The sequence below is a fragment of the Bufo bufo genome, chromosome 3 (genome assembly GCF_905171765.1).
Source record: "Bufo bufo chromosome 3, aBufBuf1.1, whole genome shotgun sequence".
Classification (NCBI taxonomy): domain Eukaryota; kingdom Metazoa; phylum Chordata; class Amphibia; order Anura; family Bufonidae; genus Bufo; species Bufo bufo.
The window spans coordinates 7,124,368-7,186,070 of NC_053391.1; the positions used below are offsets into that span (position 1 = coordinate 7,124,368).

The 61,703-nt window shown below is 46.0% G+C and overlaps 2 protein-coding genes across 2 annotated transcripts; one reads left to right on the forward strand and one right to left on the reverse strand.

Annotated features, from left to right (window-relative positions):
* Window positions 1-20,341: 20,341 nt before the first annotated feature.
* On the reverse strand, window positions 20,342-36,896 carry NDC80 (NDC80 kinetochore complex component). The gene is made up of 17 exons (XM_040422847.1): window positions 36,798-36,896; window positions 35,850-35,943; window positions 34,369-34,449; window positions 32,527-32,644; window positions 32,137-32,309; window positions 29,610-29,712; window positions 26,931-27,017; window positions 25,425-25,518; window positions 24,887-24,993; window positions 24,558-24,702; window positions 24,140-24,345; window positions 23,748-23,900; window positions 23,530-23,619; window positions 22,517-22,609; window positions 22,067-22,197; window positions 21,811-21,913; window positions 20,342-20,721 (listed from the first exon to the last, which is right to left on the reverse strand). Exons 2-17 carry the CDS (start codon window positions 35,936-35,938, stop codon window positions 20,581-20,583), a joined length of 1,914 nt encoding a protein of 637 aa, XP_040278781.1. The 5' UTR covers window positions 35,939-35,943; window positions 36,798-36,896; the 3' UTR covers window positions 20,342-20,580.
* A 75-nt stretch (window positions 36,897-36,971) lies between these two features.
* On the forward strand, window positions 36,972-38,981 carry TAF13 (TATA-box binding protein associated factor 13). The gene is made up of 4 exons (XM_040422848.1): window positions 36,972-37,009; window positions 37,266-37,344; window positions 37,944-38,041; window positions 38,690-38,981. Exons 1-4 carry the CDS (start codon window positions 36,983-36,985, stop codon window positions 38,858-38,860), a joined length of 375 nt encoding a protein of 124 aa, XP_040278782.1. The 5' UTR covers window positions 36,972-36,982; the 3' UTR covers window positions 38,861-38,981.
* Window positions 38,982-61,703: the final 22,722 nt, after the last annotated feature.

Here is a 61,703-nt window from a genome sequence, read left to right on the forward strand (position 1 = left end):
CAAGAGCCCCCCCCATCATGTGCCAGTGACAAGAGCCCCCCCAATCATGTGCCAGGAACAAGAGCCCCCCATCATGTGCCAGGAACAAGAGCCCCCCCTTCATGTGCCAGTAACAAGAGCCCCCCCCATCATGTGCCAGTAACAAGAGCCCCCCCAATCATGTGCCAGTAACAAGAGCCCCCCATCATGTGCCAGTAACAAGAGCCCCCCATCATGTGCCAGTAACAAGAGCCCCATCATCATGTGCCAGTAACAAGAGCCCCCCCATCATGTGCCAGTAACACGAGGGCCCCCCCATCACGTGCCAGTAACAAGAGCCCCCCCAATATAGTATACAGTAAAAGTATTGTAATTGTACATATATAAAAAAAACACACTTATACTTACCTCCATGTCAGCGATGCGATGCAGCCTCTTCCGGCCTGTGTCCCGCGCTATATGGGAATCAGGCGGCGTGATGACGTCATCGCGCCGGCCTCTGATAGGCTGCTGGCCTAGTGCGTGCAGCCTATCAGAGGAAGGGAAAGGGACACGCCTCTCCCTCCCCCGCCCCGCCACTGAGGACGGCGATACAGATGACTATGGAGATGAGCGCTTCCACAATGGCAGCGCTCATCTCCCTGTGCCCCGCTGCCGCCGCCGCCTAGCAGGCTGCTGGGCCTATTTTCACGCAGCTCCATCCGCCCCTATGTTAATCCGGCCCTGGTCAGTTTTATGGCTCTTGCACACGAACGTATTTTCTTTCTGTGTCCGTTCTGGGTTTTTTGCGGACCGTATGCGGAACCATTCACTTCAATGGGTCCTCAAAAAAAACAGAAGTTACTCCGAGTGCATTCCATTTCCGTATTTCCATTCAGCAAAAGAATAGAACATGTCCTATTATTGTCCGCATTACGGACATGGATAGTACTGTTCTATTAGGGGCCGGCTGTTCTATTCCGCAAAATACACAATGCACACGGACGACATCCGTGTGCATGAGCCTTATGGTTACAATTAATAATAGGGTCAGTATTAGGGTTGGTATTACAGTTAGGAGTCCGGATTAGGATTAGTAATAAGGTTAGGCTCTGTATTAGGATTAGTAATAAGGTTAGGCTCTGTATTAGGATTAGTAATAAGGTTAGGCTCTGTATTAGGATTAGTAATAAGGTTAGGCTCTGTATTAGGATTAGTAATAAGGTTAGGCTCTGTATTAGGATTAGTAATAAGGTTAGGCTCTGTATTAGGATTAGTAATAAGGTTAGGCTCTGTATTAGGATTAGTAATAAGGTTAGGCTCTGTATTAGGATTAGTAATAAGGTTAGGCTCTGTATTAGGATTAGTAATAAGGTTAGGCTCTGTATTAGGATTAGTAATAAGGTTAGGCTCTGTATTAGGATTAGTAATAAGGTTAGGCTCTGTATTAGGATTAGTAATAAGGTTAGGCTCTGTATTAGGATTAGTAATAAGGTTAGGCTCTGTATTAGGATTAGTAATAAGGTTAGGCTCTGTATTAGGATTAGTAATAAGGTTAGGCTCTGTATTAGGATTAGTAATAAGGTTAGGCTCTGTATTAGGATTAGTAATAAGGTTAGGCTCTGTATTAGGATTAGTAATAAGGTTAGGCTCTGTATTAGGATTAGTAATAAGGTTAGGCTCTGTATTAGGATTAGTAATAAGGTTAGGCTCTGTATTAGGATTAGTAATAAGGTTAGGCTCTGTATTAGGATTAGTAATAAGGTTAGGCTCTGTATTAGGATTAGTAATAAGGTTAGGCTCTGTATTAGGATTAGTAATAAGGTTAGGCTCTGTATTAGGATTAGTAATAAGGTTAGGCTCTGTATTAGGATTAGTAATAAGGTTAGGCTCTGTATTAGGATTAGTAATAAGGTTAGGCTCTGTATTAGGATTAGTAATAAGGTTAGGCTCTGTATTAGGATTAGTAATAAGGTTAGGCTCTGTATTAGGATTAGTAATAAGGTTAGGCTCTGTATTAGGATTAGTAATAAGGTTAGGCTCTGTATTAGGATTAGTAATAAGGTTAGGCTCTGTATTAGGATCAGGGCTATTATTACAGTTAGGGTCAGGATTAGGGCCAGGGGTTAGTTTTTGGGCACATGAACAGATAAGGGAAGGGTGGTCTCTACTCACCTGTCCCAGAGGGGTCCCACGATGATCATGCAGCGATGCAGACAGGCCTCTTCTGGCAGCTCTGCTCTGGTGTAACGTCACGGGCGGCTTGATGACATCATCTACGTCACAGAGAAGCGCCCCCAATAGTTCCCTTCTTCCGCCGGAGCCGCCAGATGCTCAATTGTATTTGCGTCCAGTGGAGGGGCTGCAGAAACCAAGTGAATTCGCCTGGCGCCTGGGGCCCACCAGAAGAACTGATTCCGGGGCCCACCCTATAGCTACATGGAAATATTAGGGTACATCATGTCACACTGGACATAAACGCTGTATATGGTGGCCGGTCCACAGCGTTTACGTGCCGGCAAAGTGGATACGATTTTACGGAGTCTCAGCCTCATGTTACGGACAACATTCACTGCGCAGATCGGACTGCGGTGCGGATTTTAATTCCGTGACATGATTTGCTGTGGATCTTTCTGCTGCAGATTTACAATATGGCGGACCCTCACCAGTTCTTCAGGGCGGCACACACGTACAGACCCGTATTGTGCACCGCCGTATATCAATATCGTAGGCTGGGGATCCGCAACCTCCGGCGCTCCAACTGTTCTGAAACTACAACTCCCAGGATCCTCCTTTCATATCTATGGGAGTTAAGAACAGCTGAGTAAATGCTGGGAGTTGTAGTTTCATAGCAGCCTGAGTGCCGAAGGCAGGGGCGTAGCTAAAGGCTCACGGGCCCCGGTGCAAGAGTTCAGCTTGGGCCCCCTTACCTCAGTGCTCTGTGGCCAGGGGCAGGGGAGCACATAGCCTTTGCGGTGCCTGAGGCAAAAATTTAAATGGCAACACCTACCCCCCATGCCAAATTTTTTACTTGACCCTTTCTCTTCAGCCAGAGGAGTGACTTGACCAGCATGCGCTTTCTATAATACCAGTGTCGTCTTATGCAGCACAGGAGTCTTTGGGCCCCTCGGGCTCCTGGACCCGGTAGCGGCTGCTCCTCTGCACCTTCTATAGCTCTACCCCTGGGCGAAGGCCCTCTTCCCTGTAATCTCCAGTACACATGGTATGGAAGGTGTGAGGAGCGTATAATGCACCAGTAATACCCCTCTTCCCTGTAATCTCCAGTATAAGGGGTATAAAATGTGTGATGAGTATATAATACCCCTCTTACCTGTACTCTCCAGTACATGAGGTATAGGAGGTGTGAGATGTGTATAATACCCCAGTAATACCCCTCTTACCTGTAATCTCCAGTATAAGGGGTATAGAAGGTGTGAGGTGTGTATAATACCCCAGTAATACCCCTCTTACCTGTTATCTCCAGTATAAGGGGTATAGGAGGTGTGAGGAGTGTATAATACCAGAGTAATACGCCTATTAACTGTGATCTCCAGAACACAGGGTATAGAAGGGGTGAGGGTGAATAATACCCCAGTAATACCCCTCTTACGTGTAAGCTCCAGTACATGGCGTATAGAAGGTGTGAGTTGTGTATAATGCACCAGTACTAACACTCTTATCTATAATCCCTAGTACATGTGGTATAGAAGGTGTGAGGATTGTAAAATACCCCAGTAATACCCTTCTTAACTGCAATCTCCAGTACACGGGTGTACGAGGTGTGTGGCGTGTATAATATCCCAGTCTAACCTTTAATCACTAGTATACGGAGTATAGAAGGTGGGAGGGGTATATAATACTCCAATACTCCCCCTGTTACCTGTAGTCTCCAGTACACAGAGTATAGAAGGTACGAGGTGTGTATAACATCCCAGTAATACCCCTCTTACCTGTGTGACAATGTGAACATTGAGGTGAGCAGTAAAGTCCCGGGGAAGCATGATAAAGGGGTGTTGTGTGCACCGGGAGCGTGTCACCAAGGGGCCCGGCCTTGGTGGAGTAAAAGCCCTAGTTCAGGTGTCCACTAAAATAGCTGGTGGACACCAATATAGTTCGAATAGCTGGTTCCAGCCAGTCCGGGGCAGACTTTTACTGGGAACAGGCAGAGTGCTGGGTGGGTGCCTGTTCCCCATGCTCCAGTCCGGGACTTAGGGCATGCTCACGTCCAGGGATTCCATTTAATCTAGTTTCTGGAATTGGGTGTGTCTCACTCTGGAGGGTGTGCAGACAGAGGCCTGGTGAGGCTCTGTCAGTGTGGTCTCAGCTAGGCAAGGCTGAGGGGCCACGAGGCTATGCAATAGCCGGGACTTTGGGGGACTCAGCGACGCCCGGGAACAAGCGTTGAAAGGTCAGAGTCGGGAGGACTGCTAGACCACCCTCCAAAGGTACTGCACTTGTTACAGCCTGAGGGCTGGTGGACTGTATGTCTGGGGTGAGCCGCACCTGGTTCCATGTGGGAACGCCATCGTATAGCAGAGTTAGGGAAACGATGTTTATTATGTTTAGGTAGAGCCCAGACGGGCAGGCTGCTGTTTTATGCTATGCTGTGTATGAAGAGTGTCAAATAAATCGCACTGTTTGGACCTGAAACCCAGTGGTGATGAAGATAATTCTGTGAGAATGACCCCCGAATAAGAGACGATCCCTACACCCGTTATCTCCAGTACTCGTTATATAGAAGGTATGAGGAGTATATAATACCCCATTTACCTGAAATCTCCAGAACAGGGTATATAGAAGGTGTGTGGTATGTATAACACCCCAGTAATACCCTTCTTACCTGTAATCTCCAGTACACAGGGTATAGAAGGTGTGGTGAGTGTATAGTACCATAGGAGTGTGGTGTGTATAATACCCCAGTAATACACTTCTTACCTGTAAGCTCCAGTATACAGGGTATAGGAGGTGTGAGGTGTGTATAATACCCTAGTAATACCGTGTACTGGAGATAACAGGTAAGAGGTGTATTACTGGGGTATTATACACTTCTCACACCTTCTATACCCCATATACTGGAGATAACAGGTAAGAGGAGTATTACTGGGGTATTATACACTCCTCACACCTTCTATACACCGTGTACTGGAGATTACAGGGAAGAGGAGTATTACTGGGGTATTATACACCCCTCACACCTTCTATATACCGTATACTGGAGATTACAGGTGTGTATAATACCCCAGTAATACACCTCTTACCTGTAATCTCCAGTACACGGGGTATAGAAGGTGTGAGGAGTGTATAATACCCCAGTAATACTCCTCTTACCTGTAATCTGCAATACACGGGGTATAGGAGGTGTGAGGAGTGTATAATACCCCAGTAATACTCCTCTTACCTGTTATCTCCAGTATATGGGGTATAGAAGGTGTGAGGAGTGTATAATACCCCATTAATACTCCTCTTACCTGTAATCTGCAGTATAAGGGGTATAGAAGGTGTGAGGTGTGTATAATACCCCAGTAATACCCCTCTTACCTATAATCTCCAGTACACAGGGTATGGAAGGTGTGAGGAGTGTATAATAGCCCAGTAATGCCCTTCTTACCTGTAATCTCCAGTACACGGGGTATAGAATGTGTGAGGTGTGTATAATACCCCAGTAATACCCCTTCTCCCTGTAATCTTCAGTAAACAGGGTATTGAAGGTGTGAGGAGCGTATAATGCACCAGTAATACCCCTCTTCCCTGTAATCTCCAGTATAAGGGGTATAAAATGTGTGATGAGTATATAATACCCCTCTTACCTGTACTCTCCAGTACATGAGGTATAGGAGGTGTGAGATGTGTATAATACCCCAGTAATACCCATCTTACCTGTAATCTGCAGTACACAGGGTATAGAAGGTGTGAGGAGTGTATAATACCCAGTAAGACCCCTCTTACCTGTAATCTCCAGTATAAGGGGTATAGGAGGTGTGAGGAGTGTATAATACCAGAGTAATACCCCTATTAACTGTAATCTCCAGAACACGGGGTATAGAAGGGGTGAGGGTGAATAATAACCCAGTAATACCCCTCTTACGTGTAAGCTCCAGTACACGGGGTATAGAAGGTGTGAGTTGTGTATAATGCACCAGTAATAACACTCTTATCTACAATCCCTAGTACATGTGGTATAGATGGTGTGAGGATTGTAAAATACCCCAGTAATACCCTTCTTAACTGCAATCTTCAGTACACGGGTGTACGAGGTGTGTGGCATGTATAATATCCCAGTCTAACCTTTAATCACTAGTATACGGGGTATAGAAGGTGGGAGGGGTATATAATACTCCAATACTCCCCCTGTTACCTGTAGTCTCCAGTACACAGAGTATAGAAGGTACGAGGAGTGTATAACATCCCAGTAAAACCCCTCTTACCTGTGTGACAATGTGAACATTGAGGTGTGCAGTAAAGTCCTGGGGAAGCATGATAAAGGGGTGTTGTGTGCACCGGGAGCGTGTCACCAAGGGGCCCGGCCTTGGTGGAGTAAAAGCCCTAGTTCAGGTGTCCACTAAAATAGCTGGTGGACACCAATATAGTTAGAATAGCTGGTTCCAGCCAGTCCGGGGCGGCCTTTTACTGGGAACAGGCAATGTGCTGGGTGGGTGCCTGTTCCCCATGCTCTAGTCCGGGACTTAGGGCATGCTCACGTCCAGGGATTCCATTTAATTTGGTTTCTGGAATTGGGTGTGTCTCACTCTGGAGGGTGTGCAGACAGAGGCCTGGTGAGGCTCTGTCAGTGTGGTCTCAGCTAGGCAAGGCTGAGGGGCCACGAGGCTATGCAATAGCCGGGACTTTGGGGGACTCAGCGACGCCCGGGAACAAGCGTTGAAAGGTCAGAGTTGGGAGGACTGCTAGACCACCCTCCAAAGGTACTGCACTTGTTACAGCCTGAGGGCTGGTGGACTGTATGTCTGGGGTGAGCCGCACCTGGTTCCATGTGGGAACGCCATCGTATAGCAGAGTTAGGGAAACGATGTTTATTATGTTTAGGTAGAGCCCAGACGGGCAGGCTGCTGTTTTATGCTATGCTGTGTATGAAGAGTGTCAAATAAATCGCACTGTTTGGACCTGAAACCCAGTGGTGATGAAGATAATTCTGTGAGAATGACCCCCGAATAAGAGACGATCCCTACACCCGTTATCTCCAGTACTCGTTATATAGAAGGTATGAGGAGTATATAATACCCCATTTACCTGTAATCTCCAGAACAGGGTATATAGAAGGTGTGTGGTATTTATAACACCCCAGTAATACCCTTCTTACCTGTAATCTCCAGTACACGGGTATAGAAGGTGTGGTGAGTGTATAGTACCACAGGAGTGTGGTGTGTATAATACCCTAGTAATACCCTTCTTACCTCACACCTTCTATACCCCGTATACTGGAGATTACAGGTGTGTATAATACCCCAGTAATACTCCTCTTACCTGTAATCTCCAGTACACGGGGTATAGAAGGTGTGGTGAGTGTATAGTACCATAGGAGTGTGGTGTGTATAATACCCCAGTAATACCCTTCTTACCTGTAAGCTCCAGTATACAGGGTATAGGAGGTGTGTATAATACCCTAGTAATACCCCTTTTACCTCACACCTTCTGTACCCCGTATACTGGAGATTACAGGTGTGTATCTGTAGTGTACGGGAACTGTAATACCCGTCACTACCAAAGGTCACTTGGTGTGCTGTCGTCCCTCCTTAATTATGGGAAGTTGCTATATGTCAGTTTTATAAAATGTCATGTAATGTATGTATTTTCCTGTTACTGAAACTTGCATGTACAGGCCTGCTAGGGGTGTCATTCCAGCTTCTAGTCAATAGAGGGAGCTAGGGAGCCCTAGTTTATATAAGGCCCAGTCAGGGAAGTAGAAGTCAGACGGAGTCTAGTGTCTGTAATCTACAGTTGGAGATTAGACAATGTCTGAGACAAGTCCAGGCCTGAAGCCTGCTGTCCAGGAGAAGATTCCCTCCTGAATTCCCATGTGCAGAAGCAGGAATATGTTAGACCAAGAGCCTGAGGAACCTTTCAGAAGCTGAGGGAGAGACAGAGGCAAAGATCAGGAAAGCCAGAGGTACTCAGAAAGACAGAGGAGGTACTTATAAAAGCCATAGCCAAGGATATAAAGCCAGAAATAGGTTAATGGGCCTTGGTGAAGAATTGCTATATTCCAGGATCAGACAGAATTAGAGTGCAAGCTCCTGTGCTGCAAGTCCTGTGTTCAACACTCTGTAATTACCCTGCTGTAACTGAATTGCCTGCATCGACCGAATTGCAAAATCGACTGTATGCTAAGGAACTGCATTTCCATTATTGTCTCTGCTTGGAAAAACTACTAAAGTTGGAGTTCTGTTTTAATCCTACGTTTCCTCAATTTATTCCTGCATCCGCAAACGGCGTGCCACCGTTTACTTGGCACTGGCGTCACGAACTATTTCTACCTATACCTGCCCTTGCAGAGAGTCAGCTGTACCAGGTTAGTGTATATTGCACTACATCACCCAGAAACACCTAGTACACACAACTTGAGTACGCTGCACCTCTCTTTTGGCGTCACGAACAGGATTCGCACGCTTTCTAGTGCAAGAAGCGTGAACTTTGTGCCTTATACAGTTGCCCTGTGACCAAAGTGACAAAATTTCCTGTTTTATTCAAGTGGACTTTGTAGACTGAAAATAATACCCAAAGTGTACCAAAAACTTCCAAAAAGCGCTGTGCAGTGTTGCGTTATACAGAGGAAGAAAATCGCCGCATTTGAGTGTGGTTTTGTGGACTTTTTACAATCCTGCTTGCTGTCAGTGAACAGACAGCGTTTCTTGCTAAAAATGGCCGCTGAGCTTGCTGAATTTACTGCTGTGTCACCTTCATCCCGAAAAGGCGGGAAAAATTGGCGCCTTTCTGAGGAAAGAGCGGGAAGAAGGTCAAGGGCAGGCGCCACGGCTTATCTGGACATTTGCATGTCTGCCAGAATGGACACCGCCTTCCATATACTGGAATACCTGGGGGGCGGCCTCCCAGAGGAGTGGGAGGAGCTGGCTGCTGTAATTGACGCGACCCTATCGCTCTCCTCAGAAGGATCGAGCATGTTGGATAGTGAGCAGAGTGTTGCTGTAGCGTCCGCACCTGAAATAGCAAAGATGTCGGATGTTGGTGTAGAGCCAGAGGAGGCTCCACCGGCCTACGCTCCGGGACCGGAGCAACCCGCCTGCCGCCCAAGGGAGAAAGAACCCGAGCCCTACTATGGCTCGTGGAGGGACTTTTTCCAACCATCTTTCAAATGGTCCTCCCTGATGGCGGAGATCCGAGAGGCCGCTATCAAGCGGAACACAAAGACCAAAATCATCTATGAGGAACTAACCAAGACCATACATGAGAAGCATGCACACACCCAACCCCGCCTGGAAAGGAGAAAGGGAGTGGTGCTTTCATTTGACAAACCCCGTGGCTACGGGTTTATTCAGGACTATCTAACTGGCAGAGACCTCTATGTCAATCGAAGGTCTGTCAAAAGAGACTACCTCCCTTCGTACCAGCACAGCCTCCGCGAGGGAGAGGAAGTGGAGTACACCCCTGCCGAGAGCCTGCGAGGCCCTTATGCGACTGCTGTGACCCGTCCCAAGCGAGGACCTGAGGATTGGGAGGCAGAAGAAGGAGAAGACTACTCTGGCTGCGAGCGGGAACCGGAACGCTCTCCAGAGCCGGCCCATCACGCCTTTCAGGAGCGGAGCTCCTTCATTGGGCCGAATGTCTTCTGGCAGCCAACCGTGTTGGAGAAATGGGTGAGCCCCTATCCTTCCCCCGAGCTGCCTCGTCGGGAGAAGACAATATCTGAGCTGGAACAGTTAAAAGGACTTAGTGCTACCTTTCAGAACATCCGGATGGGACGGAGACCAGACGCATCGCCAGTACCTGCAAAGGCCGAGTCCGCACCATCGGTAACTGTACCTGCGCCGGCGGCGCCAGCAGAGGACAGCGACTCCGACACAGAGAGCATCGGTGAGCAGATCGTCCGGCTGGAGGAGAAGTTGCGGGAGTTGCGCAAGACATACACCGCCAGGATCCAGACGCCGCCGAGGAAGGATGAGGTAAGGGTGCCTGTCACCACCCGCCGACCGCCTTCTGTTGTCACCGCTCCGTCAGTGCCCCAGACCGGACCCGCGATTGCCGTAAACTGCTGCACCCAGAGCACCGGATCGCTTGCTGCGGCGGTGCCAAGCACGTCACACCCTGCAGTGATTATGCCAGGGCCGGCACGGTCCATCAGAGGGTTCACCCCTAGGCCTATGGGGCCAATACCTATTAGGGGCCCCTTTACCCTACAGCTGCCCCCTGACACTGTTATGTGGGCACATCCTCCTGTAGAGAACTCCTACAGACGATACTTGCCAGCAGAGCCAAGTGGTTATGATGTGCCACCGTGAATCAGCCTGCTAGGCCTTTGATTTATTTCACTGAAGAAATATGTGTTAACCCTTCCAGGACAGGAGTCCTACGTTTCCTGGTCCTTTGTTGCGGCTGCCAGTTTGTCCACGGCTCAGTGGTGGGTGTTGACCACTGAAATTACAAAGTCAGCAAGGCCAGGCTTGTTTTCCAGGATCTCCTGCCTGCTTTTGTACCCCACGCCAAGTTGTGCCTGTTCCTTTGTTGCACCTTTTACCCTTCACCCCCTTTTCAGGTTGATCTGGGGTTTTACAGCACTTTTCTTGCTGTCATTTTATTGTGCAACCTGATACTAAGGAACCGTGCCCGGAGACAGACTCAAAAGTACCTGAGCCTCTGAGATTCTTACTCTTTTAAAGTATTGTGCCCAGAGATGGACTCCACCGCATGAGAGCCTCTGTGATTTAATAAGAAATAACCTGGGTACGGACTCATGTTTGTTGTTTGAGCCTCCAAGAACTTTTATACCGTTTTCTACTGTTTTATCATGGACTTATTCATTGTCATGGACTATCCTGGTTATAATGTTACGCTGTGCCAGGTCAGCGCCCCCGTTCCATTCACTATCCTGAGAGAAGAGAACGACGCCCCTTGTCACTGCCCTGCACCTTTATCAATTGGACCTGATGTAAATGTAAATGCAGATGAATTGCATGTATGTATGCCTGCATGTCTCTTTTTCTATTTCAGGTAGAGATTCCAGTTGGGCGACCCATGATGGAGTACGAGGTCGTACTCAGCTTAAAGCAGTGGGGTATGTAGTGTACGGGAACTGTAATACCCGTCACTACAAAGGTCACTTGGTGTGCTGTCGTCCCTCCTTATTTATGGGAAGTTGCTATATGTCAGTTTTATAGAATGTAATGTAATGTGTGTATTTCCCTGTTACTGAAACTTGCATGTACAGGCCTGCTAGGGGTGTCATTCCAGCTTCTAGTCCATAGAGGGAGCTAGGGAGCCCTAGTTTATAAAAGGCCCAGTCAGGGAAGTAGAAAGGGTGACGGAGTCTAGTGCCTGTAATCTTCAGTTGGAGATTAGACAATGTCTGAGACGAGTCCAGGCCTGAAGCCTGCTGTCCAGGAGAAGATTCCCTCCTGAATTCCCATATGCAGAAGCAGGAATATCTTAGCCTAAGGGCCTGAGGAACCATTCAGAAGCTGGGAGAGACAGAGGCAAAGATCAGAGGAGCCAGAGGTACTGAGAGAAACAGAGGAGGTACTTATACGAGCCATAATCAAGGATATAAAGCCAGACTTAGGTTAATGGGCCTTGGTGAAGAATTGCTATATTCCAGGATCAGACAGAATTAGAGTGCAAGCTCCTGTGCTGCAAGTCCTGTGTTCAACACTCTGTAATTACCCTGCTGTACTGAATTGCCTGCATCGACCGAATTGCAAAATCGACTGTATGCTAAGGAACTGCATTTCCTTTATTGTCTCTGCTTGGAAAACCTACTAAAGTTGAAGTTTTGTTTCAATCCTACGTTTCCTCAATTTATTCCTGCATCCGCAAACGGCGTGCCACCGTTTACTTGGCACTGGCGTCACAAACTAATTCTATACCTGCCCTTGCAGAGAGTCAGCTGTACCAGGTTAGTGTATATTGCACTACTACACCCAGAAACACCTACTACACACAACTTGAGTACGCTGCACAATCATAAAATGATAAACATTGACGCCCATACAGATATTACCGGAACATCCCTTTATGGGTATGTAATACGTCACATATAAGAACGTACGTTGTTGTGCCCAATGACCCTGAGTGAATTAGAACATTTGTTCTAATTCTGGGAGATTCCCAGAATCTGTCCTGAGACAGATAAGTGAACCTAACTCACAGCGGGGGGGATGGGAAGTGCGTAGGTGAGATATTATAACAATTCTGTACATCATAGAGAAGACAACATGGAGTCACATTTGCCTTCAATCCCCTCTTAGAACCAAATTTCTTAGATAATATGGTTCTTACCCTTGCCCTTTTCCCTGTATACCGCCAGATATTTTCTATATCCTTCATGTGAGTTGTCTTCAGGATTAGGCAGCAGAGTCTCATAAAATGACATATTTGATACTCCTTTCATTATCAGTTTCCGTACACATGGTCTGATACATGTTGCAACTAATGCTATTACTATAATAATTATCAGGATAATGATTCCCAACTGTACAAGTGCCTGTTTCCAGGTAGTGAACCAGCCAAAATACTGATCCCAAGGGTTATCGATACCTGAGTGTCACGGCTGTATGTGAGCAACAAGAGCATACACAGTGAAATAGCTACTGACCGGACCCAAACTAGGGAGGATAAAGGGTGACCCCTGTCAGACCCTAAAAGCTCTCCCTATGCTGCTAAGCACATGTCCAGATCCTTTTTGTTGATTGTTATGTGGGGAATTATGGATTCAAATCCTGCTGCCACCTGACCTCTGGCCTTGAATTCATCAGGGACCCCTCTTGGGACCCCAATTGCATCAATATACACGTGTGGGTCGAAGCTACCTTTTGGGAGGGCGCGACGGTTGCGTATATGTGTGTTGGAGTCTTTTTCATTTTCAGTGAAGATGTGTATGTTCATGATGGCTTTAGCAAGGGCACGTTCACCTTTCCAGGAACCCTCTAGCCTAGATCTTAGCTTTCCATCCCCACAGATCCAATATACATCTCCAATCGAGTATACTTGATTCTGTGTGAGGGAGGTATCTGTTTCACTGTAAGTCGCACAGTATCCTTCAGTGAAATTACCCAGGGATCGTCCTTGATCTCCCCCTCTGTGGCAGGTATAGTTACCAGGATAGATATGTATACCTGCACCAGGGCGAGGAGTTTTTATGAGGAGTGGGTATTTTTGCTTCCATTCTTCACATGCAGACTGGTTACTAGATTAATTTGAGAATAATTGCAAAAAGCATTCCTCAACATTAGAGGGCAATATTGAGGGCACAGTACCGAGGTGAGGCTTAGCGGTCCCACATATATAACAATTACTTTTATTTACTGAAGCAGCGCTGTACTTCATCCATCTTAACCATTGGTTGGCATCAGAGAACCCAGTTTCTGCTACAAGAGCCTCTTCATATGTTGAGTCAGATATTGCTCTCATATTGTTAAAAGTTAAGATACGGGGTTTGAGGAGGTTTCTTTGTTTCTGAGGGTATGTCCATTCTTATAGTGGTTGCCGCATCTCGTGGAAGGACTGCACTTCATTATGCTGCATAAACAGAAGGAGTAAGTTGCAACGTGAGTACTGGAGGAATTGTACCAGAAGGTAGTGATTCCACCTTTCTGAGTTATAGCAACTTCAGCTTTGTTATCCTCCGGCAGAGTCATTAGGATCGTCAGTAATCCCACAGTCCAAGTGGACCGTCTCTGCCATCTTCCAGAATTGAGGGAGTGCATCCTGGTGGAGGTCAGAGCTGTCTTCTCCCGTTAGTACCTTACTTTGTCCTTTTTCGAGGTCAGAGCTGTCTGCTCCCGTTAGTACCTTACTTTGTCCTTTTTCGAGGTCAGGACTGTCTGTCCCCGTTATTACCTCCTTTTGGGCTGCCTCCTTTAGCAGTTTCACTCTGGTGGCGTGGATCCAAGTAGGTGCTTCTTCTGTAAGTACAGCTGTGCGGGTCGCGGCTACCACTGCAGTCGGTGGTCCGTAGGTGAAGTCTCCTGCGAATTTTCCTTTCTTTAATTTCTTTATCAGCACGATATCTCCCACTTGGAATGGGCGAGTTGGTTCCTGTGGAAGACAAGGAGACTTACAAGCAACTTTTTTCCTTAATTTCACTTAGGGTTTTGATCAATCTGGTTACATTGGTGTTTGGGTTGTTCCTCAAACATGTGATACACCTTCCTACATAATCTGACACTAACTGTTTAATGCCTGTAATATAGAAGTTCTGTGCTAGCAGCATGTGTGTTGTTTGAATGCTGTTGTGTCCTACTCCATGAAAATGTGCAATGAACAGAGCGGAGCTGTGCTGTGGTATGCATGTTTCCCCCTCTATGCAGATTAATCCTGTCCTAGGATTCTTCTGCAAGATTGGATAACACCAATTGGCCATTTCATCGTCAGTAGCTGAGGACTGGAGATCCACAAGCATCTGAGTTAACTCAAGTGAAGGAGGTACTAATTTCACCATCTGCAATGTGGCCGGGGCCATCAGTGCAGCCTTCTTGGCCTCCGCGTCTGCCAGGGCATTGCCTTGGGACACATGATCTTTACCACCAGTATGCGCCCTGCAGTGGACAATTGCAATCTGTCAGGGAAATCTTATGGCTTCTAAAAGTTGTATGACAAGTTGTGAATGTGAGACGTGCTTACCATCAGCTGCAATGAATCCTCTCCTTTGCCTAATGACCCCGTGGTATGTGATGGGTCTGGCTTCCAGGACAATATGTGTAGCATAACAATAGCATATCCTGCATTATAAGTGTTGTCATTTGGTCTGCTGCAGGATCCATCAACAAAAACATCAGGAGCCCCTTCTACTGGTACAGATTGTAAATCAGAGCGGGGTGATGTCTCATGTTGTATGGCATGTATGCAATCATGTGCCTCTGTCAAGTGATCCTCAGGTCCTTTAAGTCCTAATAGGGCATTCAAGATAGGTGCTGGACCTGAGGTGTGTGTTGCATATTTGATTTGGAGGGAGGGATTGCTGAGGAGTAGAATCTCCCATCCAGATAGTCTTTGTGCGGACATGTGCTGTGTGTGTATGCCTTTGAGAAGGCCTACTACATCATGTGTGGTGTACAGGATAGTCTCATTGTTATAATATCCCATTGTGAGTGGCGTTGCAAGCTCAACCATCACAGCACAGGCTGCAAGAGATCTCAGACAGGCCGGCATTCCTTGGACGGATGCCAGAACCACCTTTGAGAAAAAGGCACAAGGACGTAACTTGCCTCCGTGATACTATGTCAGCACACCCGCCATGGTTTTACAATTTTGTCGAGCATATACGTGGAATGTGAGTTTGTAGTCAGGGAGGCCTGAACCTGGACTTGTCATTAAAAGAACATTTCAAATAATCAAATACATTAAACATTTCCTCAGACCACCTGATGAGATCTGGCATGTCTGCCAGAGTGGCTTGTCTCATTACATTGTCATAGTAGGATCAATCAGGAATCCATTGTCTGCAGTAGTTTATCACACCAAGGAAAGATAACATTTCTTTCTTGGTGTGCGGGGTGACCAGGCCCGCAACAGACTGGACTCTTTCTGTGCTGATTCTCCTTTCTCCATTTGTGAGAACAAAGCCCAAGAATTCAACTTGCTTTTTTACACCATTGCATTTTCTTGCGTGGCACCTTGTGTCCACATTCAGACAACCATTTCAACAAAGATAAACCATCTGTTACATTGGCCTCCTCTGACATACTGCACAAATAACAAATAATCCACGTATTGCAAGAGCACAGAACCCTGGGGGGCGTGCCAGTGTTTTAAACTGGCTTGGAGGACAATGCTGTACACTACAGGTGAATCAGCATATCCCTGGTGCATCCTCCTGCACCAGGTGAGTTTACATCCCTCAAAGGAAAAAGCAAAATAAGTCTGGTCCACTTATCAACCGGAATAGAGAAGAAAGCATTTTTCAAGTCTATCACGCTGAAACGGACAGCTTCTGCAGTAGATGGCTGAGAGCAACTGAGAAATGTCTCGGCTGTCTACTCACGGTTTTCCTAAAGGTTTGCAACTATATGTGGGGGGTCTGTATCTTCCTGATCTCAAAGCATCCCGCTGCCTCCTTCTCATATAAATGTTTCTCAAAGTCTTGTATATTGTCTGAGGTCCATGAGAAAACGCGCTGCTTTACAATCAACATGAGATTAGGAAGGAGAATTTGGCTGTCAGTTTTTTTTGCAGCCTTCAGTCTCTGGTTGGGAGGGGGAAACTCACACTTAGATTTTCCTTCACCCACAGTAAGAAAATGCATCAAATGACAGAGTGATAATATTACAGTGAGATATGTTCTTACACTTACCACCAGAACAATAGCTCTCACACAAACAGATTATTCTTAACACTCTATGTATCTTATACTCTAAATATAGGTATGCATCAAACCAAGGTAGGTCAGTCTCCCGGAGACTGTTCTCTTACATGTACTTCTGGTACAAAAAAAATCTCTGTCGACAGTTAGATAAAGTAAATAGATTCTCCCGGATACGCCCATACAGATACAATTGGAACATCCCTTTTATGGGTATGTAATACGTCACATATAAGAACGTACGTTGTTGTGCCCAATGACCCTGAGTGAATTAGAACATTTGTTCTAATTCTGGGAGATTCCCAGAATCTGTCCTGAGACAGATAAGTGAATCTAACTCACAGCGGGGGGGATGGGAAGTGCGTAGGTGAGATATTATAACAATTCTGTACATCATAGAGAAGACAACATGGAGTCACATTTGCCTTCAGTTATCTGGACTGGAATAAACTTTCAGGCTGTTTGCTACTTCAGCAGGTAAAGTAGGGTGGACAGAGGTCCAGTTTTAGGCTGGACAGCCCAGCTTTCAGACTCCCTGTCCTCCGTCTGACGCAGGAACGGACTCCGATGTCCTCCTCATACAGCAGCCCTGTGCAGGGAGCGTCACCATCTCTCCACAGCAGGTGACAGGACCTTTATTTTGCCTTCATTTTTTTAATCCCTATTGGCTGCAGAATCGGAGGGAGTATTGCCCAACATGATCAGGGTGTGGCCTAGGGGGGGCCTAGAGTATGGGCACCCTAAGCCTAGAGTATGGGCACCCTAAGCCTAGAGTATGGGCACCCTAAGCCTAGAGTATGGGCACCCTAAGCCTAGAGTATGGGCACCCTAAGCCTAGAGTATGGGCACCCTAAGGCTAGAGTATGGGCACCCTAAGGCTAGAGTATGGGCACCCTAAGGTGGAGAAGCAAGGCTGGATTAAGACAGCATATTTAGGACACTGCTTCCAAACTAGGGCTAGTCTGTGTCTGCTGTAAGGCCGGAGGTTAGAAGCTGTGGTGTATGGGCACATGAGCACACCGCCATAGAAACACTCTGCTATGCCGTTAAGCTGACATCACCAATTTGAATCCCAGCTAAGGAGCTTACACAGGACTGCAGCTCTTCTGACAACCGTGCTGTGTCTTTAGGACAGATTCTGTTTACTGACTGCTACCTGGACATGACGAGCAGTGACACCATCATGTACAGGGGGCGACACAACAACCCCTTACATACGGTTTGTAGTAGTGCATACAGCATACCGCCTGTTATCAGACTGTACAGCAGGGGGCACTTCTCCTCTGCTCTGCTGGATGGCAACCCCTCTGCTCGGCCATTCTGCTCTCAAGAACAAAATCTATTGGGTGAATACACATCAATGTCACCACACAGCAGCTACAAGATACACCCAGCCCCATACACAGAGGCTTACACCCCCCCTTATTGATCTGCCCCCTCTCCAATACACCCCATAAAGCCCCCCCTCCCACAGATCTGCACCCTCATGTCCCCAGAAAACACCACACCCACCCTCCCTCAGAGATTGCCCCCCCCACACACACAGAGATCTGCACCCTCATGGTAACAGAATACACCACATGCCCCCCCCCCACAGGCCTGCACCCTCATGTCCCCACAAGACACCACACCCCCTCACAGATTGACCTCCCCATAACCACCCCCCCGCCATAGATCTGCACCCTCATGGCCCCAGAATACACCACATGCCCCCCTTACAGACTGATCCCCCCCCATAACCCCCTCACAGACCTACACCCTCATGTCCCCAGAATACACCCCTGATGCTCCTTCCCACCCCCAGGTAACTCGCTGCCCATGATGCTCATTCCTGCCCCCAGGTGCCTCGCTGCCCCTGACGCTCCTTCCCGCCCTCTGGTGCCTCTGATGCTCCTTCCCGCCCTCTGGGGCCTCACTGCCCTGATGCTCCTTCCCGCCCCCAGGTGCCTCGCTGCCCCTGATGCTCCTTCCCGCCCCCAGGTGCCTCGCTGCCTCTGATGCTCCTTCCCGCCCTCTGGGGCCTCACTGCCCTGATGTTCCTTCCCGCCCCCAGGTGCCTCACTGCCCCTGATGCTCATTCCTGCCCCCAGGTGCCTCGCTGCCCCTGACGCTCCTTCCCGCCCTCTGGTGCCTAACTGCCCCAATGCTCCTTCCCGCCCCACTGCCTCTGATGCTCCTTCCCGCCCCCAGGTGCCTCGCTGCCTCTGATGCTCCCTCCCGCCCCCAGGTGCCTCCTGCCCCTGAAGGTCCTTCCCGCCCCCAGGTGCCTCACTGCCTCTAATGCTCCCCCCCCAGGTGCCTCCTGCCCCTGAGGCTCCTTCCCGCCCCCAGGTGCCTCGCTGCCCATGATGCTCCTTCCCGCCCTCTGGTGCCTCGCTGCCCTGATGCTCCTTTCCGCCCCCGATGCTCCTTCCTGCCCCCAGGTGCCTCGCTGCCCCTTTCCGCCCCCAGGTGCCCCACTGCCTCTGATGCTCCTTCCCGCCCCCAGGTGCTGCCCCTGATGCTCCTTCCTGCCCCCAGGTGCCTCGCTGCCCCTGATGCTCCTTCCCACCCCCAGGTGCCTCACTGCCCGATGCTCCTTCCCGCCCCCAGATGCCCCACTGCATCTGATGCTCCTACCCACCCCCAGGTGCCTCGCTGCCCCTGATGCTCCCTCCCGCCCCCAGGTGCCTCCTGCCCCTGATGCTCCTTCCTGCCCCCAGGTGCCTCGCCATGCCCATCCACTCTGCATCACATTCATTAAAAGGGTGCCCGCCCCCATACATAATGATGAGTTGAGCTGCCTCTGCCTTCTGAGAACAAGCTGGCGGCACGCTATGTAAATGAATCTCATCAGGTAGCGCCGTTGCATCCCGCCCACCAAGTGAAGTCCTCCTCAAGGGGTCGAGCAAGCAGGAGGAGCAGCAGTACTGTAGAGGGAGGCACAGCACTTGTTTTTCAGGTGTGTGCCTTGGCCCCCCTTCGCCTTGCCTACTGCTGCTCTAGTGCACAGTGGTTCTGGGGCCACTCTGGGCATGAGATAGGAGGAGGGCAGAGTCCAAGTGGTTCACCCTTTCCTCCTTCACAGACTAGGAGAGGAGGAAAGGCCAGGTACAGCAGCAGGCAAAGTCCTGAGTGTGCAGCCGACACGCCGCCATCCCAGCCTCCTGTATAATAAAAAGGCATGCATCTGTTATAGCAGGCTGGGATGGGCAGCTGCCAGGTAGCCAGATCACAACCTCTGCCCAATCCTTTCTCTGCCAGCCTCCTGTACTATAGCATGCGGTACATGGCAGCCTCCCCTCTCTGCTCGCTGTTCTGCCATCTGCTAGTGCTTATTATGGCACTCTTCAGTTACATATACGGTACATACATGTGATGCCAGGATGGTCCGAGGCTGGCATCAGGTGCGTGCGTATGTGTGCCATAATACGCACTAGTACATGGCGGAGCAGTGGAGGCTGGCAGAGGAAAGAGTGGGTAGAAAGTTCCAAACACCCCACTTTCCCAATGTTTTAAATAAAGATAAATAAAAGATAAAGCATTGCAGTGTCCAAAAGTGTCTTCACTATTAAAAAATACAAATCATTTCCATGCCTGGTGCACGCCGGGACTGAAAGCCATCAAAACACGATTAAACTTTTTTTGTTTATAAAAAGTCTAGAGAAGGAAAAATGTAAAAAATTCTGTCTAAAGACCAAAGGATTTTAGCCCCAGATAAGCAGAAAGCAAGAATAATTATAAAAGTGACGTCACGGGGGGAGAGGTTACTGCTGACGGCCCAGGATTCAGACCCTCCAAGTGGATGATGCTTTTGGCTCATGTCCGTGTATAAAGCTGTAATACTAAACATCCTACAAAAATAAAACCCCAGGAAACTGATAAAATCCTTGAATTCATGTTTAATTTTGTGATTTTCACTTAGAAAAATTCTATGATAAATAAAAGAACAAAAAACAGAAGTTTAGGATCCTATAAAGCTCTATACAATGGGGCGCAATCTGTATAAATAGGGGGGGGGGCACATATAAAAACGAAGATCAGCATCCAAAACAGATGACACTGAAACACTACACATCTAGAATAAAAGCAGTAACTGGGGGGGGGGGGGGGGGGGGGGGTCCTGTACAGCGGCGAGGTGGGGGGGGGGCACGTGGCCTCTACTTCCTGGCCTCCTGACTCAGGACTTGGGCCTTTTCCTTGTATTTTGCCAGCAGTTCCCGGAGGTCGAGCAGCAGGTCCTCGCGCTTGAACTCCTCGTACTCGCGCTCCATCTTCAGCCGCTTCTCCTCCACGTGTTTCTGTAATAAGTGACGGACATTATAACTGATCACCCCAACGAGAGGGGGTCCACTCCGGCACTCCGCGCCATTCCTGTAATCCGGAGCAGCATTACATATGAGCTCCCGGCATGGGAACTGAATGGTTAATTAAGGCCTTTCACTTCCCTGCCGGGGGGAGCTGAGTAGCGGTGGTCGTTCGCCGGGTGAGCTGCGCGTTATATGGGTTCTGAGGGGCACACGGCTTTTCATACAGTCGGGGACTTTTTTTATGGTGATAAAAACGATATTTTAATATTTTTGGACATTTTCTCGAATATCAATTATACTTCTCTTTCTTCCGTTTTTTATATGAGAAATAGGTGAGGGGGCTTTTCTTTAAAATATATTTAAAAATTAACAGTTTTTGACCATATTTTGTCCCCTTTAGGTACCCGCCCGGTAATCCTCCTGCATCACAGTACCGCCATCCTATCACAGCTCTAATACCGGCAGTTACGTGGCGGACCTGGGGGCCTTCAGAAGGCGGCCATGACAAATGCCAGTAAGTCGCTGAGCACTACCTACCTATTATTACACTGCTGAGCAGTAAGGTGTTAAACTACTAGATTGGTGGGGCTCTTACCTCTGAGCCCCCCACCCCTTGGAGCCCCCCTGCTGCTTCATTCATCTCTAGGAGAGTTCTGGAAAGACCCGAGCGCTCCGCAACATCTGGAACTTCCAAAGAGATGGAGCGTCAGATCACAGGCTTGAGCGGCCGTTATGATCATATCGGGGGGCTCCAAGGTCCCCCAAATCCTGAAGACGGGGATAATTTCTAACAAGCAGAATACCCCTTTAATGCTTTTTCCGTTACCTGGAACCCTCTGTGTCATCCCAGTAAAGGATCTTGGGGCTGCCTCCCTGACTGCTCTTCTGATTCTGCCCTATGCTTTACACTGCAGCTCTGCTTGTTCCGATTGGCTGCTGTGTATAAGCACAGGCTCAGCGGGAGGTCAGTACATGGAACACATGGGGAGGGGCTTAGTGAAGGAGGAGGAGTCAGTTATCTGATCATTACACGATCACATGGCTCCATCCTCGAGGTCAGTGGTCACACTGGTTCCTCACCTCGATCGCTGCCATGTGAGAGGCCACGGCGGTCACCACCGGGACCAGCTTATTCGCCACCTGCCTCAACTCCTCCTCGGTCTGATGTTCCACCAGCTGCAGCCTGCGGGACGGAGGAAGCTCATTACTTACACAGTACCTGGATGGCGGCGGCACCAAGGCGTTCTCATCAGCCACGGAGCGACCGCGGGAAACCGAGCACGCCCAATATGTATAACTCTCATCATCCGCCTCCAGGTGATTCTGCAATACTTACTCCTGCCGAGCCTTCTGCAGGTCCTTCGTGGCTTCTTCCAGACTCTTGTTGACCCCGGACTCCAGCAGGTGGCGATGTCTCTCCAGCGAGTCCATCTCTGCGGTCCATCGCTTCTCCTCCTTGTCTGCCTCCTAAGAGTAGTCCGAGGGTTAATGGGTAAGAACCCCTCCCGCACTCAGAAGATACAGGCTCCTCCCACACACATAATACCCAATAGACAGGCCCCTCCGAGATACATCATAATACTAAGACATAGGCCCCTCCCACAAAAACATAAGCTATAGGCCCCTCCCACATATATTCTAACACCCAATATTCACCCGTATGGGAGAGGCACATTTTAATACTCAGGCCCCTCCCACACCCCACTCAGGCCCCTCCCACACCCCACTCAGGCCCCTCCCACACCCCACTCAGGCCCCTCCCACACACCCCATGAGACGCTCCTACCTCCACTTTCTGGACACTGAGATCCTCCAGCTTCTGCGCTTCCTCTTTGAGGCTTTTGGTGTCATTTCTCTTCTCTACAATCAATGAATTTAACTAAAAAATAAAAATAAAAAACATAAAATCCCGGCAGAGACGTGCAGCGTATAGCAGAGGTAAACGTGCGCTCCGCTACACCACGTGTCCTGTGGCGACCATTCACTGGTTCCTGATAACCGTCCGGTGTGATGGAGGACGACACCCGCGACATTCTCCAAGTGATCCTCCTAAACGCAGCTCCTGAGAGCTGTCACTACAAGGGCGGGTATCGGGGAGCAGCGGCAGACTCGGGGTCTCTTCACTAACATATGGAAGGATGTGGGGTGCGGGTATCGGGGGACATGGATACTGGGTCTCCTCAGTCACAGGTAGGGATAGTTTGGGGTTGCGGGTCTCCTCAGTAACAGGTAGGGACAGTTTAGGGGTGCATGTCTCTGTAACAGGTAGGGACAGTGTAGGGGTGCATGTCTCAGTAACAGGTAGGGACAGTTTGGGGTTGCGGGTCTGCTCAGTAACATGTAGGGATAGTTTGGGGGTGCTGGTCTCCTCAGTAACATGTAGGGACAATTTGGGGTTGCGGGTCTCCTCAGTAACAGGTAGGGATAGTTTGGGGTTGCGGGTCTGCTCAGTAACAGGTAGGGACAGTTTGGGGTTGCGGGTCTGCTCAGTAACAGGTAGGGACAGTTTGGGGTTGCGGGTCTGCTCAGTAACAGGTGGGGACAGTTTGGGGTTGCGGGTCTGCTCAGTAACAGGTAGGGACAGTTTGGGGTTGCGGGTCTCCTCAGTAACAGGTAGGGATAGTTTGGGGTTGCGGGTCTGCTCAGTAACATGTAGGGATAGTTTGGGGGTGTGGGTCTGCTCAGTAATGTGTAGGGACAGTTTGGGGTTGCGGGTCTCCTCAGTAACAGGTAGGGATAGTTTGGGGGTACGGGTCTCCTCAGTAATGTGTAGGGACAGTTTGGGGGTGCGGGACTTACCTGCTCCACCAGATCCTCCGCTTCCATCTTCTTGTTGGTGGCGCTAGTAATCTGCCCTTCTGTTTTTGTCAGGAACTCCAGCAGGGGGAGCTGTGAGCGGGATAGAAAAACGGACTGTAGTAAAACAATCCCCCGATCTCCCCGGCTGAGGCGCCGGGGCACGAGGTTTCCCCCAGTCACACAGCCCGGCCTGGCGGAGAGGAGGTGCGGACACTCACATTGATCTTGTTCCTGCAGCGGTTTAGGCCGCCCTGCTCGCTGTTCAGGTTGTACTCGATCTGGAAGTCATGGCCGCCGGCGTTTTCTGCCGTGGATGGAATCAGCCTCACTTTCCGCGCTACTTTGTGGAACTCTGCCACTTGTGTCTCCACCTACAGGACAGAGGACAACGAGCAATAATGTATCAGAGAATGTCACCTGTGACAGCAGCAGTGTGTGCTCCAGAGCTGCTCTTCCTCCAGCACTCAGTCTCCGGGTCAGACTGCATACACAGCCACCGCTCTTCCAGTAGTTACCTCCACAGACCCCTTAACCACAAGGCCTACATGACCACCCACACACCCGCGGCACCTACAATCCCGTTATAAACGGGGGTTAACCCAATCCTTACCGATTCCTTGATCTTGGCGTACTTCATCTCCTCGCTCCACAGGTGCTGCTTCTCCTCGTCCAGCTCTTTGCTCAGCTTGGTGATGGTCTCCTGCAGCTCGTTTTCCTCGTATTTGATCCTCTCGATGTCGGCGATGGAGTACTTCTGGTTGTCCAGGATGTTCTTCAGCCGCATGTTCTCCTGTCTTATGGCCTCATATTCCATCTCTGCGGACAAACATGGAGGAGCGATTACACAGGACTGGAAGACTCGTCGGATCAGTGGGATCCCGGGGCCCCTGTACATGACATGTGGCCCCTGGCTCTTCTGATAGGTAACCTGCAGCTCATGAGGTGTTCGCTATCAGAATCCAGCTGTCCACTGGAGGCCGCATGTCATCTAGTGAACAGCAGGAGGCGCCGTCGGGCCCCGCACTCACCTGTGGCCTCCAGCTCCTCGCTCACGCTGCTGACCCGCTGGTCCAGTAAGGTGGAGTGAGACTCCATCTCCGTCAGGTAGTTCTGGTATTTCTGGATGTCTGCTTGGAGGGAAACCTTCAGCTTCCTCATAGAGGCTAAACGGTCCTGAAACCCCAAAAAACACACAATGGCGGTCAGACCCCCCCAACGCGCAGCGCGCAGACGCTCCAGCAGGACGACATCGGGTCCTAGTTATCACAATGAGGACCGAGTAATACACTGCAAGAAAAATACACCATCTGCTTCTGACAACCAAAACCAGAGGCCCCATGGAGGGTCCGACACCCACCGGTTCCCTCTCCTTGTCCTTCTCCAGCCGCTCTATTTCCTCCATTAGTCGCCTCCCCTCGGCCTGCAGAGAATCCAGCTGAGACTCATCCGCGCCGTACATGTCCTCTGCGCGGGAAAGACACGAGAATAAGATGGGGGTACATCACAGTGCGCCCCCGGGCAGGGTCCGGTGCTACATATACAATCATGTCCTGTTCTGCCCCACCTTCAAGATCTCTGCTTGCTGTTAGTGACCTGCAATTATTTTGGAAGCCAGTCACAGTGGCACAAATCTCTGTCCTGCTCTAACAGTTCTGTTACAATGTATCAGTTCAGGATAAATGTATCACATTACTTAGCTCTCAAAAGATTTACCTAAACTGGATACAACTGTGACAAACCCTCAGCTGTGCGAATTTTTAGGCCAGGGAAGGAATTCAGCCTCTGGACGTAAAGAAGAATGCTTCCACTGACTTACAGTAAGCAGAGATCTTGAAAAAGGTGAGGAATTCACAAAATCTGTAATACGAGGGGCCCCTGAGATTAGAGCCACTTACTGAGCCGGAACTGCACCTCGGAGTCTATCTCCTCGAACGTGTCCCCTCCTTTCATGAACTGCTGGTAGCAGCGGATGGTGTAATCCAGGAACAGCTGCAACAACCGGAGAGTGCGTTACACGGGGGCCAACGTGACGGGGGCCACAGCACACACAGGACGGCATCTACCCCATAGTCATATCAGAAATCAGCACACATACTATATTATATATACCAGAGAACGGAATATTATATCCTCATACAACCTTTATGTGAGACACAGAAGCTCCAGAGCTGTACTCATAATACGGTGGAGGCATTCTACCAGGTCATTAATTTATTAGCTTCAGAATAGTGAGTGCAGCTCTGGAGTATAATACAGGATATAACTCAGGATCAGTACAGGATAAGTAATGTATGTACACAGTGACTGCACCAGCAGAATAGTGAGTGCAGCTCTGGAGGATAATACAGGATGTAATTCAGGATCAGTACAGGATAAGTAATGTATGTACACAGTGACTGCACCAGCAGAATAGTGAGTGCAGCTCTGGAGTATAATACAGGATGTAACTCAGGATCAGTAATGTATGTACACAGTGACTGCACCAGCAGAATAGTGAGTGCAGCTCTGGAGTATAATACAGGATGTAACTCAGGATCAGTACAGGATAAGTAATGTATGTACACAGTGACTGCACCAGCAGAATAGTGAGTGCAGCTCTGGAGTATAATACAGGATGTAACTCAGGATCAGTACAGGATAAGTAATGTATGTACACAGTGACTGCACCAGCAGAATAGTGGGTGCAGCTCTGGAGTATAATACAGGATGTAACTCAGGATCAGTACAGGATAAGTAATGTATGTACACAGTGACTGCACCAGCAGAATAGTGAGTGCAGCTCTGGAGTATAATACAGGATGTAACTCAGGATCAGTACAGGATAAGTAATGTATGTACACAGTGACTGCACCAGCAGAATAGTGAGTGCAGCTCTGGAATATAATACAGGATGTAACTCAGGATCAGTACAGGATAAGTAATGTATGTACACAGTGACTGCACCAGCAGAATAGTGAGTGCAGCTCTGGAGTATAATACAGGATGTAACTCAGGATCAGTACAGGATAAGTAATGTATGTACACAGTGACTGCACCAGCAGAATAGTGAGTGCAGCTCTGGAGTATAATACAGGATGTAACTCAGGATCAGTACAGGATAAGTAATGTATGTGCACAGTGACTGCACCAGCAGAATAGTGGGTGCAGCTCTGGAGTATAATACAGGATGTAACTCAGGATCAGTACAGGATAAGTAATGTATGTACACAGTGACTGCACCAGCAGAATAGTGAGTGCAGCTCTGGAGTATAACACAGGATGTAACCCAGGATCAGTAATGTATATAGTCACCTTTCTTTGTAGATTATTTCTATATACAGACTGTACATTGTTCTGCAGGAGATGAGGGGGGCACATACTTTATAGGACATGGATTGTGTAGCAGCAGATAACGACATTACCTGATTGAAGTCAATCCCCTCCTCACTTGTTTCAGACATTTGTGGCTCCTCGAACACGTGGTTGTCTTCCTTTAGCACACAGGACATCTGGAAGGAGCATACAGAGGAGCGGCCATTAGCGGACAGCAGATATCCGCCGTGCTCTGTAGAAGCCTCTACCGCTGCGCACACTTACCTGCTTTTATACTCTCTTCCCCTCAGTCATTTTTATTGTTTTTTATAACATTACAAAGTTATAATTTATAGTCAATCAGAAGATATGTGGAAGGAATAGGTTTCCATTGAACATAAAATAAAGAATCGTTTTTAATACAAATAATTTGTTCTGTGCTTATTATTAATATATTAACTGGGGATGACGACCAGTGTCTAGTAGAGGGGGAGGGGAATGGCATTTGTTGTCAGGTTAGGTTTTTGATTATACTCAATTTTTTTATTTTAATTTTTATTTATTTATTATGAAACACATTAAACTAGATACATTGGTATTTATGGTTACATTTTAGTTAAATATTAACCCTTTCAGAACTGGAGTGTTGTTTTTTTTTGCGTTTCCGTTTAGCGCTCCCTGCCTTCCAAGAGCCATATTTTTTTATTTTTCTGTTCACATAGCCATATGAGGGCTTGATTTTTGCGGGACAAGTTGTACATTCCAACGCCACCATTTAATATTGCATATGATGTAGTGGGAAGCAGAAGAAAAAAGAAATTCCAAATAGGGTGCAAGCAATTTCACCACAGTTTTACGGATTTTTTGATTACGATGTTCGATAAAATTGACCGGTTACTTTTATTCGTTCTTTTATTTTGTGAAAAGGACGGGTGATTTGAATTATTTATTTTTACACTTTTTTATAGTTTCCATAGAGAACTATAACAGGCAATCATCTGATTGCTATCATAGACTCCAATGCACCTGCATTGGAGTCTATGATGATTTTATTACTTTCCTATGGAGCCATATTACAGACAAGGGCTCCTTAGGAAATACTATGCAGCAGCCTCCTGTCATTCATAACGACAGGGGCTGCTGCGTACACGCTCCGGCTCCTCCGATCGCCACACGGGGGAGCCGGAGCACAACTGAAAGTGCACACTTTCGGTTTCAGCGCGCTCAAATGCCGTGGTCAGGATTGAGGAGTTAAATGTCCACGATCAACATTACTGCTGAGATAAATAGTAATACATATTTATGCTTTGGGGTAGTTTCACTGGTGTTGATATCTGCACAGAACAGAGTGACACCTTTATTAGGGATCGACCGATATTGATTTTTTAGGGCCGATAATTTGTGAATTTTCAGGCCGATAGCCGATAATTTATACCGATATTCTGGGAATTTTCATTTTTGAGAAAAAATAAATTTCCTACACAAATCTGCTGAAAATTAATATGTTTATTGTTAACGTGTATTTTTTTTTTTTTGTAAATCTTTTTCATTTATACTTAATATTTTTGTGGTTTTTTTTACTAACTTTAAGCCCCCTTAGGGACTAGAACCCTTGTCCTATTCCCCCTGATAGATCTCTATCAGGGTGAATAGGAGCTCACACTGTCCCTGCTGCTCCTTGCTTTGTGCACACAGCAGCAGGGAGCTGAACATGGCAGCCAGGGCTTCAATAGCGTCCTGGCTGCCATGGTAACCGACCGGAGCCCCAGGATTACACAGCTGAGGCTCCGATCGGAGGAGCAGGGGAGAGGGGATCCTGTGGCCACTGCCACCAATGAGTAATACTGGGGGGGGGGGCGCACTGCGCCACCAATGTTTTTACTATTGGGATGGGGGTGGGGAGCGCACTGCGCCACCAATGATTAATACTGGGGGGCTTGGGGGGGCGCACTGCGCCACCAATGAAGATAAGTCTCTCATTCACATACAGGAGGCGGGAGCTGGCTGCAGAATCACATAGCCGGCTCCCGACCTCTGAGCGGTAGCTGCGATCCGCGGCACCTAAGGGGTTAACTACCGCGGATCGCAGCTGCCGCTCATAGAGGTCGGGAGCCGGCTATGTGATTCTGCAGCTCCCGCCTCCTGTATATGAATGAAAGACTCATCTTCATTGGTGGCGCAGCGGCCACAGCCCCTCCCCTCCTCTTGTCTTCTCTCCTCTCATTGGCGGCAGCAGCAGCACAGGGGGAGGAGACACTGCTTCCTTCTCCCCTGTGCTGCGGAGGGAACACAGAGAGCGCTGAGAGCAGCGAGATCTGTGTTCCCAATACGTTATCGGTATATCGGCAAAATAGATGCCGATACCGATAACGTTCAAAATCCTCAATATCGGCCAAACCGATAATCGTTCGATCCCTACCTTTGATTATAATTTTTTTTTTGGCAGAGAAAAAAATAAATAAATAATAATTGCCTCGTTACTGGAGATTTGAGAGAAGGAATCTGCCCTGGGTAGATGGTACTGGAAGCTGAGTGGGTTTATATTCAGTGTCTGCTCCATAAGAGCACAGCCGTCATCAGGGCATTGTCTGCTGGAGCCTAGGTTACTGTCTAAGAGTCTACCTGCTGTTCTGATCCTACCCCATGCTTTACACTGCAGCCAGGATAGATTTCCATAAATGAATCATTATAAATTACTTAACAGAGGACTATATGATCAGTTCCTTGACTCAGGCCCATGATCTATGCCTCATACGGACAGGTAGAGATTATAACCCCCTCCCCCATACCTTAACACAATCAATCAACCAGACGAGAGCCGCCACGATCTGCGGCCACGTGTGCGGGGCCCCCACTGTATACATCGAGCTCTTGGACAAGACGAATGGATACCTGCCAATAAGAGAGAAATCGCATCATCATTCTATATGGTGACCCATCCCCCACATCTCCACTGCTGACACCCCCTGTATACAGTATAACGCTCCAGTACTGATATAACCTCCAGAGACATTACATCACATGTGACTGATATCAGCCGCTCCTCTTATAACGCTCCAGCGCTGATATAACCTCCAGAGACATTACATCACATGTGACTGATATCAGCCGCTCCTCTTATAACGCTCCAGCGCTGATATAACCTCCAGAGATATTACATCACATGTGACTGATATCAGCCGCTCCTCTTATAACGCTCCAGCGCTGATATAACCTCCAGAGATATTACATCACATGTGACTGATATCAGCCGCTCCTCTTATAACGCTCCAGTACTGATATAACCTCCAGAGACATTACATCATACGTGACTGATATCAGCCGCTCCTCTTATAACGCTCCAGCGCTGATATAACCTCCAGAGACATTACATCGTATGTGACTGATATCAGCCGCTCCTCTTATAACGCTCCAGTACTGATATAACCTCCAGAGACATTACATCATACGTGACTGATATCAGCCGCTCCTCTTATAACGCTCCAGCACTGATATAACCTCTAGAGACATTACATCATACTTGACTGATATCAGCCGCTCCTCTTATAACGCTCCAGCGCTGATATAACTTTCTGAGACATTACATCACATGTGACTGATATCAGCCGCTCCTCTTATAACGCTCCAGCGCTGATAAACTCCAGAGACATTACATCATATGTGACTGATATCAGCCGCTCCTCTTATAACGCTCCAGCACTGATATAACCTCCAGAGACATTACATCACATGTGACTGATATCAGCCGCTCCTCTTATAACGCTCCAGCACTGATGTAACCTCCAGAGACATTACATCATATGTGACTGATATCAGCCGCTCCTCTTATAACGCTCCAGCACTGATATAACCTCCAGAGACATTACATCACATGTGACTGATATCAGCCGCTCCTCTTATAACGCTCCAGTACTGATATAACCTCCAGAGACATTACATCACATGTGACTGATATCAGCCGCTCCTCTTATAACGCTCCAGTACTGATATAACCTCCAGAGACATTACATCACATGTGACTGATATCAGCCGCTCCTCTTATAACGCTCCAGCACTGATATAATCTCCAGAGACATTACATCATATGTGACTGATATCAGCCGCTCCTCTTATAACGCTCCAGCGCTGATGTAACCTCCAGAGACATTACATCATATGTGACTGATATCAGCCGCTCCTCTTATAACGCTCCAGCACTGATATACCCTCCAGAGACATTACATCATAGGTGACTGATATCAGCCGCTCCTCTTATAACGCTCCAGCACTGATATAACCTCCAGAGACATTACATCACATGTGACTGATATCAGCCGCTCCTCTTATAACGCTCCAGCACTGATATAACCTCCTGAGACATTACATCATATGTGACTGATATCAGCCGCTCCTCTTATAACGCTCCAGTACTGATATAACCTCCAGAGACATTACATCACATGTGACTGATATCAGCCGCTCCTCTTATAACGCTCCAGCACTGATATAATCTCCAGAGACATTACATCATATGTGACTGATATCAGCCGCTCCTCTTATAACGCTCCAGCGCTGATATACCCTCCAGAGACATTACATCACATGTGACTGATATCAGCCGCTCCTCTTATAACGCTCCAGCACTGATATAACCTCCTGAGACATTACATCACATGTGACTGATATCAGCCGCTCCTCTTATAACGCTCCAGTACTGATATAACCTCCAGAGACATTACATCACATGTGACTGATATCAGCCGCTCCTCTTATAACGCTCCAGTACTGATATAACCTCCAGAGACCTTACATTACATGTGACTGATATCAGCCGCTCCTCTTATAACGCTCCAGTACTGATATAACCTCCAGAGACATTACATCACATGTGACTGATATCAGCCGCTCCTCTTATAACGCTCCAGTACTGATATAACCTCCAGAGACATTACATCACATGTGACTGATATCAGCCGCTCCTCTTATAACGCTCCAGTACTGATATAACCTCCAGAGACATTACATCACATGTGACTGATATCAGCCGCTCCTCTTATAACGCTCCAGCACTGATATAACCTCCAGAGACATTACATCATATGTGACTGATATCAGCCGCTCCTCTTATAACGCTCCAGCGCTGATATAACCTCCAGAGACATTACATCATATGTGACTGATATCAGCCGCTCCTCTTATAACGCTCCAGCGCTGATATAACCTCCAGAGACATTACATTATATGTGACTGATATCAGCCGCTCCTCTTATAACGCTCCAGCACTATTATAGGCTATTGCCGCCCCTTTAAAGGGGTCTGACACAGGGACATACTCACCCCAACTCTTTGAACACTCTGGGAATTTCCTCCTCAAACTTGGAGTTTGGGATTTCGTAGTTTGGGCAGATGAAGCTGTAGATGAAGGCGAAGATCTTCAGGAAGTCCTTGGTGGAGGGGCCTTGCAGGGACTTCACCGTGAGGGTCTGCGAGTAGCCATGTTCATTGAGAAACTGCAAATCAATCAAGAAGGAGAAAGGTGAGGAGAACCGCGCACAACCTCCGTCCTAAGGCATTATACAGGGCGCCATCTACTGGCTCCTCTATGGCTGTGCAATGGAATAATCACAGGGAGACAGTCAGCAAGGTTGGGTTATTTTATATTTATTACAACTTGTGGAGCGGGTGTAATCTGCATATGTAAATCAGGGTAATTGTACAGAGACGCACCTCACACAGCTGGCGGATACACTGCTGGATGAAGGACTTATCATGGAGAGGCCGCGGGTCCTTAATCTTCTCAGAGCCACCAAAAGCCCCATACTGACTGTTTCTAGTGCTGCTGGTCCTAGAAGACAAACAGGACAGAATTAGGCTGGGGACATTCACCAGAGATCAGCGGTGACATCACTGAGAATGCAGCCTATCCATCACTAGAGATCAGCGGTGACACCACTGAGAATGGAGCCTATCCATCACTAGAGATCAGCAGTGACATCACTGAGAATGCCGCCTATCCATTCACCAGAGATCAGCGGTGACATCACTGAGAATGCAGCCTATCCATCACTAGAGATCAGCGGTGACACCACTGAGAATGGAGCCTATCCATCACTAGAGATCAGCAGTGACATCACTGAGAATGCCGCCTATCCATCACTAGAGATCAGTGGTGACATCACTGAGAATGCCACCTATCCATCACCAGAGATCAGTGGTGACATCACTGAGAATGCCGCCTATCCAGTCACTAGAAATCAGCAGTGACATCACTGAGAATGCAGCCTATCCATTCACCAGAGATTAGCGGTGATATCACTGAGAATGCCGCCTATCCATTCACTAGAGATCAGCGGTGACATCACTGAGAATGCAGCCTATCCATCACTAGAGATCAGCGGTGACATCACTGGGAATGCCGCCTATCCATCACTAGAAATCAGCAGTGACATCACTGAGAATGCAGCCTATCCATTCACCAGAGATTAGCGGTGATATCACTGAGAATGCCGCCTATCCATCACTAGAGATCAGCGGTGACATCACTGGGAATGCCGCCTATCCATCACTAGAGATCAGCGGTGACATCACTGAGAATGCAGCCTATCCATCACTAGAGATCAGCAGTGACATCACTGAGAATGCAGCCTATCCATCACCAGAGATCAGCGGTGACATCACTGAGAATGCCGCCTATCCATTCACTAGAGATCAGCAGTGACATCACTGAGAATGCAGCCTATCCATTCACTACAGATCAGCAGTGACATCACTGAGAATGCAGCCTATCCATCACCAGAGATCAGCGATGACATCACTGAGAATGCCGCCTATCCATTCACTAGAGATCAGCAGTGACATCACTGAGAATGCAGCCTATCCATTCACTACAGATCAGCAGTGACATCACTGAGAATGCAGCCTATCCATCACCAGAGATCAGCGATGACATCACTGAGAATGCCGCCTATCCATTCACTAGAGATCAGCAGTGACATCACTGAGAATGCAGCCTATCCATTCACTAGAGATCAGCAGTGACATCACTGAGAATGCAGCCTATCCATTCACCAGAGATCAGCGGTGACATCACTGAGAATGCAGCCTATCCATTCACCAGAGATCAGCGGTGACATCACTGAGAATGCAGCCTATCCATTCACTAGAGATCAGCAGTGACATCACTGAGAATGGAGCCTATCCATCACTAGAGATCAGCGGTGACATCACTGAGAATGCAGCCTATCCATCACTAGAGATCAGCAGTGACATCACTGAGAATGCAGCCTACCCATTCACTAGAGATCAGCGGTGCCATCACTGAGAATGCAGCCTATCCATTCACTAGAGATTAGCGGTGATATCACTGAGAATGCCGCCTATCCATTCACTAGAGATCAGCGGTGACATCACTGAGAATGCAGCCGTTCCATTCACTAGAGATTAGCGGTGACATCACTGAGAATGCAGCCGTTCCATTCACTAGAGATCAGCGGTGCCAGAGCTCTACCAGTCAGTTGTGCACCCAGATGGACAGGGTCACATGACTTGCATTGTAAGACACTTTTTTACCTTCTCCCAAAAAAGCTGGTCTTCCTCTCTGAGGTCCCGGATTGTGGTCGGGTCAGACTGAGTTTTCCCAGTCCCTCCTTACTGGAAGAGAAACACAAAATATCTCAAGTCAGTAAAGAACAGAGGAGAGATTGTAAGAGGTTCTGCAGCAGCTGAGGTGTGTATTAGGAGGTTCTGCACCAGCTGAGGTGTGTATTAGGAGGTTCTGCACCAGCTGAGGTCTGTATTAGGAGGTTCTGCAGCGGCTGAGGTGTGTATTAGGACGTTCTGCAGCAGCTGAGGTGTGTATTAGGAGGTTTTGCAGAAGCTGAGGTGTGTATTAGGACGTTCTGCAGCAGCTGAGGTGTGTATTAGGAGGTTCTGCAGCGGCTGAGGTGTGTATTAGGACGTTCTGCAGCAGCTGAGGTGTGTATTAGGAGGTTCTGCAGCAGCTGAGGTGTGTATTAGGAGGTTCTGCACCAGCTGAGGTCTGTATTAGGAGGTTCTGCAGCGGCTGAGGTGTGTATTAGGACGTTCTGCAGCAGCTGAGGTTTGTATTAGGACGTTCTGCAGCAGCTGAGGTGTGTATTAGGAGGTTCTGCAGCGGCTGAGGTGTGTATTAGGACGTTCTGCAGCAGCTGAGGTGTGTATTAGGAGGTTCTGCAGCAGCTGAGGTCTGTATTAGGAGGTTCTGCAGCGGCTGAGGTGTGTGTTAGGAGGTTCTGCAGCGGCTGAGGTGTGTATTAGGAGGTTCTGCAGCAGCCGAGGTGTGTATTAGGAGGTTCTGCAGCGGCTGAGGTGTGTGTTAGGAGGTTCTGCAGCAGCTGAGGTGTGCATTAGGAGGTTTCTGCAGCGGCCGACCTGTGTATTAGGAGGTTCTGCAGCGGCTGAGGTCTGTATTAGGAGGTTCTGCAGCAGCTGAGGTTTGTATTAGGAGGTTCTGCAGCAGCTGAGGTCTGTATTAGGAGGTTCTGCAGCGGCTGAGGTGTGTATTAGGACGTTCTGCAGCAGCTGAGGTGTGTATTAGGAGGTTCTGCAGCAGCTGAGGTCTGTATTAGGAGGTTCTGCAGCGGCTGAGGTGTGTATTAGGAGGTTCTGCAGCGGCTGAGGTGTGTATTAGGACGTTCTGCAGCAGCTGAGGTGTGTATTAGGAGGTTCTGCAGCGGCTGAGGTGTGTGTTAGGAGGTTCTGCAGCGGCTGAGGTGTGTATTAGGACGTTCTGCAGCAGCTGAGGTCTGTATTAGGAGGTTCTGCAGCGGCTGAGGTGTGTGTTAGGAGGTTCTGCAGCGGCTGAGGTGTGTATTAGGAGGTTCTGCAGCAGCTGAGGTCTGTATTAGGAGGTTCTGCACCAGCTGAGGTGTGTGTTAGGAGGTTTCTGCAGCGGCTGAGGTGTGTGTTAGGAGGTTCTGCAGCGGCTGAGGTGTGTGTTAGGAGGTTCTGCAGCGGCTGAGGTGTGTGTTAGGAGGTTCTGCAGGTCGCACTATGCCGGGGGCAGCACTTACGCCTGGGGGGTGGTCACACACGGCCGGTTGCTGTCCTGGACCCGCAGAGGCACCATGGACTGCCTGTTAGTGACCGAGCTCCTCCGCATCTTTCCTGCAGAAAAGAAGAAACCGCCACGTTATTTATATATCGTCCAGAGGAAACGCCACCACTAGCACGGCAGAATCAGTAGATTGTTAGCTCTTTGGACAAGTAGTCCTGGGTCCAGTCACCGACCTCGGTCACACTACAGTCCCAGCAGCCTCTTAAATTGTCAGCTCCTGGGTCCATCAGAGCAGTGATTCCCCTGTAGGGTGTCAGCTCCCCCGGCCCAGCCCCCTGTAGGGTGTCAGCTCCCCCGGCCCAGCCCCCTGTAGGGTGTCAGCTCCCCCGGCCCAGCCCCCTGTAGGGTGTCAGCTCACCGGCTCTAGCCCCCTGTAGGGTGTCAGCTCCCCCGGCCCAGCCCGCTGTGTAGGGTGTCAGCTCCCGGTCCCAGCCCCCTGTAGGGCGTCAGCTCCCCGGCCCAGCCCCCTGTAGGGCGTCAGCTCCCCGGCCCAGCCCCCTGTAGGGCGTCAGCTCCCCGGCCCAGCCCCCTGTAGGGTGTCAGCTCCCCGGCCCAGCCCGCTGTAGAGTGTCAGCTCCCCGGGTACAGTGTCAGCTCCCCGGCCCAGCCCCCTGTAGGGTGTCAGCTCCCCGGCCCAGCCCCCTGTAGGGTGTCAGCTCCCCGGCCCAGCCCCCTGTAGGGTGTCAGCTCCCCGGCCCAGCCCCCTGTAGGGTGTCAGCTCCCCGGCCCAGCCCCCTGTAGGGTGTCAGCTCCCCGGCCCAGCCCCCTGTAGGGTGTCAGCTCCCCTGCCCAGCTCCCCGCAGGGTGTCAGGACTCAGCTCCCCTGCCCAGCCCCCCGCAGGGTGTCAGCTCCCCTGCAGAGTGTCAGCTCCCAGGCCCAGCCCCCTGTAGAGTGTCAGCTCACCGGCTCTAGCCCCGTTCACCGGTCCCGACTCCCTCGTCTCCTCACAGCAGTTAATTTCAAACTCGGCGCCGAGCGGTCATGTGACGAATGACGTTGCGCCACCAGTGTCGTAAAAAGGGGCCGTGTTCCGAGAAGCCGGAAGTGGCTCTTCAGTCGGGCGGAAGTTGTTGATTAGAGACTGCAAGATGGCGGATGAGGATGACGACCAGACGGTAATGTGATGGGGGACGGTGGCTTTTTATAGATTTGTGCTTCCCTGTCCTTGCAGAACTACAAGGCTAAGCATGTCTTATTCTGTATAATATCAGTGTGACTGCTCCTGGCTGGATGAGGCGTCACCCGTAGTCTCTTGTGTCCCCCCATCTTGTAGTGCAGCTCCTGGAGATCAGGGAGGCTGTTGCATTAATATTCACCCCGTGATCTGCCGTTATCTTCATTGTGATTCTGATTTCTTCTTTGTTTTACCAGTTTGAGGAGGAGAACGAGGATCAGGCAGGCGGCGCGGAAGGCGGCCCCGGGCGCAGGAAACGCCTCTTCTCTAAAGAGCGTAAGTCTTCACACCCCGCTCTCCAGCGGCTGTACCCAGGTTTCTATAGAAAGTCTCAAGAACCAGGGATTTGTTTTAAGAGTGGGTGGAGCGCTGCGCCTGTAGCGCGCACTGTGCCTCCTGCTGTGGAGCGCTGCGCCTGTAGCGCGCACTGTGCCTCCTGCTGTGGAACGCGCACTGTGCCTCCTGCTGTGGAGCGCTGCGCCTGTAGCGCGCACTGTGCCTCCTGCTGTGGAGCGCTGCGCCTGTAGCGCGCACTGTGCCTCCTGCTGTGGAGCGCTGCGCCTGTAGCGCGCACTGTGCCTCCTGCTGTGGAGCGCTGCACCTGTAGCGCGCACTGTGCCTCCCGCTGTGGAGCGCGCGCGCTGTGCCTCCTGCTGTGGAGCGCGCGCGCTGTGCCTCCTGCTGTGGAGCGCGCGCGCTGTGCCTCCTGCTGTGGAGCGCTGCTCCTGTACTGCTTTACAGCAGTGGTTCCTAGCTGTTGTGAGTCTACAACTCCTTCTTCCATCCTGAGACAGTTGAACACTGTCAGAACATGTGAGGAGTTGTAGTCCGCCAGCAGGTTGCCCTCCTCATGGACGATCTCTTCTCCCCCACAGTCCGCTGCATGATGTACGGCTTCGGGGATGATCAGAACCCGTATACAGAATCGGTGGACATCCTGGAAGACCTTGTGATCGAGTTCGTCACAGAGATGGTGAGTGCGCAGATGCCGTGTACTGGGGTGTAGAGATGGGGGGCCCCGTCTTACTGACCTCAGAGGAGTTTGGGGCGGTGGTTTCCATCCTGACGTTCTCCAGCCGTTAGCATTGTGACTTGACACCTTAAAGGGGTTCTGCAGTTAGTTTAAACTGATGATCTATCCTCTGGATAGATCATCAGCATCTGATCGGCGGGGGTCCGACACCCAGGACAACCGCCGATCAGCTGTTTGAGAAGGCAGTGGCGCTCCAGCAGTGATGCGGCCTTCTCACTGTTTACCGCTGGCCCAGTGACGTCACGACTAGTATCAACTAGCGTGGGCGGAGCTAAGCTCCATTCAAGTGAACAGAGCTTAGCCCCGCCCAGGCCAGTGATACTAGTCGTGACGTCACTGGGTTTGCAGTAAACAGCGAGAAGGCCGCGGCGCTGCCGGAGCACCGCTGCCTTCTCAAACAGCTGATCGGCGGGGGTCCCAGGTGTCGGACCCCCGCCGATCAGAAGCTGATGATCTGTCCAGAGGATAGATCATCATTTTAAACAAAGTGCAGAACCCCTTTAATATTGGAGAGGATGCTGGGGGTTGTAGTCTCACAGCAGCATGTTATCCTCAACCCGTCTTCTCATCCTGCCCTTCTTCCTCCAGACTCATAAGGCCATGTCCATTGGGCGCCAGGGCCGGGTCCAGGTGGAGGACATCGTGTTCCTGATCCGGAAGGACCCTCGCAAGTTTGCCAGAGTGAAGGACCTGCTGACCATGAATGAGGAGCTGAAGAGAGCCAGGAAGGCCTTCGACGAGGCCAACTATGGCTCCTAGTGACCCCGGGCCCTGCCTGTATGGGGGGAGGGGGAAGGGGGGTCGTCATTGTGGCTACAAAGTGATTTTAAATTATTTTTTTTATTCAATCTTTCTGTAAAAACAATAAACCTTTTTCTATTGTTTCTCTGAGCGTCTGCTTCGTTACGTGTGTTTCTGACCTGCGGACATTTACCACTGAGACGACTACAGTAGTGGCCAAAAGTTTTGAGACTGACACAGATTTTAGATTTCACAGATTGCTGTTCAGTGTTTTTTGATCTTTTTATCAGGAGTCTCTCCGGGCATTTCAGAAGGTGTTTTTAGTTTTTACGTTTCTTGACAAATCCATTAAGTTTCTCCAAAGACTCGGTATTTCCAGTGTTGATCCTTTTTTTTTTTTCTGCAGTTTGCCCTGGAATCTGGATATCCGCTTCTAGGCCAAATCCGGACTACGGACAACCCATTCTGGTATAATCGGTGCTTGGCGTTTATCACAACTTGTATGTTTTTGTTTTTCCACCTGCTTGTTGAGTTAACCAGGTTCTCTATAGGACGGAGATCTGGGAGTTTCCAGCCACGGACCCAAAATGTGACCAGTTTTGTTCACTGAGCCACTTGGTTCTCACTCCTGCCTTGTGACGGGGTGTCCATCACCAAGTTGCTCTTGAAGGAGGATTTCATTCTATTCTTTCTTCATGGCGGTGTTGGGCAAATTGTGGGTGAGCTCACCTCCTCGGATGAGGAGACCCCCCCTTCCCATAGATGAATGGTCTGAGGAGGCTTTACTGTTAGGAGCTTCCTCAGTCCTCTGCAGTCCAGTCCTTGTACCTGGAGGTTTGTTTCCCTTCTTGACACCAGGATGTCCCCCTAAAGCCTTCTCCTCACTGAGTGCCAACAGTAAAGCCTCCCGAGACCATTCATGTGTGGTGCTTCTCCTGCTCACTCACAATTTTGCCACTGCCATGAATAAAGAATGGGATCAAAGCCTCCTCTAAATGCAACGTCTCCCGACCGTCCAGGAACAATGTGGTGATGGACACCACGTCACAAGGCTAAAGTGGGAACCAAACATTGACATTTCGGGTCCACGGCTGGAAACTCTCCAGATTTCATAGGGAACCTGAGGCCCATCCTCAAAAAGCAAGTGGACGAAGAAAAGCCCAGAAATTGTGATCAACTCCAAGCACTCAAAATGGGTCGTCCGTAGTCGGGATTTGGCCAAGAAGCTGATATCAAGCATCCAGGGTAAAGTACAGAAATAAAAGAAGGGTTAACGCTAATGAGGTCAGTTATTAAGTCCAGCGTTTTAGATTCCGGTCTGTGAAAAATCCACAATTCTCATGACTAATCTCCGTGCACATTTTGGGGTCTTCTCCAACTCCTTGCACCTCACTTTGCCTGGTTCTAGTTGGAGCCATGCAGTGTAGCGTTTCTGCCAGCAGGTAGCGCTATTTCCTGTACTGCTTTCTAGTACCACAAGGCGGCGCTCTTTACTTCAGGACCGCAGAGTGTTTTGGAGGAGGTTTTGAGGCAGATCTGAGTCAGAAGTGGATTTGAAAGGAAGCAGAAATATAATGGAAGGATTTCTACTTCTCCATCCCGGTGGATCCATTTCTGGTTTTGGCTGAAAATCTGCTTCAAAACCTCCCCTAAAAGGCTGTGGCCAAACCCTTAGGCCTCTTTCACACAAGCGAGTATTCCGCGCGGGCGCAATGCGTGATGCGAACGCATTGCACCCACAAAGAATCCGGACCCATTCATTTCAATGGGGCTGTGCACATGAGCGTTGGTTTTCGCGCATCACTTGTGCGTTGCACGAAAATCACAGCATGCGATTTTTCAGCCCCATAGAAGTGAATGGAGCTGCGTAAAAATCGCATTGCAAGTGCGGATGCGATTTTCACAGATGGTTGCTAAGAGATGTTTGTATGCATTCAGTTTTTTTATCACGCGCGCAAAACGCATTGCACCCGCGCGATAAAAACTGAACATGATCGCAAACAAAACTGAATGACTTTGCCTGCGAAATCGCTCATTTTTTTTAACTGAACGCATTCGCAAAGCATCCGGACACGCTCGTCTGCAAGGGGCCTTAGGACACGCAACGTCTCGTCTCGCCTTAGGCCTCTTTCACACGAGCGTGACGGATCGGCTCCGGATGCGTTCAGTGAAACTCGCACCATTTTGCAAGCAAGTTCAGTCAGTTTTGTCTGCGATTGCGTTCAGGTTTTTTTCCACGCGGGTGCAATGCGTTTTGATGGGTTTTTCACGTTCGTGATAAAAAACTGAAGGTTTACAAACAACATCTCTTAGCAACCATCAGTGAAAAACGCTTCGCACCCGCACTTGCTTCTGGATGCAAAGCGTTTTTCACTGATGCCCCATTCACTTCTATGGGGCCAGGGCTGTGGGAAAAAATGCAGAATATAGAACGCGCTGCGTTTTTCACGCAAAGCAGAACGGATGCGTGAAAAAAACGCTCATGTACATAGACCCATTGAAATGAATGGGTCAGGATTCTGTGCGGGTGCTATGCTGTCACGTCACGCATTGCACCCGCGCGGAAAACTTGCTTGTGTGAAAGGGGCCTTAGGGTACCTGCTGTGGATTATGTGAGTTTTTTCCACAAAACCGCAGAGTAAGGCCTCTCACACGAACGTGTGCCTCGCGTTGCCGTTTTGCGGATCTGCAATCGGGCAGCATTCCGTGTGCATTCCGCATCATGGATGCGGACCCATTCACTTCAATGGGTCCAGAGATGCGGAACGGAAACCCACGGAAGCACTACGGAGTGGTTTCGTCCTGTACTTCTGTTCCACAAAAAGATAGAACATGTCCTATCTTTTTGCAGAACGGCCGGATCTCTGACCCATTAAAGTGAATGGTTCCGCAATCCGCTGCGGCTGCCCCACGGACGTTATTCGTGCATTGCGGGCTGCAGCACGACCACGGGTGCAGGAGGCCTAATACAGTACCAGCAAAGTGAATGAGATTGGAGAAATCTCGTGGACATTTTGCTTTTTTAATTAGCTGCGGAAATTGAGCTGCTGCGCGGATTTTAAAATCTGCAGCCTGTCAATATGCGACTCCGCACCTTCTGTAGAGGGGTTCCCCCATAGTCTTCGATGAGTTATTATAAATGGAAAATTTCCCCCCCCCCCCCAAAAAAAAAATGTAATAATGTGGATTTATGTGCAGAGTTAATTCAAATTCATTTGCAGCTCTTCTGCATCATGTGCAGCCACGCTTACGCCATCTACTCTGTGTAAAACGATCCCAAAATAAACAGGGAAAACGAGGCAAACCGGAGTATAATTGTGGGTGACCTGCAGAGGGTTCTGTCTAAAATGGAGCCTCTCCTGGACGGTCCTCCCTGCAGCCCCTAAGACCCCCAATGAGTGGAGTGGGAACCTTGAGGTGAAGAAAAAATGTCCAGCAGTGGAAATCTTCTAAAACTTTTATTTAGAGAGCGATGAGGAGAAAGCAAAGCTGTTAAATATTTTTTTCTCCAATGTATTCACTGAGGAAAATAAACTGTCAGATGAAATGCTGAATGTAAAAATAAATTCCCCATTAAAAGTGTCCTGTCTGACCCAGGAAGAAGTACATCAGCGTCTGAAAAAGATTAAAATGGACAAATCACCGGGACCAGATGGCATACACCCCCGTATCCTAAGAGAATTAAGTAATGTCATAGCCAGACCCTTATTTCTGATATTTGCAGACTCTATACTGACAGGGAATGTCCCACAGGATTGGCGCATAGCAAATGTGGTGCCAATATTCAAAAAGGGTCCAAAAACAGAGCCCGGAAACTATAGGCCGGTAAGTTTAACATCTGTTGTGGGTAACTGGTTTTCTAAGAGATGCTATCTTGGAGTACCTCAATGAAAATAAGCAAATACCGCCATATCAGCATGGCTTCATGAGGGATCGGTCATGTCACACTAATTTAATCAGTTTCTATGAGGAGGTAAGTTCTAGACTTGACAGCGGCGAATCAATGGATGTCGTATATCTGGACTTCTCCAAAGCATCTGACACTGTACCACATAAAAGGTTAGTATATAAAATGAGAATGCTCGGACTGGGAGAAAACGTCTGTAAGTGGGTAAGTAACTGGCTGAGTGATAGAAAACAGAGGGTGGGTATTAACGGTACACACTCAGATTGGGTCACTGTCACTAGTGGGGCACCTCAGGGGTCAGTACTGGAGGGGTCACTGTCACTAGTGGAGTACCTCAGGGGTCAGTACTGGAGGGATCACTGTCACTAGTGGAGTACCTCAGGGGTCAGTACTGGAGGGATCACTGTCACTAGTGGAGTACCTCAGGGGTCAGTACTGGAGGGGTCACTGTCACTAGTGGAGTACCTCAGGGGTCAGTACTGGAGGGGTCACCATCACTAGTGGGGTACCTCGGGTCAGTACTGGAGGGGTCACTGTCACTAGTGGGGTACCTCAGGGGTCAGTACTGGAGGGGTCACTGTCACTAGTGGAGTACCTCAGGGGTCAGTACTGGAGGGATCACTGTCACTAGTGGAGTACCACAGGGGTCAGTACTGGAGGGGTCACTGTCACTAGTGGAGTACCTCAGGGGTCAGTACTGGAGGGGTCACCATCACTAGTGGGGTACCTCGGGTCAGTACTGGAGGGGTCACTGTCACTAGTGGGGTACCTCAGGGGTCAGTACTGGAGGGGTCACTGTCACTAGTGGAGTACCTCAGGGGTCAGTACTGGAGGGGTCACTGTCACTAGTGGAGTACCTCAGGGGTCAGTACTGGAGGGGTCACCATCACTAGTGGGGTACCTCGGGTCAGTACTGGAGGGGTCACTGTCACTAGTGGGGTACCTCAGGGGTCAGTACTGGAGGGGTCACTGTCACTAGTGGAGTACCTCAGGGGTCAGTACTGGAGGGGTCACTGTCACTAGTGGGGTACCTCAGGGGTCAGCACTGGAGGGGTCACTGTCACTAGTGGGGTACCTCAGGGGTCAGCACTGGAGGGGTCACTGTCACTAGTGGAGTACCTCAGGGGTCAGTACTGGAGGGGTCACTGTCACTAGTGGGGTACCTCAGGGGTCAGCACTGGAGGGGTCACTGTCACTAGTGGAGTACCTCAGGGGTCAGTATTGGAGGGGTCACTGTCACTAGTGGAGTACCTCAGGGGTCAGTACTGGAGGGGTCACTGTCACTAGTGGGGTACCTCAGGGGTCAGCACTGGAGGGGTCACTGTCACTAGTGGAGTACCTCAGGGGTCAGTACTGGAGGGGTCACTGTCACTAGTGGGGTACCTCAGGGGTCAGCACTGGAGGGGTCACTGTCACTAGTGGAGTACCTCAGGGGTCAGTATTGGAGGGGTCACTGTCACTAGTGGAGTACCTCAGGGGTCAGTACTGGAGGGGTCACTGTCACTAGTGGGGTACCTCAGGGGTCAGTATTGGAGGGGTCACTGTCACTAGTGGAGTACCTCAGGGGTCAGTATTGGAGGGGTCACTGTCACTAGTGGAGTACCTCAGGGGTCAGTATTGGAGGGGTCACTGTCACTAGTGGAGTACCTCAGGGGTCAGTACTGGAGGGGTCACTGTCACTAGTGGGGTACCTCAGGGGTCAGTATTGGAGGGGTCACTGTCACTAGTGGAGTACCTCAGGGGTCAGTATTGGAGGGGTCACTGTCACTAGTGGAGTACCTCAGGGGTCAGTATTGGAGGGGTCACTGTCACTAGTGGGGTACCTCAGGGGTCAGTACTGGAGGGGTCACTAGTGGGGTACCTCAGGGGTCAGTATTGGAGGGGTCACTGTCACTAGTGGGGTACCTCAGGGGTCAGTACTGGAGGGGTCACTGTCACTAGTGGAGTACCTCAGGGGTCAGTATTGGGCCCTATTCTCTTCAATATATTTATTAATGATCTTGTAGAAGGCTTGCACAGTAAAGTATCAATTTTCGCAGATGACACTAAACTGTGTAAAGTAATTAACACTGAAGAGGACAGTATACTGTATATATACTACAGAGGACAGTATACTGTATATATATACTACAGAGGACAGTATACTGTATATATACTACAGAGGACAGTATACTGTATATATATATACTACAGAGGACAGTATACTCTATATATACTACAGAGGACAGTATACTGCATATATACACACTACAGAGGACAGTATACTGCATATATACACACTACAGAGGACAGTATACTGTATATATATACTACAGAGGACAGTATACTGTATATATACTACAGAGGACAGTATACTGTATATATATATACTACAGAGGACAGTATACTCTATATATACTACAGAGGACAGTATACTGTATATATACACACTACAGAGGACAGTATACTCTATATATACTACAGAGGACAGTATACTGTATATATATATATATATATACTACAGAGGACAGTATACTGTATATATACTACAGAGGACAGTATACTGTATATATACTACAGAGGACAGTATACTGTATATATATATATACTACAGAGGACAGTATACTGTATATATACTACAGAGGACAGTATACTGTATATATATACTACAGAGGACAGTACACTGTACATATACTACAGAGGACAGTATACTGTATATATACACTACAGAGGACAGTATACTGTATATATACTACAGAGGACAGTATACTGTATATATATATATATACTACAGAGGACAGTGTACTGCATATATACTACAGAGGACACTATACTGTATATATACACTACGGATGACAGTATACTGTATATATACACTACAGAGGACAGTATACTGTATATATATATACTACAGAGGACAGTATACTGTATATATACTACAGAGGACACTATACTGTATATATATACTACAGAGGACAGTATACTGTATATACACTACAGAGGACAGTATACTATATATATATATACTACAGAGGACAGTATACTGTATATATACTACAGAGGACAGTATACTGTATATATACTAGAGGACAGTATACTGTATATATACTACAGAGGACAGTATACTGTATATATACTACAGAGGACAGTACACTGTATATATACTACAGAGGACAGTATACTGTATATATACTACAGAGGACAGTATACTGCATATATACTACAGAGGACACTATACTGTATATATATATACTACAGAGGACAGTATACTGTATATACACTACAGAGGACAGTATACTGTATATATACTACAGAGGACAGTATACTGTATATATACTACAGAGGACAGTATACTGTATATATACACTACAGAGGACAGTATACTGTATATATATATACTACAGAGGACATAATACTGCATATATACTACAGAGGACAGTATACTGTATATATATACTACAGAGGACAGTATACTGTATATATATACTACAGAGGACAGTATACTGTATATATATACTACAGAGGACAGTATACTATATATATACTACAGAGGACAGTATACTATATATATATATATATATATACTACAGAGGACAGTATACTGTATATACTACAGAGGACAGTATACTGTATATACACTACAGAGGACAGTATACTGTATATATATACTACAGAGGACAGTATACTATATATATACTACAGAGGACAGTATACTATATATATATATATATATATATATATACTACAGAGGACAGTATAATGTATATATACTACAGTCCTGATCAAAAGTTTAAGACCACTTGAAAAATGGCAAAAAATCCTATGTAGCATGGCTGGATCTTAACAAGGTTCCAAGTAGAGCTTCAACATGCAACAAGAAGAAATGGGAGTGAGACAAGACATTTTTTGAGCATTCAATTTAATGAAAACAACGATTAAACTGAAACAGGCTGTTTTTCAGCTGATCAAAAGTTTAGGACCACATGCCTTTAAAATGCCAAATCTGTGCAAAGATGTGGATTCATTGTCATTTTCTGTCAGGTAGTCACACGTTCTGATGGTAAAGGCAAAAAAACTCTCCCTTTTTGAATGTGGTCGGGTTGTTGAACTGCATAAGCAGGGTCTCTCACAGCGCGCCATCGCTGCTGAGGTGGGACGCAGTAAGACAGTCATTCAGAATTTCTTAAATGATCCTGAGGGTTATGGAACAAAAAAGTCAAGTGGAAGACACAAAAAAATGTCCTCAGCACTGAGCCAGAGGATCCAATTGGCTGTCCGTCAAGACACTGGACGATCCTCAACCCAAATTAAGGCCCTTACTGGTGCTGACTGCAGCCCCATAACCATCAGACGGCATCTGAGACTGAAGGGCTTCAAAAACAAAAAACGTCTTCAAAGACCTTGTCTCCTTGAACGCCACAGAACTGCTCGTTTGGACTTTGCAAGAGAGCACCAAACATGGGACATTCAAAGGTGGAAGAAAGTTTTATTCTCTGATGAGAAACAATGTAACCTTGATGGTCCTGATGGTTTCCAACGTTACTGGCATGACAAGCAGATCCCACCTGAGATGTTTTCTACGCGCCACAGTGGAGGGGGCGCCATAATGGTCTGGGGGGCTTCTTCCTTCAGTGGAACAATGGAGCTTCAGGAAGTGCAGGGGCGTCAAACGGCCGCGGGCTATGTCCAGATGTTGCAGAGAGCATTCCTCATGGCTGAGGGCCCTCGTCTGTGTGGTAACAGGACAACGCTACAGCACACAATGCCCGCAGGACAAGGGACTTCTTCCAGGAGAATAACATCACTCTTTTGGCCCATCCTGCGTGTTCCCCTGATCTAAATCCAATTGAGAACCTTTGGGGATGGATGGCAAGGGAAGTTTACAAAAATGGACAACAGTTCCAGACAGTAGATGGCCTTCGTGCGGCCGTCTTCACCACTTGGAGAAATGTTCCCACTCACCTCATGGAAACGCTTGCATCAAGCATGCCGAAACAATAACGGCGGAGCTACTCATTACTGAGGTCATGTTTGGAAGTTGGATTTCTGTTTTGGGGGGGTTTAGTTTTTTTTGGAGGTGTGGTCCTCAACTTTTGATCAGCTGAAAAACAGACGGTTTCAGTTTATTCGTTGTTTTCATTAAATTGAATGCTCAAAAAATGAGCATGTTAAAGCTCTACTTGGACCAACCTATAAGACAAAACCATGAAGCAAAAACACAAATTACCCATGGTATGCCGGAACCCAAGGTCTGTGACCAGAGCTGCACCTCGAGGCGCGTTTCGCTGACAAAGCCTTTCTCGGCAGGTGCAGCTCTGGTCACAGACCTTGGGTTCCGGCATACCATGGGTAATTTGTGTTTTTGCTTCATGCATGGTTAGTTTGTTATTTTAGTGTTATTTATTGCTTACACATTGCATCCTTGTTTCGCCCCTGACTGCGATACCATTTGGCCATCTGTATTCATCTGATGGTCAGCTATGTCATTATAGGTGGACAAGTTTGCTATGGGTGACCACATTGATTTGTTCACTTTTTGTATGCAGCACACACATGTTCATAGGTTACTTTGGGGGAACTTACAGCTCTCCCAATAGTATGCGGCTCTATACCCAGTGTCTGTGACCCCTTTTTCCCTGTTAGTCGGGTATATGTTAGGGTGGCTGCTTTCAGTCCCATACATTGTTGTTGGTTGCGAAGCTCTACTTGGAACCGTGTTAAGATCCAGCCATGATAAATAGGATTTTTTGCCATTTTTCAAGTAGTCTTAAACTTTTGATCAGGACTGTACATAGGACAGTGTACTGTATATATACTACAGAGGACAGTATACTGTATATATATACTACAGAGGACAGTATACTGTATATATACTACAGAGGACAGTATACTGTATATATAGTACAGAGGACAGTATACTGTATATATATACTACAGAGGACAGTATACTGCATATACTACAGAGGACAGTATACTGTATATATACTACAGAGGACAGTATACTGTATATATACTACAGAGGACAGTATACTGTATATACACTACAGAGGACAGTATACTGTATATATACTACAGAGGACAGTATACTGTATATATATACTACAGAGGACAGTATACTGTATATATACTACAGAGGACAGTATACTGTATATATACTACAGAGGACAGTATACTGTATATATATACTACAGAGGACAATATACTGTATATATACTACAGAGGACAGTATACTGTATATACACTACAGAGGACATTATACTGTATATATATATATACTACAGAGGACAGTATACTGTATATATACTACAGAGGACAGTATACTGTATATATAGTACAGAGGACAGTATACTGTATATATATACTACAGAGGACAGTATACTGCATATACTACAGAGGACAGTATACTGTATATATACTACAGAGGACAGTATACTGTATATATACTACAGAGGACAGTATACTGTATATACACTACAGAGGACAGTATACTGTATATATACTACAGAGGACAGTATACTGTATATATATACTACAGAGGACAGTATACTGTATATATACTACAGAGGACAGTATACTGTATATATACTACAGAGGACAGTATACTGTATATATATACTACAGAGGACAGTATACTGCATATACTACAGAGGACAGTATACTGTATATATACTACAGAGGACAGTATACTGTATATATACTACAGAGGACAGTATACTGTATATACACTACAGAGGACAGTATACTGTATATATACTACAGAGGACAGTATACTGTATATATATACTACAGAGGACAGTATACTGTATATATACTACAGAGGACAGTATACTGTATATATACTACAGAGGACAGTATACTGTATATATATACTACAGAGGACAATATACTGTATATATACTACAGAGGACAGTATACTGTATATACACTACAGAGGACATTATACTGTATATATATATATACTACAGAGGACAGTATACTGTATATATACTACAGAGGACAGTATACTGTATATATACTACAGAGGACAGTATACTGTATATATATACTACAGAGGACAGTATACTGTATATATATATATATATATATATAGACACTACAGAGGACAGTATACTGTATATATACTACAGAGGACAGTATACTGTATATATACTACAGAGGACAGTATACTATATATATACTACAGAGGACAGTATACTGTATATATACTACAGAGGACAGTATACTGTATATATACTACAGAGGACAGTATACTGTATATATACTACAGAGGACAGTATAATGTATATATACTACAGAGGACAGTATACTGTATATACACTACAGAGGACAGTATACTGCATATATACTACAGAGGACAGTATACTGTATATATACTACAGAGGACAGTATACTGTATATATACTACAGAGGACAGTATACTGTATATATACACTACAGAGGACAGTATACTGTATATATACACTACAGAGGACAGTATACTGTATATATATATATATAGACACTACAGAGGACAGTATACTGTATATATACTACAGAGGACAGTATACTGTATATATACTACAGAGGACAGTATACTGTATATATACTACAGAGGACAGTATACTGTATATATACTACAGAGGACAGTATACTGTATATATATACTACAGAGGACAGTATACTGTATATATATACTACAGAGGACAGTATACTGTATATATACTACAGAGGACAGTATACTGTATGTACACTACAGAGGACAGTATACTGTATATATACTACAGAGGACAGTATACTGTATATATACTACAGAGGACAGTATACTGTATATATATACTACAGAGGACCGTATACTGTATATATACTACAGAGGACAGTATACTGTATATATATACTACAGAGGACAGTATACTGTATATATACTACAGAGGACAGTATACTGTATGTACACTACAGAGGACAGTATACTGTATATATACTACAGAGGACAGTATACTGTATATATACTACAGAGGACAGTACACTGTATATATACACTACAGAGGACAGTACACTGTATATATACTACAGAGGACAGTATACTGTATATATACTACAGAGGACAGTATACTGTATATATACTACAGAGGACAGTATACATACTACAGAGGACAGTATACTGTATATATACTACAGAGGACAGTATACTGTATATATACTACAGAGGACAGTATACATACTACAGAGGACAGTATACTGTATATATACTACAGAGAACAGTATACTGTATATATACTACAGAGGACAGTATACTGTGTATATATATATACTACAGAGGACAGTATACTGTATATATACTACAGAGGACAGTATACTGTAAATATACTACAGAGGACAGTATACTGTATATATATACTACAGAGTACAGTATACTGTATATACTACAGAGGACAGTATACTGTATATATACTACAGAGGACAGTATACTGTATATACTACAGAGGACAGTATACTGTATATATACTACAGAGGACAGTATACTGCATATACTACAGAGGACAGTATACTGTATATATACTACAGAGGACAGTATACTGTATATACACTACAGAGGGCAGTATACTGTATATACACTACAGAGGACAGTATACTGTGTATATATACTACAGAGGACAGTATACTGTATATATACTACAGAGGACAGTATACTGTATATATATACTACAGAGGACAGTATACTGTATATATATATACTACAGAGGACAGTATACTGTATATATACTACAGAGGACAGTATACTGTATATATACTACAGAGGACAGTATACTGCATATACTACAGAGGACAGTATACTGTATATATACTACAGAGGACAGTATACTGTATATATACTACAGAGGACAGTATACTGTATATATACTACAGAGGACAGTATACTGTATATACACTACAGAGGGCAGTATACTGTATATACATTACAGAGGACAGTATACTGTGTATATATACTACAGAGGACAGTATACTGTATATATACTACAGAGGACAGTATACTGTATATATATACTACAGAGGACAGTATACTGTATATATATATACTACAGAGGACAGTATACTGTATATATACTACAGAGGACAGTATACTGTATATATACTACAGAGGACAGTATACTGCATATACTACAGAGGACAGTATACTGTATATATACTACAGAGGACAGTATACTGTATATATACTACAGAGGACAGTATACTGTATATATACTACAGAGGACAGTATACTGCATATACTACAGAGGACAGTATACTGTATATACACTACAGAGGACAGTATACTGTATATATACTACAGAGGACAGTATACTGTATATACACTACAGAAGACAGTGTACTGTATATATACTACAGAGGACAGTATACTGTATATATATATATATATATACTACAGAGGACAGTATACTGTATATATATATATATACTACAGAGGACAGTATACTGTATATATACTACAGAGGACAGTACACTGTATATATGCTACAGAGGACAGTATACTGTATATATACTACAGAGGACAGTATACTGTATATATACTACAGAGGACAGTATACTGTATATATATACTACAGAGGACAGTATACTGTATATATACTACAGAGGACAGTATACGGTGTATATATATATACTACAGAGAACAGTATACTGTATATATACTACAGAGGACAGTATACTGTTTATATACTACAGAGGACAGTATACTGCATATACTACAGAGGACAGTATACTGTATATATACTACAGAGGACAGTATACTGTATATATACTACAGAGGACAGTATACTGTATATATACTACAGAGGACAGTATACTGTATATATACTACAGTGGACAGTATACTGTATATATACTACAGAGGACAGTACACTGTATATATACTACAGGGGACAGTATACTGTATATATACTACAGGGGACAGTATACTGTATATATACTACAGAGGACAGTATACTGTATATATACTACAGAGGACAGTCTACTGTATATATACTACAGAGGACAGTATACTGTATATATACTACAGAGGACAGTATACTGTATATATACTACAGAGGACAGTATACATACTACAGAGGACAGTATACTGTATATATACTACAGAGGACAGTATACTGTATATATACTACAGAGGACAGTATACATACTACAGAGGACAGTATACTGTATATATACTACAGAGGACAGTATACATACTACAGAGGACAGTATACTGTATATATACTACAGAGGACAGTATACTGTATATATACAGAGGACAGTGTCCTGTCTGACCCAGGAAGAAGTACAACAGCGACTTAAAAATATCAAAATAGACAAATCGCCAGGACCGGATGGCATACACCCCGTATCCTAAGGGAATTAAGTAATGTCATAGCCAAACCCTTATTTCTGATATTTGCAGACTCTATACTGACAGGGAATGTCCCACAGGATTGGCGCGTGGCATATGTGGTGCCAATATTCAAAAAGGGTCCAAAAACAGAGCCTGGAAACTATAGGCCGGTAAGTTTAACATCTGTTGTGGGTAAACTGTTTGAAGGTTTTCTGAGAGATGCTATGTTAGAGCATCTTAACGGAAATAAGCAAATAACGCCATATCAGCATGGATTCGTGAGGGATCGGTCATGTCAAACTAATTTAATCAGTTTCTATGAGGAGGTAAGTACTAGACTTGACAGCGGCGAATCAATGGATGTCGTATATCTGGACTTCTCCAAAGCATTTGACACTGTACCACATAAAAGGTTAGTATATAAAATGAGAATGCTCGGACTGGGAGAAAACGTCTGTAAGTGGTTAAGTAACTGGCTGAGTGATAGAGAACAGAGGGTGGGTATTAACGGTACATACTCAGATTGGGTCACTGTCACTAGTGGGGTACCTCAGGGGTCAGTATTAGGGGGGGGGGGTCGCTGTCACTAGTGGGGTACCTCAGGGGTCAGTACTGGGCCCTATTCTCTTCAATATATTTATTAATGATCTTGTAGAAGGCTTGCATAGTAAAGTATCAATTTTCGCAGATGACACTAAACTGTGTAAAGTAATTAACACTGAAGAGGACAGTATACTGCATATATACTAGAGGACAGTATACTGCATATACTACAGAGGACAGTATACTCTATATATACTACAGAGGACAGTATACTGTATATATACTACAGAGGACAGTATACTGCATATACTACAGAGGACAGTATACTGTATATATACTACAGAGGACAGTATACTGTATATATACTACAGAGGACAGTATACTCTATATATACTACAGAGGACAGTATACTGTGTATATACTACAGAGGACAGTATACTGTATATATACTACAGAGGACAGTATACTGTATATATACTACAGAGGACAGTATACTGTATATACACTACAGAGGACAGTATACTGTATATATACTACAGAGGACAGTATACTGTATATATATATACTACAGAGGACAGTATACTGTATATATATATATATATATATATATACATACTACAGAGGACAGTATACTGTATATATACTACAGAGAACAGTATACTGTATATATACTACAGAGGACAGTATACTGTGTATATATATATACTACAGAGGACAGTATACTGTATATATACTACAGAGGACAGTATACTGTAAATATACTACAGAGGACAGTATACTGTATATATATACTACAGAGTACAGTATACTGTATATACTACAGAGGACAGTATACTGTATATATACTACAGAGGACAGTATACTGTATATACTACAGAGGACAGTATACTGTATATATACTACAGAGGACAGTATACTGCATATACTACAGAGGACAGTATACTGTATATATACTACAGAGGACAGTATACTGTATATACACTACAGAGGGCAGTATACTGTATATACACTACAGAGGACAGTATACTGTGTATATATACTACAGAGGACAGTATACTGTATATATACTACAGAGGACAGTATACTGTATATATATACTACAGAGGACAGTATACTGTATATATATATACTACAGAGGACAGTATACTGTATATATACTACAGAGGACAGTATACTGTATATATACTACAGAGGACAGTATACTGTATATATACTACAGAGGACAGTATACTGCATATACTACAGAGGACAGTATACTGTATATATACTACAGAGGACAGTATACTGTATATATACTACAGAGGACAGTATACTGTATATATACTACAGAGGACAGTATACTGCATATACTACAGAGGACAGTATACTGTATATACACTACAGAGGACAGTATACTGTATATATACTACAGAGGACAGTATACTGTATATACACTACAGAAGACAGTGTACTGTATATATACTACAGAGGACAGTATACTGTATATATATATATATATACTACAGAGGACAGTATACTGTATATATATATATATATATACTACAGAGGACAGTATACTGTATATATACTACAGAGGACAGTACACTGTATATATGCTACAGAGGACAGTATACTGTATATATACTACAGAGGACAGTATACTGTGTATATACTACAGAGGACAGTATACTGTATATACACTACAGAGGACAGTATACTGTATATACACTACAGAGGACAGTATACTGTATATATACACTACAGAGGACAGTATACTGTATATATATACTACAGAGGACAGTATACTGTATATACACTACAGAGGACAGTATACTGTATATACACTACAGAGGACAGTATACTGTATATATATACTACAGAGGACAGTATACTGTATATATACTACAGAGGACAGTATACTGTATATATATACTACAGAGGACAGTATACTGTATATATACTACAGAGGACAGTATACGGTGTATATATATATACTACAGAGAACAGTATACTGTATATATACTACAGAGGACAGTATACTGTTTATATACTACAGAGGACAGTATACTGCATATACTACAGAGGACAGTATACTGTATATATACTACAGAGGACAGTATACTGTATATATACTACAGAGGACAGTATACTGTATATATACTACAGAGGACAGTATACTGTATATATACTACAGAGGACAGTATACTGTATATATACTACAGAGGACAGTACACTGTATATATACTACAGGGGACAGTATACTGTATATATACTACAGAGGACAGTATACTGTATATATACTACAGAGGACAGTATACTGTATATATACTACAGAGGACAGTATACTGTATATATACTACAGAGGACAGTATACTGTATATATACTACAGAGGACAGTATACTGTATATATACTACAGAGGACAGTATACATACTACAGAGGACAGTATACTGTATATATACTACAGAGGACAGTATACTGTATATATACTACAGAGGACAGTATACATACTACAGAGGACAGTATACTGTATATATACTACAGAGGACAGTATACATACTACAGAGGACAGTATACTGTATATATACTACAGAGGACAGTATACTGTATATATACAGAGGACAGTGTCCTGTCTGACCCAGGAAGAAGTACAACAGCGACTTAAAAATATCAAAATAGACAAATCGCCAGGACCTGATGGCACACACCCCGTATCCTAAGGGAATTAAGTAATGTCATAGCCAAACCCTTATTTCTGATATTTGCAGACTCTATACTGACAGGGAATGTCCCACAGGATTGGCGCGTGGCATATGTGGTGCCAATATTCAAAAAGGGTCCAAAAACAGAGCCTGGAAACTATAGGCCGGTAAGTTTAACATCTGTTGTGGGTAAACTGTTTGAAGGTTTTCTGAGAGATGCTATGTTAGAGCATCTTAACGGAAATAAGCAAATAACGCCATATCAGCATGGATTCGTGAGGGATCGGTCATGTCAAACTAATTTAATCAGTTTCTATGAGGAGGTAAGTACTAGACTTGACAGCGGCGAATCAATGGATGTCGTATATCTGGACTTCTCCAAAGCATTTGACACTGTACCACATAAAAGGTTAGTATATAAAATGAGAATGCTCGGACTGGGAGAAAACGTCTGTAAGTGGTTAAGTAACTGGCTGAGTGATAGAAAACAGAGGGTGGGTATTAACGGTACATACTCAGATTGGGTCACAGTCACTAGTGGGGTACCTCAGGGGTCAGTATTAGGGGGGGGGGTCGCTGTCACTAGTGGGGTACCTCAGGGGTCAGTACTGGGCCCTATTCTCTTCAATATATTTATTAATGATCTTGTAGAAGGCTTGCATAGTAAAGTATCAATTTTCGCAGATGACACTAAACTGTGTAAAGTAATTAACACTGAAGAGGACAGTATACTGCATATATACTAGAGGACAGTATACTGCATATACTACAGAGGACAGTATACTCTATATATACTACAGAGGACAGTATACTGTATATATACCACAGAGGACAGTATACTGTATATACACTACAGAGGACAGTATACTGTATATATACTACAGAAGACAGTATACTCTATATATACTACAGAGGACAGTATACTGTATATATACTACAGAGGACAGTATACTGTATATATACTACAGAGGACAGTATACTGTATATACACTACAGAGGACAGTATACTGTATATATACTACAGAGGACAGTATACTGTATATATATATACTACAGAGGACAGTATACTGTATATATATATATATATATATATATATACATACTACAGAGGACAGTATACTGTATATATACTACAGAGGACAGTATACTACTACAGAGGGATCTGGATAGATTGGAGGCTTGGGCAGATAAGTGGCAGATGAGGTTTAACACTGACAAATGTAAAGTTATGCACATGGGAAGGAATAATGCAAGTCACCCGTACATACTAAATGGTAAAACACTCGGTAACACTGACATGGAAAAGGATCTAGGAATTTTAATAAACAGCAAACTAAACGGCAAAAAGCAGTGTCAGGCAGCTGCTGCCAAGACCAATAAGATAATGGGTTGCATCAAAAGGGGCATAGATGCCCGTGATGAGAACATATTCCTATTACTTTACAAATCACTGGTCAGACCACACATGGAGGACTGTGTACAGTTCTGGGCTCCTGTAAACAAGGCAGACATAGCAGAGCTAGAGAGGGTTCAGAGGAGGGCAACTAAAGTAATAACTGGAATGGGGCAACTACAGTACCCTGAAAGATTATCAAAATTAGGTGGTTCACGTTAGAAAAAAGACGACTGAGGGGAGATCTAATTACTATGTATAAATATATCAGGGGTCAGTACAGAGATCTATCCCATCATCTATTTATCCCCAGGACTGTGACTGTGACGAGGGGACATCCTCTGCGTCTGGAGGAAAGAAGGTTTGTACACAAACATAGAAAAGGGTTCTTTACTGTAAGAGCAGTGAGACTATGGACTCTTTACTGTAAGAGCAGTGAGACTATGGACTCTATACTGTAAGAGCAGTGAGACTTTGGACTCTTTACTGTAAGAGCAGTGAGACTATGGACTCTTTACGGTAAGAGCAGTGAGACTATGGACTCTTTACTGTAAGAGCAGTGAGACTATGGACTCTTTACTGTAAGAGCAGTGAGACTATGGACTCTTTACTGTAAGATCAGTGAGACTATGGACTCTTTACTGTAAGAGCAGTGAGACTATGGACTCTTTACTGTAAGAGCAGTGAGACTATGGACTCTTTACTGTAAGAGCAGTGAGACTATGGACTCTTTACTGTAAGAGCAGTGAGACTATGGACTCTATACTGTAAGAGCAGTGAGACTATGTACTCAATACTGTAAGAGCAGTGAGACTATGGACTCTATACTGTAAGAGCAGTGAGACTATGGACTCTTTACGGTAAGAGCAGTGAGACTATGGACTCTATACTGTAAGAGCAGTGAGACTATGGACTCTTTACTGTAAGAGCAGTGAGACTATAGACTCTTTACTGTAAGAGCGGTGAGACTATGGACTCTATACTGTAAGAGCAGTGAGACTATGTACTCAATACTGTAAGAGCAGTGAGACTATGGACTCTATACTGTAAGAGCAGTCAGACTATGGACTCTTTACTGTAAGAGCAGTGAGACTATGGACTCTTTACTGTAAGAGCAGTGAGACTATGTACTCAATACTGTAAGAGCAGTGAGACTATGGACTCTATACTGTAAGAGCAGTCAGACTATGGACTCTTTACTGTAAGAGCAGTGAGACTATGGACTCTTTACTGTAAGAGCAGTGAGACTATGGACTCTATACTGTAAGAGCAGTGATACTATGGACTCTATACTGTAAGAGCGGTGAGACTATGGACTCTATACTGTAAGAGCAGTGAGACTATGGACTCTTTACTGTAAGAGCAGTGAGACTATGTACTCTTTACTGTAAGAGCAGTGAGACTATGGACTCTATACTGTAAGAGCAGTGAGACTATGTACTCAATACTGTAAGAGCAGTGAGACTATGGACTCTATACTGTAAGAGCAGTCAGACTATGGACTCTTTACTGTAAGAGCAGTGAGACTATGGACTCTTTACTGTAAGAGCAGTGAGACTATGGACTCTATACTGTAAGAGCAGTGATACTATGGACTCTATACTGTAAGAGCGGTGAGACTATGGACTATATACTGTAAGAGCAGTGATGCTATGGACTCTTTACTGTAAGAGCAGTGAGACTATGGACTCTTTACGGTAAGAGCAGTGAGACTATGGACTCTTTACGGTAAGAGCAGTGAGACTATGGACTCTTTACTGTAAGAGCAGTGAGACTATGTACTCAATACTGTAAGAGCAGTGAGACTATGGACTATTTACTGTAAGAGCAGTGAGACTATGGACTCTTTACTGTAAGAGCAGTGAGACTATGGACTCTTTACTGTAAGAGCAGTGAGACTATGGACTCTTTACTGTAAGAGCAGTGAGACTATGGATTCTTTACTGTAAGAGCAGTAAGACTATGGACTCTTTACTGTAAGAGCAGTGAGACTATGGACTCTTTACTGTAAGAGCAGTGAGACTATGGACTCTATACTGTAAGAGCAGTGAGACTATGGACTCTATACAGTAAGAGCAGTGAGACTATGGACTCTATACTGTAAGAGCAGTGAGACTATGGACTTTTTACGGTAAGAGCAGTGAGACTATGGACTCTATACTGTAAGAGCAGTGAGACTATGGACTCTTTACTGTAAGAGCAGTGAGACTATGGACTCTATACTGTAAGAGCAGTGAGACTATGGGACTCTATACTGTAAGAGCAGTGAGACTATGGACTCTTTACTGTAAGAGCAGTGAGACTATGGACTCTTTACTGTAAGAGCAGTGAGACTATGGACTCTTTACTGTAAGAGCAGTGAGACTATGGACTCTTTACTGTAAGAGCAGTGAGACTATGGACTCTTTACTGTAAGAGCAGTGAGACTGTGGACTCTTTACTGTAAGAGCAGTGAGACTGTGGACTCTTTACTGTAAGAGCAGTGAGACTATGGACTCTTTACTGTAAGAGCAGTGAGACTATGGACTCTATACTGTAAGAGCAGTGAGGCTATGGACTCTTTACTGTAAGAGCAGTGAGACTATGGACTCTTTACTGTAAGAGCAGTGAGACTATGGACTCTTTACTGTAAGATCAGTGAGACTATGGACTCTGTACTGTAAGAGCAGTGAGACTATGGACTCTGTACTGTAAGAGCAGTGAGACTATGGACTCTACTGTAAGAGCAGTGAGACTATGGACTCTATACTGTAAGAGCAGTGAGACTATGGACTATTTACTGTAAGAGCAGTGAGACTATGGACTCTTTACTGTAAGAGCAGTGAGACTATGGACTCTTTACTGTAAGAGCAGTGAGACTATGGACTCTTTACTGTAAGAGCAGTGAGACTGTGGACTCTTTACTGTAAGAGCAGTGAGACTGTGGACTCTTTACTGTAAGAGCAGTGAGACTATGGACTCTTTACTGTAAGAGCAGTGAGACTATGGACTCTTTACTGTAAGAGCAGTCAGACTATGGACTCTTTACTGTAAGAGCAGTGAGGCTATGGACTCTTTACTGTAAGAGCAGTGAGACTATGGACTCTTTACTGTAAGAGCAGTGAGACTATGGACTCTTTACTGTAAGAGCAGTGAGACTATGGACTCTATACTGTAAGAGCAGCGAGACTATGGACTCTTTACTGTAAAAGCAGTGAGACTATGGGCTCTATACTGTAAGAGCAGTGAGACTATGGACTCTTTACTGTAAGAGCAGTGAGACTATGGACTCTATACTGTAAGAGCAGTGAGACTATGGACTCTATACTGTAAGAGCAGTGAGACTATGGACTCTTTACTGTAAGAGCAGTGAGACTATGGACTCTTTACTGTAAGAGCAGTGAGACTATGGACTCTTTACTGTAAGAGCAGTGAGACTATGGACTCTTTACTGTAAGAGCAGTGAGACTATGGACTCTTTACTGTAAGAGCAGTGAGACTGTGGACTCTTTACTGTAAGAGCAGTGAGACTGTGGACTCTTTACTGTAAGAGCAGTGAGACTATGGACTCTTTACTGTAAGAGCAGTGAGACTATGGACTCTATACTGTAAGAGCAGTGAGGCTATGGACTCTTTACTGTAAGAGCAGTGAGACTATGGACTCTTTACTGTAAGAGCAGTGAGACTATGGACTCTTTACTGTAAGATCAGTGAGACTATGGACTATTTACTGTAAGAGCAGTGAGACTATGGAACTCTCTGCCTGAGGAGGTGGTGATGGTGAGTACAATAAAAGAGTCCAGGAGGGGCCTGGATGTATTTCTGGAGTGTAATAATATTACAGGCTATAGCTACTAGAGAGGGGTCGTTGATCCAGGGAGTTATTCTGATTGCCTGATTGGAGTCGGGAAGGAATTTTTTATTCCCCTAAAGTGAGGAAAATTGCTTCTACCTCACAGGTTTTTTTTTTGCCTTCTCTGGATCAACTTGTAGGATGACAGAGGAACTGGATGGACAAATGTCTTTTTTCGGCCTTA

Bases quoted from the DNA above. Each gene is read 5' to 3' on its own strand.
- TAF13 (XM_040422848.1), top strand. From the start codon at position 36,983: ATGGCGGATGAGGATGACGACCAGACG. The intron at 37,010-37,265 runs GTAATGTGATGG...TTGTTTTACCAG, and splicing joins ATGAGGATGACGACCAGACG to TTTGAGGAGGAGAACGAGGA. The intron at 37,345-37,943 runs GTAAGTCTTCAC...TCTCCCCCACAG, and splicing joins ACGCCTCTTCTCTAAAGAGC to TCCGCTGCATGATGTACGGC.
- NDC80 (XM_040422847.1), bottom strand. From the start codon at position 35,938: ATGCGGAGGAGCTCGGTCACTAACAGGCAGTCCATGGTGCCTCTGCGG. The intron at 32,310-32,526 runs GTGCGTCTCTGT...ATTGATTTGCAG, and splicing joins GTATCCGCCAGCTGTGTGAG to TTTCTCAATGAACATGGCTA. The intron at 23,620-23,747 runs GTGAGTGTCCGC...TCCCGCTCACAG, and splicing joins GCTGCAGGAACAAGATCAAT to CTCCCCCTGCTGGAGTTCCT.